This window comes from Accipiter gentilis, chromosome 24 (genome assembly GCF_929443795.1).
Source record: "Accipiter gentilis chromosome 24, bAccGen1.1, whole genome shotgun sequence".
In the NCBI taxonomy this organism is placed as follows: Eukaryota; Metazoa; Chordata; class Aves; order Accipitriformes; family Accipitridae; genus Astur; species Astur gentilis.
Window position 1 is genome coordinate 22,796,705 of NC_064903.1, and position 69,029 is coordinate 22,865,733.

Sequence of the window (69,029 nt, forward strand, 5' to 3'; positions counted from 1 at the left end):
AGAGGAAAAAATTCCTCCATTGGGGAGTTTCATTTAAGTTGATGATATTTCAAGAGAGATGAATTTGGTCCGAACACCACATGTAATTAAAATACAGAGGCCCGGGGCTGTTGCTAGACTGATCGATGGCCTATTTGTTTGTCTTCAGCTGCCTAAATGACACCAAAACTGAGCTCCCAATATCAAGCTGGGGACCCACTTTGCTGCTGTAAAGTCAGAACCCAACATCACACAGACACAGATCCTGGGTTTCTCAGTGTCACGGAAGCTCCCTGTTTCTGATCCGATTTGTAAAGCAGGAGGAGGATAAATTTGGGGAGACAGGAAAAATGCAGCAATACTCTCTAGAAGCGACTTCTTCCTGGTTTACCGTGGTTAATCCGAATGCGTAGCGTGCCTTTACCACGCTCGCTGACTTTAAAGCAAAGCAACGCTCCTCTAATGAGAGCGGTCTTCTAGCAAACTAAGCTTTTTAAACTTGGTGCCGCTTCTCCCTTTGTATATTTAAAAAATAAACAAAACTGGAGGACAGGCATCCCACAAAGTTTTCTTACATCCTTGTTCCATAGTTCAATTCCATAGGGTTGGGGATGGGGAGGAGAGGAAAAGGAGGAGACAGGATCCCTTGTTCCTCTGAAGGAGGGAGAATACAGTGCTCTTAACAGCAGTTAAGAAGTAATTAAGAAATTACTTAGCCACAGCTAAGAGCAGTGGAAGCTGTTCTGAGCCTGGGCTTGCATGCCAAGCCATCGTATTTCCTCTTCTGCTGAAATATTTGGTGTTGAATTTGGGAGTTTGAAGACTTGTTCCATTTGGTGGCATGGAAAAGGACTTTTGCCAACCTCCCATTCGCCTCCACCCTCAAACAATCCATTTTGATTTTTGCTGTTCTCAGGAAAAAAGCAAGACAGTTAAGATTTGCTTACATTTACCTTAAGCCAAAAATGAAATGCTTGTACCTTGGAGGGCAAAAAAGACCTGCAGCGGGGAGCTCAACAGCGCTATCTGGAAAATGGTTTTGTGCATAGAATCAATATCTATTTGATAATGGAACCAGAAAAAAAACAAACCAACAGAGTTGAGACAGTATCTGAGGAAGGTCAACAGAGAGGATAACATTAAAATATGCTCCATTTTCAAGTAAACTTAACTTATAAAATCAGGACCTTAAGGACTAAGCAACAATTAACAGGTGAAGCGAAAAGACACGCCTGCATACTTATCTACCTTAACTGCTCACCAAACCTCTCTGTCTGAGCAGAGCAAAACACACCGACATTCTTAAGAAAAAGATCTAAAACGTTAACAGAGGGGAAAAGAGCTGGGCCAGTACCCTGGGCAGAGTTTTTAATGAACCTGTGTCACTTGTTTTCTTCTCTGCTCCTTTCTGCGATGAGGGTCGCAACCCCGCAACAAGCTCCACGCATCAGCGCAGCCTCTCTCTGCAAACTGGCTTTCAACCTGCAGAGCTTCGAGCGTCTCCTCAAGAGCCTCATTGCCCTTCTCAGCCTAATTACCGGCTCGCTGGACCTAGACCTGCGCAAGGATAACAAAAGGCTCTTTGCAAATATTTTGGACATCGCATTTAATTACGGTAGGAACCTTCAAGTTTCCTTTTAGGATTTTGAAACTCCTCATTTTTCTGTTTTGAATTGTTTTACCCTAAAGTTATATAAAAATAAGCTTGCTCTTTCCCTTAAATTTTTATATCTGACACTGTTCGTTATGTATTAGTTATAAATAAACAAAAAGCCAAAGCAAAATGTTTTTCCAAAGTTCTACAATAACAGAATACGTGTTGTTCCTCTTGTAATGGCTATTGATATTATTGAACCACTTTTTAATGCGAGTACCATTTGATTATATGTCTATTGACATGCTTTCATTTTTTTCTAATGTAATGTGCTTTCCCACATTTTTAGGTTTTCGGGCAGGATTCAGATCCCCATAATTGTATTGACGGGTACCTTGCTCCTGCTGGAACAAAGAGGACTATGAGAAGAACAGAGTGCTGTGTGATATGGTAACAGTGGCCAGAATTCAGGCTCCTGCAATGAAAATGTTACATTAAATTAATTGTTTTAACTCCTTATGCTCCTTAATCGATGGCAACAAATTATTTTTCTTTACTTGCTTTGAGAGTGAAAGGAAAGAAGTGAAACCTTTTCTCTTACCTTCCCAATGTGTAATTACTTCCAAGTATACTCTAATTCCTCTTTTTCACTATGAATGCATGTATCATTTAACCAAAAAAAAGTCAAACAAATCTCAATTTCCATCACCTCCTGAAATTCATATATCAACTACTGAAAATTATAAAAGAGAACTTTGAATAAACTCATGCATTATATAAGGGGAAGGAAAAAGAATGTGTTGTGCACCTTTTAGCTATGGTACCGCAAAGACTTTCCATATTATTTGGGCCTCCAATCAGGAAATCATTTAAGCATTTACTCAACTACAAGCACTCAAAGTTTCACAGCTTATGGTTAATAACAAGTGAAAATCCTATGTCAGATCGGGGCCTCCCAGAAACATCCAGCACAAAGAATCACGTAGTATAATCCTCTCAAAAAACCTGCCACGCTCAAAACCCATCGGACGTCTTCCTCTCACCGCGAAGGGATGGCAGGATTTCCAGCGTTCGGTGCAATTCAGGTAATGCTAGCAGAATTATTTCTTCTTTCATAGAATAAAAGCTTTCTTATTTCATAGAAGAAAATGCCAGATCTGTGGCATCCCGGGAAAGCACGAACCCCAGGGGCCGGCTGCTGCCGGCGGGGACAGGGCTACCTTTGGCCACAGCAGTTCTACCCACGGTTCCGTGATCTGTGCCGAGAATAAAGAGATTTTCAAATAAATACTTGTGGTGTTTACTGACCTCAGAAAGGCTAAGGCTGCTGCTTCTATTTCTGTACTCGGAAAGTTTAATATTTCCAGAAATTATTTAAATGCAGAGACATTGTGTCCATTCTCGGTATGGTTTTTGTTTTCTTTTAAAAGATAATGCCTTTTGACTGTGCATAGCAGGGAACTCGATTTTGGAAAACAGCCCCCACTTGTCTCTGTTAACTTTCAAACTTTGCAGGCTCCCTAGCTGCTCCGCATCCCTCCTAGCTATCTGCACATCACCCAAACACCCCGCAACACCGCTCACTCCCGGCGGCCCCGCAGGGGTGCTGTCCCCGGCACCGGTCGCCCTTCAAACCAAAACTGCCCTTCCGCGCCTTCTTTCCAAAAATTATTTTGGCTCTGACTGCGTTACCACTTCTGGCAGACCTGGGACAAGTCTAGTTCTGTAAATTCCCTACTCTTCAAAACCCATGAGGAGATCTAATCCCTTATATAACCTACACTCATTTCCAAGACTTTTTGACTTTGACACTATAGGCAAGATGTAGGAATCCATTTTCACCTCATACAGTTCTCAAAAGCAAAACGATCTCTGCATCTCCCTCCCGAGGGAACACTCACCTTCTGACCACAGGCAGCCCCAGAACTAATACGGTGGATTATCCCTGTGGGAGCTCCTGGCATCCTCTGGGGAAACCCTTCAGTGTGCCATGCTGAACTCTAGGAATTTTGTTCAGAGATCACCCAGATGATATTTTAGTGTTATCACCTTCCCCCCGCCCCATGTCCTTTTTAAAAATAAACCTTTTTTCCAGTTTACCCTAAAAAACTTCCCTTTTTGCATAAAGCAGCCAACAGATTTTTTAAAAGCATCCTGCTCCACAAGCAAATTAATATCCAGGAGCGTCTCCAAAAAAGCTAAGCCAGGGATGGCAGTTTGGTTCCCTCTCCACCCCTCATCCCAAGCAAAAATTCAGGTAGACATCCTCATCTGAGCTGGTTCTGCACTCTGACACAGGTACAGCTCTCCAATAAAAGCTGTGGGACACACATAGAATAGCTCCTTTTGAAAAAAAAAGTTACACGTATGCTCCATCTAATCAGCTCGTTGTGAAAAGATAAAATATAAGCATTAACAATATCTACGTTGGTACGTAAATATGATTTTTCCCACCGTCATCAGAAGAACAGCCATTTGTTTACATGCATTGTCTAAAATTTGAAGGAAAAAGCCATTTCCATTTATGAATGTACATAATCTCTTTTTTTTCCCCCATCAGAATGGAAACTGCTCGTATTTTCACATATAATCACCTTAGTTTTCAGGTTCTCCTCCTCACTGTCTGCATTTTCCATTACATTTTAATATGCCCAGTGAAGACTAGGCATAAAATACTGATCAACTTTCTGAAAAAGCTGGGACAGAAGAGTACATATTTCCATCCATATGCAAGCCTGCGAGCAAACACAGAAAACACGTAAAGCAGACAAGCAGTTTAGCAAGAAGATATAATCAGAACTGAAATTAAGACCAAGCCCCTCATCCAACTTCCCTTGCTGAGAAGGACCGCACTCACAGCTATTCTGGCCAGCAGGAGTGGAAAACCCCTTAAAATTCAAAGCCATATCATGGGTTTTTTCTCAGCATATCACAGGCCATGAATATATTGAGAAACTAACTTTGCACTGCGGTGAGCTGGATGAATTGATGTGCTGCTTAACTCACGTGCACCCCACAGAGCCCAGGCAAGAATATATATTTCATTTAACATCAGTGACTTCATTCAAAAATCTGGTTTTAATGAGAATTTGAACAAAATTACATCGAGCAAGTGCAATATTAATAAGAAATGAGTAAAGAAGAATAAATCAAAAGAATAAGACATTTTCTTTGCCCACACTGTCTCATCATCAGGGAGCTGCAGAAGATGTATACGATGCTAGATGCAGATTTTGTGGTTCATTGCTTAACATTTCACCAACTTGAAAAACACAGATTTATCACTGATGGTTTTACCTTGCCTAAATGGAGAGAGCTTGACAAATAGTCCCTCCCCTATCAATATTAGGAAGATCCAAAAGATCCATGTTCTCCTTGCCTTGGAGCCACTCTTTTTCCATATAGTTTCCTATAGTTTCCATACTGCTCTCCCTGCAAACACAGCAGCCTGGGTGCACTCCCTGCCACGCAGCATTCAGGCAGCAGACTTGCAAACTGACTGCATTCCAGTTTTACATTTAACAACTGCCTAATTAACCTGGTCCTAAAGAATTCCTATAGGGCGATTCCAGGCTGAGTAGCACTTTAATCATTTTGGCACTGACTGCTGTTTGGATTCTGTTTTTGACAATAACAGCTTGAGTACTTTGAGCAATTGCCTAAATGACTTGGAAGCTAAATGGCCTTTAATATTTTTCTTCATCATTATAACTGGAGAAACCTGTAACTGGGGCCTCAGTAGAACAACTAATACTTGTCCTTTTCGGTAATCTAAAAACTATTTTTTTGATTTAAACTCCAAACTTCTAATTGCCAGAGACACATCCAGAATTCACACAATTGCAAATCAGATTCGTATTCAAGTGGTTGTATGAGATTTCTTCCATTAAATAATACTTTTATTACTCATTACTTTTTACGTGATCAAACTGAAGTCCTTAAATCTGTGCAAAGAACCTCCAGGTCACAGTGCTGTATAGTGGGTCAGTCTAAGAGACCCAGAAGCTGAGTCCAACCAGAGGACTCAACCACGACATGGAAGTCGTTTCTCATTAATTAGGAGCCCAAACCAATAGGACCCCCAAGGATCCTTCCAGCCCTCCTCATGAGACCACAGCAGAAAATTTTTCCTGCTCTGGCCTTGAGCATTACACATAACAAGACTGGAAGGTATTTCATGGTGCGAGGAACAAACTCCTGTAGGAACCTGCCCTGGTGGGATGAGCGTGGGTCATAACTGTGGGTCACGTCAACTTTTTTTGCAAACCTCCATCCTTTCTTCAGCTGTTTCTGGGAAGGGTGAGGCATATCAGCTGCTTCCTCTCCATTGCTGCTCTTTGTGCTTTCCCTCACGCTCACACACAGCCTCAGCTGTGGGGGAAGGTGGAAGAAATTCTTCTCATTCACCATCTTCTGCCAGTTTACTCAACTCTTCCTGTCCCCTGACCAAACTGCTAACTACCCGCTTGGAAAATGCACGAGCCTGGACAAACCAAAAGCTGAATATTACTGTTGTCATGGTGCATGGTCATGATAGTTCTGTAATCCCAAAATAAAGCAAGAGCAAGCGAGGAAAAGGAACCCCGGGGATCAGCATGATTACAGCAAGCAAACTGCAGTGCCACCTGCATTAAAACTTAGGACTGTAAACGTCTTGTAATAAAGTTGTAGTAGATCCAATATAGATGAGCACAACAATTCATCTCCGACAGAGCTGTGAGCACGTCCTGGCTCCTGAGATTGTATAATTAGAATCACGGAATCACTTAGGCTGGAAAAGACCTTTAAGATCGTCGAGTCCAACCGTAGTGATATCATGGATATTTTAATTTGGGGACTTCGACTCGGCGTGGACATCAGTCCCCATTTATTGGCTTACTGAGCATGACGTTGCTTTCTCTGGACACCCCCCCACTGGTCCCACGTACTGCAACGTACTCCTGGAGATGCACTGGTAGGAGATACCTACTTTCTCAGAAGTCCTTTATCTGCTGAATGCAGCCTTTGGTTTCTTTTTGTGGAATAAACATAAGGAGGTGGCTGCTTCCCAGGATGTATTTGTTATATAAAAAAATTCAATAAACCTGTCCGAAAGCCATTTCAGTGCAATGGCATTGCCTGTGATCAGTGACCTGTACTTTATGTTTAATAGCTGGGCTCGAGCAGTGCGCAGTTAGCAGAGGGAAACGGAGTTGTGCCAATTGCCTTTCTGAGAATGCGAACACCACCAGCGCAAAGATCCAGGCATATTATTTTACAGCCTAAATTGCACAATATTTGCATATGCGGCATTAATGTTTTCACTTGCTATTCCAGGAAAGGTTTTTTGTAATTCAACTAACAGGAAAGAGGAATAAGAATGAAGAAAATTTGTTAATTTAAAACCTCAAGCCAAGATTTTTTGGAAATCAGTTTGCAGTTATGTTCCCTGTTCCATTAAGTTCACAAATGTTATTCATTTGAAACAAAGCAGTACTATAGTTTATGTACACAAAAAGAGTGAGAGCAGGTGTGCGTCTACGTTTCCTCTCCCTCTTCTTTGTTAATGTCTGTTACATCTCAGATTAGTAATTAATTATTGAAACATCAACTTTATATGGTTGACCAACGGACAGAGCAAGTAAATAAATGGTCAGTGTGTCTTGCGCATTTGGCAGTGGAAAGCAGAAGTGTGTTGTTACTCACTACAGACGGGGAAATGAGAACCAAAATACAGCAACACAGCACATTAAGAAATTATATTATTGCACAAACCAAGAAATTTTGTTGGGAAGCATCAAGGAATCCTAAATAGCAAGTCAGAGCTTACACATCAGCAATATTCTGTGGGTGCATTTCTATCACAGGGAGCTCTGAGCATACGCTGTCCCTTAGAACTTTACAGGGCTTCCTACAGCTGGGTACGGTGGGACCTGAGAGTATGCAGAAAAGCCTAATACAAAACCATGAGAAGTCAATTAGAGCCATTCCAAGCGTCTCAGAAGAACTTAAGCTTCGATGAACAGAACTGCACATTCACAGCAAAGCCAGTGTTTCCAGTCCCATACAAACAGCAGAGGGAAATTAAAGCCAGCAGCCCTCTTTGGGGTTAATTCAGGTCCAGCGATGCTGCCAAAATAAACACGTAAGGCAGCATCAGCTAGCTGACGGACAGAGAAAACAGAGTTTCACAGAGTTCAGAGCTGCATATTTCAATTTTACATAACCGGAGCTATATTTAGGAAAGATGCTGTTTCCACTTACCCTCAAGGAGAAGCAGCATTAATGAGACACGGAAAACCCCTGCAAGTCTTAGCGCTTCTTCTGCGGTTGGTTTTAAAGACACAGCTCTTCTGGTCTCCTGCAGTTATCGTTCACCAGGTGAAGTTCCTCAGCCCCTTGCCAACCTGCCTTTCAGCACTTAAACAAACATCAGCAAATAAAGCCCCAGGAAAAGCGATAAGATGCCAGATTGTTTCCAAGAAACAACAAGATCATAACAGCAGTGCCGTGTTTTCCTCCCTGAAAGAGAGCCCCAAACAAGCATCCCAAGCAAAATAAAGTCCCGACAGACACAGTCCACAAAAGAGCCCCAGCACATTTTGTACATTTTTCAGTAATTCCGCTCCGGACAGCCCTGCTGCTGATTGATGCACAAATCCCCCCATCCCGGCTTGCTCCACCGCATCAAATATTCCTCCAGCCTTTTTACCTTCCCCAGAGCACAGCCCTCAAGCGAAGGGGGAATATCAGCAACCCCAGCGTGGGACAGGATGGCACGGGGAGAGCAACAAGAAGGAAAGTCTTTGGCCTCTCGGGATTTGTAGGTCAATACTAAATACTTTTATTTCCACTGAGAAGCCCACGGGCGGCCAGGAGGTTGTATGTGGGAGCGGTGGAGTTTGTTAGCAGCTGGGCACTCATTTACCCAGCGGCTGCTGACCCACACAGGTGATTTATATTCCCAATAGATTGATGGGGTTGTCACAAATAAATTAACTCAAAGGAGATGCAGACAGAAATGAAGTGGTGAGGTTCTTCTGGTAAAGCAAAAAATATAGGTTAATTAAAATCAAAGAGCTACATTTTGGAAACCTATATGTAAAAGAGGAGCACAACAGAAAAAAAAAAAATCAGAATTGTAAACTAGCAGGAGAAAGCTGGATTACCATCTTTCTAGATTTTAATCTGCAGAATGTAAAAACCTCCGTTAATGGAAGCTGTTATTCTGCACACCTAGGCAGCCTTTCTGTGGGAAATAATCCTCCAAAGAGAGGTGGACTTTGAGATTTATTTGCAAAAAGATTGTAAAGCTCTAGGAATCCTGAACTAAAAAGTACTAAAGGAAACGACCACTAGATATCATCATTTGACTATTTAATAGATATCCGAAAAATTGTTAATGTTGATCTGGCATGTAAAAATCCCTCTTACACACCCAGGGAGATTAAATCACCTTCTACAGGGGCTTATATCCCATGAGAGGTCACAGGCTGGGGAATGACATCCTGACTATAGGTCTCAGTTAATGGGGTAGATTTAACTCAAAGAGCCCAGTTTACTCCAGGGTCCTGGTCGCAGCACCTGATGAACATTTCTCTGTAGGAACACAGAATGAGAACTGGAAATGAAAGCAAAAATTCCCTGCCAGTATTTCTCCTTCAATTTCAGGTTTTTCTGGCATGTGGATAAACATAACTGCCAGCCAGAATTTGGCCTTATGTGCGTGACCCGTAAAATATGGCACTGCTTTCAGTTGTAATAAAATACATCTGCTGTCCTTCAGCAGTCTGGAAAAACACACCTTTTAAGTGATTTTCCCTACATAGTTTGAGTTCACTGAGCCATTTTTCCTGCTAGTGAAAATGGGCACAGCTTCAGTGCAGCTGATGGAGTTTTACTCACTTAAATTCAGAATATGACTCGGTATCTTTCAAATATAAAATAAATCCAAATATCATGGATTGAAACATGCCAATTAAAATAAAATCGAACTAAAAATAACACCTAAGTGAATAATAAATGTATTTCCCTCATCTTTCCAGAAATTGCCAGATTTTGTTCCTTAAATGTACTCTGCAGCAACACCACAGATCTCTTTCTTCCTACGAAGAGAAGTTAATTTTGAGAAGTTAATTTTGAGAAGTTATTTAAATTTTGGATTAAAGCAGAGTAACAAATACTGGGTGGAAAAAGTACATAGATGATACTTTTCCATGGGCAAAACCGCATAGCATCAACAACAAAATATAGTCTGTGGTACTGTACATTAACAATGTGCATTTATCTACATCTTCATTTGCACTGCTAAAACATGCATTGCTGTGCTAAGTACCTACATAAATTAGCTGAAAATACATTTTCATTTTCCCTCCTCCAAACTGTTCCTTTATTAAAATTCTAAAAACTAAGTCACCTTATGCTTTTCTATTAGAAAAACAACCCCCCAAAGCATGCCTGCAATAAAGTCATGTATTATCCTTACAGGTGCTAGACATATCCTTCCTTCACCTGCATCCATAATATGGTTGGTTTTGGTATAGCTGCTATCATGAATTATATCACACACCTCTTGCCTCCCTCAGGTTGTAATACAGGCTATAATTATAATACAGGCTACAGATAACATGCTTTTCTCATAACACTGCTTGCTGTGTTACGTTTTCTCTTCATTCTAGCTAAAATTGTCCATGTATTTGATAAAACTAATTAAAAAATGGGCTCCAAAACCAGTCCTGGAAAGGTACGGGATGCACACAGCTTCAGAGTAACCTCAGGTTCTGCCAAGCACAGAATATTCTTTTCCATATTCTCTTCCGCCCCTCCATTTCCTTAACGGTGATGGGAGAAGCAGGTCCATCAGGGTTTCTCCCGCTGTAGCAGCTGATGATGCTCAGCAGCTTCTGCTGCTTCTGTTAACATCAATGTTGAAACGGCAGTCGACTTAAATATCTAGGGCTAGGATTCTGAGGTCAGCAGGAGAGAAGAACGGGTCTCCTTGAACACATTTCTCAGGGCTGGAAAGGACAGAAAAACAACCAGAGTCTGGACCTCAGCTTTAAATTCTGACTTCCACATTTCCTGAAGAACCACCTTGGGCAATTAACTTCTTTCAAGACTTTGAAGTATAAATATATCCCAGGGGAAATCCAAGGCTAGACCGAGGCAGCACAAATGCCACAGAGCGCTTTTTTCTACAATTGCAAACCCTTTGGTTACTGATGCCCTTTGGAATATTCTTCCTCTCACCCTCAGTTAACTTATTCTCTGCATCTCTACCAAGGAAGACTTTAGAGCACTGCCCGCTCTGGACTCCTCCAGAATTTAATGAAATCATTCGGCCTCTTCCAAAGGACTCCTGCCTTGATTCCGAATGCTGAGAAGGAGACTAACGAGGCATACATGGAATTAGGGTGATGCTATCATGGAAAGGTCTACCTCAGATTGAAGACTGCCTGCAAAAAATAACATAGAAGATTGCAAGTTGGGTATTCAAGATGAGAAACAAAGAGCAGGAACAGACTTTTCAAAGGCAGCTGAGGGAAGGGCATACCCAGTTTTCAAGGCAATTCAAAAGAAGCAGCGTGCCAATTGTCCTACAGCTCCAAGGTCAAAGTGTATAAAAAGCTGGGAAACACTGCAAAACCTGGGGTATTCACTCCACTTGGATGCCGAATTGGCTCACTGCTTAGATAGGCTCGTTCAGACAATCTATCAGATTGAGTAGTCTTGTCAGCCACCTATTTGTTTTGTGTTTAATTTTGGACTTTTGAGGTTTGATCTCAATTTTCAATATACGTACCATATTAAACCCAGGTGCTGGCATCCAAACGTGTGTTAGACTTTATGTACGTTGATTCATTGAGCCATGCACTTTAGCTAAGTTCCACCAACCCTAAAGACATTGCAAGGCATCAGAAAAGGTTAAAAATCTTAAGATACGCAGAAGCTTTGTAGTTCCCTTTCCATTATGCACGCTGCTATATTTAGCAGACTGTTTGACACCACATAAAATCACGCACACAGCGGCAGTTGCATCCTCTTCCCCCAAAAGAAGCCCCATGCCAAGAAGGTAGAGCTTATTAAGGGACCAATATACATTTTTTTTTGCAAATTCCCTTTTCTGTATAGGCCAAAACAGGCACAATTTTATCTCTAAGCCCCATCATACTGTTTCTATTACAGTAAATGCAACTAATTAACAAGCAAAATTACTTGAATTAAGAGATTCAAGGTGAATCCCTTGTGAACTCAGATCTTCTCAATGTTCTGAGGCATTCTTTCATGTTTACTGGTATTTTCATTATAAATGCCAGCTCAGAGATGATTTTCAAAAAAGCCTAACAACTAAAGGTGCTGGATTTAAACAAACAAACAAACAAACAAAAAAAGGGGGGGGGGGGGGGGGGGGGGGGTGGGAAAAAAAAAACGATGAGACCCAACAAACAAACAACTCTTCAAAGGACTGATAAGATGTCAAAGGCCTTGATTTACAAACACAAATATGTACGCATTTGATGTATTATTACCCAGAGATCACAAGATCCTTCACATTCTCTTAGAGGGTTGACAAAGACTTAAAAAATGCACATTATGCATCACAGTTTAAGAGATGCATCTCAGAGAAGGTTTTGGTTTACATTAGTTGTTTCATAGGAAGTTTGACTGAGAAGCTCTGCTTTATAACTCATCCCATCCCTATGCATTGAGTGACATCAAGAACTGGATAAAATGATTTAACGAGCACATGAGTATGCATTATAAAGCTTACAATTGTATAAATATAGTTTGTTGCTAGATTTTGGATTCAGGTTTCATGATTGCAAACCCAGAACTGCAGCTGTGTCAGACCATACTCAGTCCAAGTAAAGAGGCTTCCTTACTAGAAGAAAACTTCTGCAGACCAGGTAACAGTCCAATTCATTTATCATTTTACAATGGTGACACAGTGATTAATTTCCAGTTGAAATACTTACTAAGAAGAAGTAATAGAAAAGGAAGAAAATGGGTTTGGAAGCTAAGTAATGAAATTTCTGTATCAAAATCTGCATTTAAATTTCCAAAGATGAAGAAAGCCTGCACTACCTTTTCAGGAATGTGGCAGTCGTCTTAGCTTACCAAGGTTGCTTGCAGGTGCTTCATTTCCAAGGAAATAAAGGCAGAGTGCATTTACCAAAACTGCAAATGGTACATAAAATAACATACTCACAGAAAGCTGAGTGGATTTCATCAAAAAGGTAAGGATTTATTATTTTTTACAGAAAACTAAATATTTTTACAACCTTCATCAACTATTTCACCTAATTTTCATTGTCACATACTCCACCTATGCAGGACAAACATACACAGGCAATAATATTAGCGTCTTCATTCATGTACTATGTCAATGTATTTCCTATGTACGATAATATATACAAAACAATGCAGACTCCTGAACACCTCCATCTGCTGACAAGATTTTCAAACCAAAGAAATATTTTTTTCAGCCACTGTGATCAAGCTTTGCAGAAGCAAAATTTGAATGTGAATTTCCAAAACTTGGGTTTCAACTATATAGCCCAATCCGAAGTCCACCAAAGACAATTTGACTCTTTTACTTACTGGCTGGCTGGATCAGTCTCTTAGAGCAAAGTTTTACCAGCACACGTCCTGACTGATTTTTCTTGCAGGAGTAAATCCAATGGTACGTGACTACCATTACTCATACAGCCAGAGTCTTAGAAGGACATATACATTTCAAAAATACGTTTGACTAGTATTTCACAGAGAAATTAATTTCAAATTCTGTATTAGAAAAAAAAGAAAACAATAACCTTTACTTCTTCCACTAACAAAGTATGGTTTAAGCTTTAAAATATTTATTTGAAAAATATCTGTAGTGTGTAAATGTTTTCATTTCCCTACCTACTCCTTAGAGCGAAATATTTGTATCCGAATCATATTCATCTCTTCAGCTAAACAGATCAGTCATGATGTAAACTGCATCCTGCAGCTCTTTTTCATGCATGCTGGGTTTGAGATCTGTAAGTTTGGAGTACTAAATTCAGAGCTATTTCCATTGGTAGTGTTGTGCAAACTAAACAAAGCTAAAGAGTGCAAGAGCACTTCTCTGGCTTTTGATGTTTCTATATTCTGCTCCTGTGATACCTGAAAGCTTATCTGATTCAGGTTATTCCTTATCAAACTGCAAGTGAGGAGGTTTGTTACAGAACCACACCTGGTCAAATTTTCTTCAAAAAACTGTTTATAAAACTCTGCCACTTTTGTTTCCATGTACTTGTTGAGCACAGAGTTTGAAAGCGGCTCCGCACAGAGCATGATACTACTCCTTTCTCCAGCTTCATCTCCAGACAGAGACTTCACACTTGGCTTTTCAGGATGCTCACATAGAGGGAACTGACCTAGAGGAATATCTACAGACAGTAAAACAGGGCCATCGGGAAGTTCGTCACACACATGGTCCAAAACACAACCTGAATCACACATATGGTCCCCCACATGGTCTCCCCCGATATGTAAGTCAGGGTAGTTTTGATAAATACTGTTGCATGACCAGGATCTATACAAGTCCATCTGTTCAGTATTTTGTTCTCTTTTGGGGATATGTAAAGCTGGTGATGCAGTTCCTTTAACAAGTGTTCTCTGATCCTTTGCAGGTACCTCTTTTATGGATCTCCATTGAGGACCACTCCCATGTTCCATTTTGCTACTTCTAGCAGAGATCTCATCCTGCTTCTCGTATCCATCAGCAAAGCCTTTGATTTTTGGGTTGTCTACAAGTTTCTGTCTCCAGATTCCCTCTTTATCCTTTTTGGATGCAGGAGATTTGCGAGGCTTATCTTGATGACAGCTTTCTTTATATATGAGTCTAGTTAAGATGCCTTCTGCCAACATGATGACAAGTATGAGTAACAGTCTAATCACCAGAGTGCCATGTAGTCCTGTGAGTGAAAGAAAGACAGGCAGAGTACCTCAGACTTATTTGGACAAATAATAATAAATGAACAACGCACTTTTCATAAAGACTGCAATTTTTCTTTTTCTCTAGAATATTTATTTTTAGTAAACAGTAAACTGCATGCTCTTCTACAATTTTAACCTCTACTTGTTAACAAAAACCACTCTGAAGATACAGGAAGGGCATTAACCAGGTTCTTATCTGTGATATCACTTCTGTTCCTAGGTATCTCTTCTGCATTGTGGCTAGTTGAGAGAGATCATACTTATGAGCCGTAAAAATCAGCAATATTATTTACTTGTCTATATCACTACCATCAGTTGCAAATCAACATTTTCCACTGAAAGACAACTATTTCTAAGAGCTAAAAAGGTGACATAAGAAGGAAATCAAGATCAAATTCAGACTTAGAGGTTGATTCTGAATTGGCCTGAGCCTTCCTATGAGGTGCTAAGATGCTTCAAAAGATGCTGGTAGTTCTTCAAGTACAATAAAACTGCATCCCAAAATCCAGTTCACAAATTAAAAATATTTTTAGAGTCCCTCTTAATGATGATTTTAAAAGATACAAGTAGTTAATGTCTTCCCCAATAGTGAAGTGATGAGTGGTACGTTTCTGTATCTATAAGTTCCACAGTTTTACTAATACACATGAAAAATCAAAAGCAAGCCAACATGTCTCAAAATAATCTACAACATTTAATGATGCCTTATCATTCCTTTTCAATTCACCTACTGTTAAAATCAATGGGAAGCTTTCCATTTAGATCCGAGTCTGACCTAAATTCACTAAGGAAAAGATCATCACCACTCCTCTTATGGAAGGCCGGGAAACATGAACACAAGAAAACCCCTCTGTTCCTCAAATGTCTTTTTAATCTCTGCATAATTCAACTACCTTTACACATCTCTAGTGTGCTCATGGTTTGAAATAGGGGGGAGAGGCAAGGGATGAGGCCATTTTACTGAAGAGCACATAGCAAGTCTCCCAAAGAACATGACATACTGTCATGCTGTTTGAAATACACCAAAAATTCTACTTATATCATGAACAATTAAGGCTCAATACTTTTCACAGTGCTGGCAATTTACATCAGTAGTAACGCCATGCCAGTCATTAGATAGCTATCCCCACCAATGAAACCGCTGCAAATTTAATACGATATTTGATATATAACCAGAAAGATCCTCCTCACTCTACTAATTTGCTTCTAACTATCAGCAACCAAACCATATAGTCTCACTTACTTGTTCTAAAATGAAACTTGATACACTGGGTCACTTTTTTTAATCCCAGTACTCTTCCAGAAAGCTATTCTAAAACTCCAATTACTTGAGAGATGGAAATTTTTTACTTCCCTCCTAAATATACACACTGCTACATTATAACCATTTGCTTTTTATTTTTTCAGGGTTCTTTTTTTAGCTTGAATGGCACTGTTCCCCCCCTGAAGCTGAAGGTAACACTGTAATTACCATATGCCTGCAAGTGAGACCAAAGCAGACAAGAAAGGCACCACACCATGCCTTCTCCTGGTTACATTAGCATAACTGTTTATCTTCAGAATCATTTACATATGCAAAAAGCAGGACAACATTTTCTTAAGCACTTAAGGGACTTGGGAAACCAAGTGCCATTTTCAAAAGAGGCAAGAGTACTTGGCAGTCTAAATCTTGCTGAACGTCAATGGAATTTGGAATGCTGCATGCCTCATTTGCTTCTGAAAAACAGGACACAGGTACCCAGATCCTTATGTGCTAAAAAATGTTGCTGTATTGCTTTGAAAATGCTCATAGTGCTAATGTAGAGCTAAAATACAGTAATCTTAGCAAAATTGCTCTCTTTCAAATAAAGTAAATGGTGCCTGCATTCTGGAACAAAGCATAAGGAAAAAAAAAAAAAAAAGACACAAAAAGCCCAGACTTACCGATCCTAGTAGGGTAAGAGGCAGATAATCACATAGCCCAGAACTCTCCTACTACAGCTGCTAGAAGAGAATAGATTCTTACATACTCTTTCTTCACTACGGTCTGTGTGGAAAAAAAAAATATGACGAACATATGAGTTAGTTCCTCATTTTCTCCTCCTAAAACAGAAGTGATCCCACTGGAAAAGTGCGCAGTTTTTGAATACAAAGTGACAGTAGCTCTAAAAGTGGATGTTAAAAAAAAAAATTGAGATGTTTCTGACTGTGGTGCAATGCGGATGAGTTGCTAACTGCCACAACACGTCATTTAAAAACAACGAAGGCTACTAAAGGATCTGAGTGCCTGTACCTCACCAGGCTGTTCAAACTTGAAGCTGAATTCCACCGAACACTTCCATCTACAGAAGTTCAGTTTTGTTCTATCATCCACCGGACTTACAGAGGCGATGTGATTTACAGCATTTCCCCTTCTGAAACAAACAGCTAAATTTGTAGTCTCGTGACCTTCTTCTGATGGGGAAGTAGTTGACAACTCCATTTCATCAAGATTTTGATGAAACGTCATTTGTCTATAAAACACAAATATGAGAATCTGCCTCTCTGAAAGCAGTAGCCATCAGACAGCTGTGGGCAATCATATCGCTCACTGACCAAAGCCACTTTCTCTGGGCTCAAAAATTACCTCTGTCTCAATGGCACATCAGAGGTGCCCCCATGGTGATTTTAGCATGTCCTTCTCGCTCCAGCTGAAACCGAGCTCATGCACTGAGCCACAGCACTTCCCCCAGCACTGCATCCAGTCCATGGACAATTTCAAGAGTTTTCTGTTGATGCCTTTTCTAAATTTCCTTTTTCTCATAAGATAAAAAAAACCAACCCAAACCCCAGAAGTTGAATCTCAAAGTACTGGACAAAAGATCTTAAAAAGACACTGTTTAGTGTAATGATAGGAGCGAGACACAAATGTAAAATAAAACTAGAGTGCAAAGATAACATTACAGCAACATATTGATTGCAACCCATCATACAACATGTTTGTGCAGTAAAATAATGATGTGCCTTAGAAATGAATTAATGTAAGGTTGGAAGTAACTATGACCATAAAGGTCCAGTAGATTCCCTTTAAAATTATTCCTCTTCCCTCCTTATCACGTGTATTTCACAAAAGACTTCAGTTTTTATGGAGGCAGAATGAAAGCCATTTTTATTCCCACTGAATTTACATAAAAGTCATTTGGTATTTAAATGCTGTTTAAAATTACTTTATTTTAGACATCTTACATGACTAATTTCTGCATGGTAGATGTGGTTGTGACTTCAACAGAGTACTCGTGCCCCCAGTCTTGGAAGGCAGGAAACAGGGTGGTTCAAATTCCATGTAGTTTTAAACCTTGCCTCCTTCACAGAGCTTGTAATTAGTGCCAGCTGCAGCTGTATTTTTTGTGCGAGAGTTTCAACAAAACACAAAAGTAACAGAGAGAAAGGAAGAAATCAAGTTAGGTCATTAGTCTTGAGTGATTAAAAACAAGTCACCTTTCATTTCAGTTGTACTCAGGTGTCAAATGCAGCAATATCCAAGGAAATTTATATATATCTATCGACAAGATCTTACAAAAAAACCCCTTATACTTACAAAAATAAAATCAGAACAAGATAGAATCAAAGTTATTTCAGAAGCTGAAAACAGACCGCAGTCAGAAGAAACAGTCAGCAAGACAAGCATACTTGTCCCGAGGCTAAACTTAAAGCAAAATGTATAAACAAAGAAAAATAAATTTGACTGTACCATTCCTGTAAGGAAAAAGTAAATAAGACAGCATTGTGTGTTACCATACAAAAGTATCATGTCACATGAACTACAGCAGCATATAAACCAAGTCCCTTATTTCAGCCCAGACTATGTATTTTATGTGCATATAAACGTGCTATAGAAACTGACTACGCTGACCGTTTGGGTGGTGGGTTTTTTTTTTTTCCAAGCACAGCTGTTGCACGTCTCCTGTCTTCCATTTAAACCAGCAGTACCTCATTCCAACAACCTCAACTTCCCTGAGTTTTCAAATACCTTCTCGCACAACAGCTCCTCCTTCACCCGAACGGACGCTCCAGCTCTTCGGTGACGCCTCTTCTGACCGATTTAACAAAATACAAAACCCAAACCCGGCCCCGACAGCGCCCGCCTCCCGACGGTGGCCCACACTGACCGGGGGGGCACAGACCCACACGGGTCTCTCTGCAGCGGGCAGGCACTCACGTTATCTGGGGAGGCCAAAATACTTTTTAAACCTAAAGAAGCGGCGGACAGGAGGCACGGGGAGGTCACAGGGGAGCAAAGGCAACGGCTGAGGCCGGATGGGAGGAGAGCTCACCCCGCAGCCCCGAGCGGACACCCGGAGCAGGCCCCCGAGCCCGGAGCTGCCGGGCGGGACCATTGCAGCAGGCTGAAGCGCCCGGGGACGAACCCCCAGCACTGAGGGGAGAAGGAGAGAGAAGGGGAGAAGCCCCGGAGGGCTCGGGCCGCGGTTCGCTGGCGGCGGGGCGGTTCGCCGATGCGGCGGGCAGCGGACTCGCCTCACGGAGGGTGAGGCCGCCCTGCGGTTCCCTCAGCCCGCAGGGGGCGGGCCTTCACGCTGACTGACCAGAGGAACGCCCAATGGGGAAGGAGGGGCAGGCTCGCCTCGGTCGCTGTGTGGCGGTTGGTTGCCGCGGCAACGGCGCGAGGCGGCGGCCGCTGAGGGGAGGTGGGCGCCATTACGGTCGGTTACACCGGCGTGGGCTGGCCCGGGCAGGTAAACGGGGGGGTCGGGGTGAGGCGACGGCCCCTCGGCCGGCAGGCGGGGCAGAGTCAGGCCGTTAACGGGCTGCGGGAGGAGTTACTCGGTGAGCCAGGGCCGGAGGAGGCGGCCGGTCCCCGGTAGTCGGTGGGGACGGCGGAGGAAGGGCAGAGCCGCGGGACCCGGGCCCGGCCCCATCCCGCTCCCCGCCTTGTCCTTACACCGGGCTTCAGTGGAGGGAAGAGGGACCGAACCGTGCTGGGAGCCGCGGTGCGTGGTGTTGCTGGCGTTTACCGTCCGTGGGCGAAAGCTAGGATTTAGTGCCGCGTTCGTGGTTAGGAACCGTGTATCCGATCAAGTTCTGTTTGCACAAGCGAAAAATAACTTAACCCTACGTGCTGGGAAAGGGCTCAAAGATGAATTAAAGTCAGATGGAAACTATAGTGCAGTTGAGATTGTATTAATGATGGTGCCTGTTTCCTTTTTTTTTTTTTAAGGATTTTGAGATGTTATTTCAAGCAGCTGAAAATGAAGTCTCCTAAGTGCCTGAAGGTGTCTTCAACAGGCAGACCTGTGAGAAGGAATTACTGTATATAGGACCAATTTTGATGCTTCACAAATGCAACACACTAAATATATGTATTTTGCATACTAGAACACTCGGAGTACTCAGTACTTACTGCGACACAGTGCTCACCTCCTGTAGCAAGACGGTGATTTCTACTTCACCTTAAGTTGACTTTCAGAATCCTTTTGCATTTCCCAAAGTTTTTCCAAAAGTTTACCAATAGTTAAAAATTGTTAACAATAAACGTTTCAAAATTATTAATAATGAACTCTTCAGTCTAAAACATTCTACCACGATCGCGTAATATGGACAAATCACAGAATGCTTGTGTGGGAACTCACTAAAAGATAACTATGTGGTAATTATTTTTTTTGTAAAGTGGGATTATTTTGTTTAGGTAGTGCTACCTGATCTATTCAGATACGCTTCACTGATCTGGAATGGGCTATGTGGATAAGGAGCAATAAGTAAAGGCCTTCATTTTCCCCTCACACCTTGAATCAGCTCAAAATCAGAGGCTGGGCATGAGATCAGGGAAATGTCATCACAGAATGCCTCTCTCTAGGCATTATCATACACACTTTCCAACTCCTGTATTTACATCACCAAAAAACCCTGAAAAAGCAAGACTGGCAAAAGAGGAAAACACCAAGTCAGGAAAGCTTAATGGCTTGTTCCCAGGTAATGAGTTGTCTCAGTTTCTTTTTAAATTGGCTATTAAAATTCTCTTACCATAATGGAGAAAATAAAGGAGATAAAAGGTCTGATAAAGTTCTTAACATAGGTTACTGATGAGTCTGAATCTAGACAAAAACTTAATAACGTTGTTCTTGGTAAGTCTTATTTCTTGCATTTCTCAAGTTGTGGGCCCAAGGGCACAGGACTAGCTAATACCTTTTTCTCAGGTTTAAAAAAAAAAAAAAAACACACCAAAAAAACAAGATGCAGAACAGGTCTTTATATACAGTGTATACATATACACACATACACAGTCTCTTACCAGTAATGGAGCTGCTCAGGAGCCATTCATTTACTCGGCTACTTCTGCTGACTGCAACTGTACCTCAAGTTAACCCATTCTGGGCTTTGTCTTTGTGGAGTTAACCTGAACTGACTCTGAAGACCCTTCAGTAAGGGACTAGCCGGCACCTATCTCCACCATGCACACCTCAAATTTGTATTGCAAGACATTTCTGGTATTTCAAATATGCGCAACACCAGTTGAATGATAATCAGACTTTACAGAATTTTCTATGACATACAGATTAAGAATGTTAAATGAGAAATGAATAAAATCCGACATTAATTGGTAAAAAAGTTTTATTATTACAGTGCACACCGTTGTAACCTGAAACAGCAAGTTAAGTAAACATTATATGCACACATGCAGTTGTTTTTTTAAACACATTTTTGAAAACTATTTGTATTGAGCTTTATATTAATGAATAACAATTTGGTTTTTTAAGACTTCTTATGAACAAACAAGAAAACCAGAGATTTTTCTGGGTTATACAAGTGAAATGTATATACAGGGAAAGTAAATGAGATTCACTGTAACTTAGAAATAGCATCAAAAGCCCTTTTCCCTATCTTACATAGTGGACTATTTTTTAAGACACTAAAAAAGGGCAAGTAAGTGTGAGAGACAAGCAATAAACACCATTAAAAGACATCGACGTAACTGATGGTTCTCCGTTGTGCATTAGTTGTTCAGACAGAAAACAAGCTGATCCTATAAATGGCAAGCAAGCAGCCTTCTCGCAAACCACTCTTTAAAGAATTAAGTTACTGGTTTCCTTCAGAGGATGTGAATTGAAGTCTGGGATTTGGGGAAATCCTACTGCAGTTTAGAGGCTGAGAATGCATTTTCTGTAGCTCTACAGAAGATCATCTAGGTGGTGCAAAACTTCAGCATGTAAAGCTTAAAAGAATGTACCTGCTGGGTCTACCAGGCAAATAGAGAAGGTAAAAGGGAATAGTTTTAGTTTAAAAATTTATCCTACACCGCCCTCTGGCAACACAAATATTAAATAACATAGTTCCCCTGCTGTGAGCAGCACACAGCTAATTAATTACACATTGCAAAAAAAGCAACTGCGACTGTTTGGCAAGCTCAACAGGCATGGGGTGAAGCTGATCTGCCCTGTCCGCTTCCGATTTGTAACTGCCTTGGGGAAAGAGTGGGAAAGCAGGTTAATGAGGAAGCGTATTCAGTGCTCTCCTAAAACCCCCAAAACCTCCAAAGACTGTTTTGGGTAGGTGTATCCTAAGTAATTAAAACTGATTAGTTGCAACAGGTGAGATCCAACCCAACAGACTTCACAAGCAGCAGCAGCAGATGCGTTACGTTCACTTTGTTGTACAGATCCTGTACTTTCAGAGAGCAGTATTTTCATTCGAAAACTCCACGTCTTTCAACTTACGGGACCACTTCAAGCCGTGAACAAAACATGCAAACAAGTCAATTGTGTGAGAAAGCATTCTAAAACAATTTTATTGGAATGATACAGGAATGGTTAATATACAGGTTAAGTCCTCAATGCCTGCCTTCTACATAGGAAAAAAAAGAATAAAGAAATTAACAAATTCAGTTCTTGCACCCATCATTAGCCTAACACAGGTATGGGAAACAGAAAAACAGCATATAGGCAACAGATTCCTAGCACTCCTAAATTCATGCAAGATATCTGCATCAAAATGAATGCAAGTTTTACACACCGTCCCACACCAAAGAGATATTTTCGGTATTTTTCAGTTTGTGTTGGTGCCTTGTTCCCTGGACAAAGAAATAATTCAGTCTGTCTCAACAGAGCTTGCTTAGGAATGCTGATACAGTTTGAACGCTACCATATGGCAAGGGTAGGGGACCAGACGAGGGAAGTGACTTTGCTTTCTTAAACTTGGCAATTTTCTTGACCATCAGAAACAGAGATTGACCTCGTTTCAGAATGTTTTGGGTCGCTGAACCGACAGAATTTGGCAGCAACTTTCAATTACGGCTTCTCCAAAATAATGACTGTAATTCACAGAACTTACACCATACTTTCCTTACACAGGAAACACAGCAAATTGGCGTTAGTATAGTGGCTTGTGTGTCAAATTCCACTTTCTTTGCAAGACTTCACTTAGTATTCTTACATACTTCCTCAAAATTTAACCGCTAGTTTAGACACAGGGAAAGATTATGCCAATATTAAGAAAGAAAAATCACCTCTGTTCAGAAAGATGAAATCATTGTGAACAACAAACATCAGACACTGGATTTAAAATGTAACCTAACTTCCATCCCCAAAAGGTCTTAAAAATAAGTTTCACAAAATTTCAGCAATTACTGATAAAGCCTGTTAATGAAAAAGCACAAATGCGTGTATTAATCTTGAAGGTAAGGCAACATTAATCTATCCCTATGCCTTTTGATACTGTGCTTGCTTTTGTAAGCACAAGCTTCAAACTGACTCCCAGGCTCCCAAATTAGAAAAGATAAAACATGAATTCAATGTCATTTTAACCAACTTGGCTCCATGCCAGATCCTGCTCACTCGGACATCTGTGGAGGTTTCATCATGAGCTGTCTAGAAGCAGAGCTGCTCTCCAACCAAAGCAACTAGCTGCATTTCTCTTTTAACAGATGTTGACAAAACCATCAGTTGTAGTGAACAGAAAAAAAAGCCCCACAGAAATGTTGGTAAGGGAAGTATTTAATTACTGCACTTCAGAACATTTTTGTAAATGTAAGTTTTTACTTTTAGCCTGTTCCTAATTCCAGGCTTCAAAACTAGGAACCGTAATCCTTTTCAGAAAGTATTTAGAAAGCACTGCATACAGTTTACAGCATCAGTGTAAAATAACCGCATGGCGATGATATGCTGCAGCCTTTTGCTGATCTGTACCACCTGCTTCTCTGTCTTCATAAAGCAAAGAAAATCAAAATGTGTGTGTGCAGAGCTATTAGAATGATCCTCTAACTACAGCAAGGACTAATTATCTTTCTTACTGTCTTTTGATGCTTTTGGGGAATAAGTACATTATGTGGTGCAAAATGCATTTTAAATTACCCACACACTTTGTAAACCTGTTTCTTACCCTTCAGGGCACTTGTAATTATTTGTATTTTTGCAGAACATGGCCAAGAAATACAGACTATCTCATGAGCACTGGGAGAACAGACAGGTTAATATTGCACATGGTAATTTCACCACTACAAGCCACTTTAATAGATTTGCAATTCCTGTAATAGCTTCATGATATAGCAATAACAATGGAAAAAAAGGTTTTAAACCCTACAAAAAAAAAAGTCTTGCTTAATTACAATAGTTCTTGCTATTCAAACATTTATTTCCTCGTTTGAAAAAATACTATATGAATCTAATGACTACTTGAACATGCAATAAGATGCCTAATGCTATAAGCAGTGTGAACTGGTATTTTTGTAGAGAAATACATTAAAGGCTTTCACCCTTACACAGGTAAGGAAATGCCATTTCTGGCCATTTTGGCTTATTTGCAACATTGCCTGGGAATTAGCGCATACGTCACTGAGGTGCACCGAATCCTGCACGCAGACATGTAATCGCGTCATGCTTAGGCAGCTGTGTGATTAACTTGCCAACAGAAAGGCTGTCCATTGCCCAAATCCCTTTTTCTTTGTCAAAAGAGCCCACATGGATCACTTAAATGAGAAATACATGGCATTATTATTTTTTCTTATCATCTGTACAGCGTGTTACAATACAAATCTTAAATAACCATTCTACAAAAGAACAAACACAACTTTCAAAAGTTACTACAATGGCTATACTACACGATACCACCTACAATTTCATCTGAAACCAGAAAAGACACTGAAAATTTACTGTGTAATTCAGTAACATTTTTGAGGCAACTCAGGCACTAAAGTTAGTATCTGATAAGGTTTTAGATGCTGTTGCTTGTTTTCCATATTTTAAATAGTTGGATCTCTAGGTATAACCCCATCTGTATTATTAGTACTAAAATAGTTTCTTGAGATTTACACAAAATGGACGAATTGCCATGACAGTTTAAACTATGTGAAAATCATTCATGTCCAATTGCTTCAGTTTCCTATGCTTCCAACTTTGCAATAATACACTCTGTGCTTTCTACCTTTATGTTCACATTTTCATCTTGTGTTCAAATTTGTATTATGTACGGTGAATGCTGCAAGCACCAATCAAACGTTAGAAATCACATCTATATTTCTTGAAGCAGAGACAATTGTATTATTTTATAAAAAGCTGTGGAAATTCCCTTTACAGAACATTTAAGGCAGTTGAAATTCATGCTTGCTGCTTTGCCAGTGCTTCAGCTTCCTGAAATAGCAGAAAAGAATTACACGTATTAGTACTTTATGAAAGGTGACAACTTACACATACCTGTGTTAGCAGATGACACAACAGAAACTGCAGCAGTACGTGATTAAGAAGTGAGCAGTACTGAACCCAACTCAAGAAAAGACTCCCCGCTGCCTACGATGACATTATAAAACAAGTCCCATACAGTGCTGGCTTTAACTCCAATTCTAAGCCAGCTCAGGTAGTACCTGCAGGAATATTCCAACCTGTGTCCATAGCCAGTTTTGACGACGGAAGTTTAAAACCAAAGAAGATCAGATATAACAAGTTATCCCTCATTTCATGTTAGGACACAAGAACTATTTAGGGAGCAAAGATTATTTGAAGAACTATGGTTAAATGGAAAAGGAATTCTTAATTAATAAATGTCTCCACATCCCCCCCCAAAAAAAAAAAGGGCGGGGGGATGGACACAACAAGACAGGTCTCAGCAGAGACGCAATTTACTATCTGAACTAAATCCTACCAAAGGACAAAAAGCCAGCATTTAGCTTTTGCCTTCCAGAAGGATGATCGGGGCAGCCTGCGAGTCTTTATTCTGACACAGCTCGGAGCTGCTCCAGCACTAGACCCATACGTGAGGTCCGTCCTGGGGCTTGCAGCAGGTCTGTCCTGGCACTGGCACTGCTGAGTAATCCCAGCTCCCAGCTGCCGGAGGGGAAGTGAGTCAGCGGGGACGTGCTCCCTGGGTGACCCGCTCTCCATGCCCAGGGCTCCCAACCCACACCTCTTCGAGGGACCATCGGCTACATGAAAACATTCCTATGAAGCTTCTGAGGTGAAGGAACAGCTAAAGCAGTTCAGCAGACATACCAGCTAACTTCTAACAATTCGCAGTATGTTTCAGAAGGAACATTGAAAAACAATAGTGTGCATTTTTCAGTCTTCTTTCAGCCTTTGTAAGGTGGTCACAAATGGGAACAGAATGACAATAGAAGAAATGCAAAAGTAATTTTTTTCTGAAGATGGTTTCTACAAGTGTACTTTCGGCTGAAGATGAATTTAACTACCTGTTAGCAGCAACATGGTCTACAAGAAGATGAACAGAGGCACAGTGCTCTCACTGCAGAACTTCAGGGTGGACGGCATGGTTTATTTTAAAGGGAAAAGTTTGACATCTGCTCAACTCAACTTTTATGCAACGGAGTTGTTTGCTTTTGTGACTGCAGAGAAATACTGAAGATAACAGACTCAACAGTATCGTTGTTAACATGAACCAGTATGCTAAACAAATAAAAAACAAGAGGAGGAAGGACTAAGAAGGGAATTTCCAAGAAGCCTGTAAGACTGGTAAAAGAGGGGACACAGTGGGTGACCCCAGCCTGCAGGGCAGGAAGTACCACGCATATCTCCCTTATCTTAGACATGGTGGAACACTCTGGTTTTCCTGGCTATCTGCCCAAGCGCCTAGCATCGCGCTGCCTTTTAACTGAGGGGCGTGGGAACAGCCTCGCTTGGACTGCTGGCTCAGGTCTGCCCTGCTCCTGGACCGCGCTCTGCTCCTCTGGCTGCATGTCACGGGTCAAAGAGCAGAACCGGGACGTCACCATGCAGTCATGCTGCTCGTGCGAGGGCATCCTATCCGTTCGTGGCAGAAAAGACAGGTGAAGAATGAAGGAAAGATTAAAAAGAACTACAAAGCCTGGACAAAACAAGGATGTTCGATATTCTCTAAAGGACAAGCGGTTCTTTGACTGGTAAGAAAGAGGAGATGGTTCCCTTGGCATTGTAACAACTCCATTAACCAGTCATGGGCCCTACAGAAGTGATACCTAGCTTTTTTTTTCTTCCAGAAAGTGCAAGACAAAATACTTCTCTTCAAAACAGGCAGTGGTAAGCTGGAAAGGATTCCTGGTATTTCCCTCATCCCCAGGAAAGTGGGTCCAAGTAACTCAGAGAACATGCTAACCTATTTCTCGAAGGTCCAAATCCATTTCCTTGGGCATGGTCCTGCAAATTACCTGGGAAAGGCTCAGCTTTTCAGATTTGGCACTACCCCTTCTTTCATACTTTTCCTTATTTCTCCCTCAAGGCCCCTCACTCAGCATGCTCTCAGTCTCTAAATAATTAATCACAGCCTTTAAACTCACAAAATCCTCTCCTTTTGAAACCCACCCGTATTGCCTGAAGTAGGGGTATTTAAGATAAATTGAAAGCCAACCTTTCCCAGGGTTTGTAGGTCCAATTGTATTCTCGGTGTCCAAAGCACAAACCAAAGCACCAGGGCTCAGTAAATAGTTACTTGCATTTCCCATGCTCACTTCTGAGCCCTTCTTGTTTAGCATTAATATCGGACCTTTGTGTTCAGAGTCAACTAACTTTCCACATCTCTCATAATGACATTTACTGGAGGTTTGCTGTCAAGGTCCTCTCCTGCAATCGCACACAGGTTGTTCCCGGACTTACTCCATCTTATGTAGCAACATATGCAGAGGCAATGTCATTAGCTACAGTATTATATCCAAGCTGCATGCAGCTATACTGTAAATGCCAATTTCAGCATCTACAAATCAGTTTCTCCTCCTCAGCAGCAGGCAATCAGCTTGATTTGACATCATGTAATTGTGGGACAGATACCAAAAGTCAGACCAACAGCAGAATGCGCTAAATACAAGGTCACTTACGCAAAGGTTATCTTCTTCAGCTCAAACGCGCCTCCCCAAGCTGTAGCAAGCAATATAAAAATTCAGCAGAGTACAACTGCATTATATTTCTCCTTTTTAAAACTCACCTTTTCCTTAGGTGAGGATGGAATCAGAGCATCCCTTAGGACAGAATCAGAGCAACTAATAGGCATGCAGACTGCTTCTGCAACCTGGCAGGTTAAGCAAGCAGCGATGTTCATAAATGTTATACAGACAGATGACCTGATTCATTATGGCAGCAACTGCTCTCCAGTACCATTGCGCTTCCCAGATCTCGACTGCAAGGGGAAATGCGCTGGCTTTTCTGCATCCCGTGGTGTCAGGGCTGCTTTCTCACTTCTTGGCTCCGTCCTGCATACTCTTTTGTACAGCGCTGTGCAGATGTTCCAAGAAACTTCAATAAGATTTACTTGACTATCGCACTGTGTGCAGCTGGCCTTCTGACGCCAGTGACTTACGATGCTGGGGCACATATCACAAGTTTTGCTCTCTGCAACTCTCTGTACGAGGCAGAGTTTTTCCTCACTGCACCATTCACATTAGTGGAGCTACTGCTAGAAATTAGTTTGGCTCCCAAAACTGCTTCAGACTGACCCACAACTTGTAATTCTCACTACTGATGGATCATCATCCACCTTTAAAATTAGGTGTCTTAGTGACATGCACAGCATGACTTTCAACTCTTACATGAATAAAGTTGAAAGGAACCATCGTGTTTATCCCCTGCAACAAGAAAGCTGGAAGTGACCTGGAGGATCCTGCTGCTGTCAAGTGAAACATATAAAGTAGGCTTGTCCTATCCTATCAAAATCAAAAGGAGAATTCCAGCCCATTGCACCCGCAAAGCGGCAACCCAGTTTGTAATTGGCAAAGGAAAACAAGGCTTCAGATAACAAGCTGGAGGAAAAAATTACTCTGAAGCATGACCATATTATTTCAAAAACACAACTCTGGTTTCAAGGTATTTTCTAGTACAAAAATCTTATAAAAATTTCACATGAATTCAGTTTTTTCACTGAATTGAAATAATTCTTTGGTTTTGTGACAATTATTTTCATCTAGATTTCTTGTGCATTCTTCAGTGCAACTATTAACTACTCTTTCGTTTGTTGCCAGAGTGTACAATAAAAAAAAATAAATAAAAAAATCCAATGGTAAGAGACAATTATTACTAGTGAAGGACTTGACCCAGCTCTTCTTTCTGAAGCAAAAAAAGTTTTTCCAATAACTTCAAAAAGAGCACTGTGGCTCTGCAGTGAGGATACCGAAAGAGAATCTGTACCAAACACTGAGCTTTTGGGGTAGAAAGAGGGGGACGCAGATGCCTCTAGGGAACACAGCATCCTCCAAATAAACCAGCACATAACAACAGTGTATTGCTGTGATGTTGAAGCCTGAAAGTTAGTCTCTGGAGACTGAGTATCAGACTAGCAGGTAGATTGACTGGGGCAACCACAGAACACAAAAAACATCCTACTATGAGCAGAGAAGAACAAGGTGTAAAATACAGGTTGTGGTTTACTGTAAGAAATGTGCACACCTACCTTTGAACCAGGTGGCGCAGTCAAGCCTAAAAATGCATATACCGCATTGTTCTCTCGTGCTTCAAAGAAAGCTTCATAGTCCTTCACCATGGGAGTCAGGGAGGGGTTGGAAACAAAAGCGAGAAGTATGAATTGTCTGAAATAATCGCGGCTCAATTTGGTGTGTTACCCAACCCTCACCAAGCAAACTGCTTCCTGTGGCCGAATGCAAAATTCAGAGTGTCACCTTAGATATTTATCATTAGCACTAATACCATATAAACTGTACTGTCTGAAAACCGAAAAGCTGGGAATTTCACTATCCGTAGCAACAAGACGCTGCTGTGAGGTGCTTCTGCCTTTCCCAGAGGGACAGCCTCCATAGCAAGATAGTTGTCATCACTGGTCTGGCATGGACGTCCCTCCTGCAGGAGTGGGCTGAGCCCATACCTTGTCATCTGAAACACCGATATCTCCAGCTGCCATTGCTAATTACTGATCAGTAATGGCAACCGTGCAACTACGCACATACTCTTAAACCTGTTAAAAGTTAAACTTAAACCCGTAAACTGAGAGTACACCTTTTCCCATCACGTTTCCCATTAATGATTAGTCTATACAAATGAAGGAAATCAGGTGACACTGTTCATTGTACTCATAGTGTACTACAGTTGCTCTAAGAATGCACACAGCCACTTCCCAGGACAATTAAGGTAAAAACAATGAAATAATAAAAGAAATACCAATGCTTCCTTCTCTGCCCTTTTTTGTATTTGAGACAGAATGCAGTGCTGTACAGAGTACAAACAACACAGCTTAGCTGTCTGCTGAGTTAGGAAAGAGCAAGCAGAAAGCCCACAGTGTGTCTCAGCAACAGCAGTTGCCAAACACTGACCAAGCTGTTGCCAAACACTGACCAAATGAACCCAGATTTGTGCAAGTCCACCATTGTCCGAGTTACCACATACTTCCCTCACTCCGATTTCCAAACTCAGCAGATATCTGTCCTACGACTTTCCTTCTCTCCCTTTTTAACTGAAGCAACAGTACCAGCTTCTTCCAGCTTTACTGGGGAATATTTTGATGCAGGAGTCCTGGCTGCGAAACCCAAGACAAGGCAGCAGCTCAGAGCAGGCTCAGTCTTGGGCTGAAGTCAGGGACAGAGCTGCCATTAAGGGCATGCTGCTTCACATGTCTGTCTGTCTGGTAGGCAACAGCCTAAGAAATAGCAAATGCTGCTTGAAAATAGCAGCGTCTTCAGAGCAGGGGCAGCTCTAAGAAGAGGCTGTTGCAGCTGGAACAGAAGAAAGTACAGGGAACAGAGGATAAAACTGCCTAGACATCAGGGATGTCAAATTATTGTTCGATCTGTACATGCAGCATTTGGGTGCTAGTTTGATAAAAATGTGTATGATTACGTTAAATCCTCCCTGAAGCCCTTCTGTTGACAATACTGGGACTGCTTGATAACAAAGGGGTTGTTTATCTTGCTAGTGCATAGTCTGGCAGTCTGCTTCATAGCATCTACCAGGAAAGGAATGCCTGTGACTAAAGAGCAGGGTTCATGCCAACTTGCACAGCATCTACAGTTACAGCCTTTCTGCTGTGCACAGACCAATAAAAGTCAATTTGCTCATTCCTCTGCCAGTTATGCTGCATCAGATGAAACAAACAGGGAAGTTCATGCTTGAGATGAATCAGATAAAGACATAAAGAGGTTCAAGTGTGTGGGCATAGAATTAACTTTTACCTTCCTGAAAGCTAAACTGCAGTAATTTGAATGCAGCTACACAAATTGACTGAACTTCAAAAGTTCAAAGTGACATCAACCAAAACTTTGGGGATGAAATGAACCCACAGCAAGAACTGGTCTGAAGCATCTATACCGCTCTCCCCAAAACTACCGTATTCAGAACCGTTGTGGGTTGCAGTTGGGGATACATTAGAAGCATCTCTGATAAGCAAGCATCCAGACCTAAGTGCATACAGCTTTTTTTTCTTCCTGTCCCAGACCACTGCATAATAAACCCCTGTTTTGCTGCACAGCTGCAGCAATGCAGCAGAAATTTGGCAACATTTTACTGATAAAGGACAACTGCACAATGATCAGCTTGGATCCTTAAACCTCGGTACACCAAGGGAGAAAGGTGATACTGTTGCAACTGCACTTCCTACTGGTACAGAAATATTTGCCTCTTTGTTTGTTTTTAAAGACAGGTGACTGAACAGAGATTTTCAACTCTTTGTGACTAGCCCTTTCTCAGCTTTCAGCTGCACACAACTATTGATCATTACATTTGTCTCCCCAAACCAACCTTTTTCCACATCACAACCACAGTCCATAATATTTTGAGAGCCAAGTGGTACATTAGCTCACTGTGGATATTGTTTCAAGTTCTGCTTTTATTACAAGCAAGAAAAATTCCTGGCACATTGAGAATGATTCTTTCAGTAGCCACAGAATCGCCTTGCAAAGGTCTAGAACTGGCAGGTTCTGGCTTGCAGACTTCGCAGGTCAGAACCAAACTGCAAAACGACTTCAAAACCAACACACAGCACCAGAGGAATGCATACTATGAGCTTTTTTCAGAATATACTAAATTTTTAAAATAAAATTAACAGTTAATCTAATAATCATTCAAGCATGGCCTGCTGAGTAGAAGTGCTACAGGGCAACTTACTTTTGGTCAAGCATTAAAATAATTACAAGTAGGAATGGTATTTGCAACATGAGTTTTCATCTATTCAAGGCACTGGAGTAAGCGGACTGCAACAGCCTTCATTTTGCAAGCGGTATACAAAAACTGATCCCAAGAAGGATCAGAAAACTGATTTATGATCATGGCAGACATCACTTCATATAAGCACTTGTTTTGGAAGATGAACAGACTACAGAGCGATCTGGGCTCCATGCATATTGGCAAACCCCACATAGAACAGCTCAGCTCTCTGAACTTGCTATAGAACATAAGGTTGGTGCAACAGTGCCAAATTTCTGTGAAGTGTTAGTTCACAATCATGGTGAATATGAGAATTAAAAAACCTTGTAAATTTTCAGAGCCATAAGAGAGGAAAAAACCCACAGGGGAAAAAAATATATATATACACTGCAAGGTGGTGGTAGGCTTATTCAAGTAGCACAATGATCTGGGAATCAGGAGGTCCGAATTTTAATCTCTTCTCCATAATGGAACTGGAATATTCAAGAATCAATTACTATTAAAAGCCCAAGAAGAGGAGTAAATGTCTAACACCTTCCACGTCCTTCACAGTTTGCATGCTTAAACATACAGCTGCCGAAGTCCTTCCCTGCTTAATACAAGAGCAAAGCACAGACTATGGCAGAGAGTAAGAGGACTAGGACGAGAAGCAATGGAGACCTGGAGCCATTCCTTACCCCAAGGTACCGGCTGTCATTGAAGAGCCGGGGTGGCAGGGGGTTCCCGCTTGCTGGCCGGCTGTCTTCAGGGACATTCTCACGCATCCATTTCCGATTCTCCTCATTGGCGGCGATATCCTTTTCCTCAAATTCAATTTTGTTGGCTTCCAAGAAACCTAACACATCTTGCTGCTGCTTTTTAATCTGTCACAAAAGAGGGAGGGGGGGAGAAAAAGCAAACAAAATCAGTCAAACCATTTTATCTGCTGTGCATTATGCAATTCCAGGGTTCAATGCAGAAACAAGAGGGTGCAAAACAGGTTGAAAATGGAAGTGGTAAGAAAATTCTTAGAATAAAAAAGCATCTTCTAAAGAGTCATATCTGAGCCTTGACTTGGCTCCTACATAATTCAACAGGCTGAAGTCTAAAGACACTGTCCCTATATACATGTGAGTGTTGTGAACCTTGAAGGTCTCCAACCAAAAGCAAAGGTGCAAGCAGTGCCCTCACAGAGGCTGTGTTGGCTGTGTTTTACAATTAACTCAGGAGAATGTTGTTTTTTCAGGTGCAGTGAAGTTTGCTGGAGGGACATTTGAGGTACAACCTCCTTCCTCCGTGCCCCTGGAAGCACAGGTTAAACCCACCCTTCTCAGAGTTCAGGTTTTTGTCCTCCTCATGTAGGCTGTGCACCTCACTGCATGGACGTCCCAACAGAGATCTCATCAAGTTGTCATTAACAGTAAGATCCCAAAGCAATTTTTGCTTATGTTTCTTTGGACAAAAAGAAAACCTCTTCTGCTATGTTCTGGGTTTCAGAGGCGGCAGGTATGGTCTCTGGAGAGCTGTGACCCTGCATCCCCCATCCTTGCTCAACTTAAGGAGAAGTCTTGTGGGGCTGACTGCACAGGCTGGATGAGATCCCAGACCTGATGCAGCCTGTCCTCTGTGTACTCGCCCAGCACCCAAGTGAAAAGCAGGATCCGTGCGGCAAAGACTGTGCTGGCTTTTTACAGGAAAGGTGGGTTTTATTACTGTCATATATGAATTATTGGCTTCCTGATACAGAGATGTTCTGTTTATGCTCTGTTCTTCCTCTGCATGACTTTACCACCATAAAGGAAATTATAACCATGCGCGTCCTGGCAAACAATAAAAAAATGGGATTTAATGGGAAATTTGTTCTCTTCAAAACACTCCCTTCACTACAAAAACCAGTCCAAGGCCTGGCTCTAACCTAATTAGCTCAGTGCAACAAAAGTGGCGTTTCACACAGATGTTGCGCTGCTTCTAATTCAGGTCAGCCACCCGCTTCCCCGAGCAGCCTCTCCATATACGGTGAAGGGAAAACAGGCAGCTCCGGGCCAGCAGCGCCGAGGTCAGGGCACAGCCAGCCGAGAGCCAAATACGGTGCCGGCACCCCCGGCACGCACAGCCCTGCACCCACGGGGCACGGAGCTGGACCGCGAGCTGGAGGCAGGGTGCGAGGTCTTAGGGTAGGAAAAGCAGTGCCTGGAAGGGTGGAGTTTGGGAGAGCAGAGCCTGGCATCTCCAAAGAGGAGACGGCCATGCCTTGGCAGTCTTTAAGCATCCGTCGACTCGTTCTTTAGCAGCTCCCTTTGGAGCCATCGCTGCTGGCTGTGTGACAATCCACGACAGGGAACCAGTCCAGGTTGAACTACATCTTGGGTGGAGTGGTTTGTTTTTAAAAGAAAATGGATAGATTGATCTCCCTCTGCACGTAGTCCAGTGTACTGCAAAGGGACCAACCTGGCTCTCCCGATGGAAGAAAAACGTGCTCCCAGCTTCAGTGGGGAAGCTGCCTGCCCCAGGGCTGCAAGAGCCAATGTAATTCCTCCTAACATGTCAGCAGAGGAGCTGCTGAACTCGATTAGCGAGTACTGTACCCTTAAACAGAATAATATTGCTGGGCATTAGCTGATTTTCATCATGGCTAAAAATAAATAAAAATGGACAAGTTAATACTACCCCAAGGAAATAATTCATGTTACAGGCTGTATAGAAAAACATTCCTCAACAGACTCGAATCCACCAGTAAGAGATTTCTTTGCTTGCCTTTAATAACAGGGGCCACAGCAGGAGGGAGCAGTCAGGGGAAGTTTTTCTCCACAGTGCCATACAGCTCAGGAAAAAAAAAAAAAAGAAGAAAAAAAAGCAAGCGAGCACTTCCTTCATGAACTATTCCATAGGACTAAAATAAGGGAAAGGTCTTTGTAATTGTAAACTCTTCTGCCAGTGGTCAGTATCTAAGGCAACATAGTGACCTGGGAATAAATGGATTTTTTTTTTCCCTGAAGAGCTTACGTTTTAGTTAACCATTTCCCACCACTAGTACATTACAGATCCAGCTAGTTTTCATTAGTCACAGGTCCTTAACTTGTCCAATATCTGCTGCTGAGTGAGAACACACCTTGAGATGTCCCAGACTTTTTAAGAAAAAAAAGAAAACCAAGTTTTTGCCCATTCTATTAAACTATACACTCTGCCATGTAAAACAAGAGCTCCGAGTTTGACAGTAATTAGCATTTTGATGTCCTGAGAAGTCTCTTTATTTTTTAAATAACTTTTACTATTAGATTGCCTCCTAGCCATACACACATCCTCACATTCCTCACAGCATCTCAGATCAGTCTCACAGTGCAACCCCTTCACAGGCAGACTTTGCATATCCAGTCCTTTCATGCAGCACCCAGTCCGACAGGGCTGGACTATCTCAGCCATTAAGATGCTTCCTCAACATGAAGAAAACACCTCCGGCTACCCTATGTTGCCATTATTTCATAGTGATGAACTTAAATAGTTTCCTCTTAGACATATGTATGCAAAACACCTCACTGTACACTGCCACGTTGCCTGTTTTCCTCCATTTTCACTCATTCTTCCAGCTTACTGGAGCAAAGACAGATCCCAAGTTCTCAATCACAGCTCTGAGGGGCTATCACAGCAGGCAACCCTCTCTGCTTCTTTATGAAGAACTAGCAAAGCTGGAAATTTATTTATTCTGCTAGAAAAGGCACCATGTGTAAGGCAAGCACGGCAGTTTGGTCTCTGCACTGCTCTCAGTCTGTCTGTGGTCAAAGGAGGTAATTCTCTAAAGAACAGTAAAGAAAAGCAAGGAGCTGGTGTTGATGCATGAGTAATATTAGTTTGAAACCCTAGTTTTCTGGCCAAAGGAAAAAAACAAGTTGGAAGATTAAGAGCAATGTCTTCCTCCCAGCTCCTCAACAAGTCTTCTGACCACGGTGACAAGCACTTACACGAGAGCATTAAATGCTCCAGAGAAACATGGCATCAACCACTGTGGAGAACAGACACCGAGCTGCCACATAGTATTATTTTATGGGATTTTATTTAGAAAACTTCTATTAATCTCAGGCACTGGAATACCACTGGGAGGGAAGTGCCTAAAATAGAGCAAGAGACGCCTGCTGCTGCTTCAGGGTATTCTGTCTTACTCAAAAGGACACACGCTCTCCTCAGGACAAGAGCCTGGAAGATGGTTCCTGCTGTCCATGTTTGGGAAGGAGCAAGGAGCCTTTCTTCAGGATGCGCCTGTCAACATGCAGCACTCGCTTCCCAAAAAAACCTCTCCCAGTTGCCTAACCAGGCATGGACACCAGCCAGTGCCTTTCCAGATACTGCACCTCATCCTACGCAAACAACTGTCATGTCTAAAGCTATTTTGGCCTGTTAGCTGCAGCTAACTGCAGTTTGCAAACACAAAAATCCTTGTTTATACTGAGTGCTCCTGACACATTTTGCAGGGCAGAGAGCACCAGTGGAGAGCTGGGAATGTGCATACAGCCAGCGCAGGAGCCAGGGAGCCAAGAGTAACACTGCTAAGGCAGGGTCCTGAGGCTGAGGGACCAGCACCGGCGAGGCAGAAGGACTCGTGGATAGACACAAAAGCACAAGAACGACAGAGAAATCACGGACAGGGATGGGGAGACAACTGCAAGGAAGGAAAGAGGCTGCAGGCAGGAGTAGATGGGAATGAGCAAAATGGATGGAGACAGGGGGAAAATCCCAGGGGTGGAGGTGAAATGGAGACAGAGGGCTGGAAGGAGAAGGGGTGGGGAGCAGCAGAAGTCAATACCGCCAAGAGGATGGGCCGCATCCTGCTGGAGCTCACCACTGCCCTGCTTGGGGAAATAATGTCCCTGCGAAAGCCAGTTTTGTCCAAAGATGCCTTTACCCCCCAATCCCCAGAAAAACACACCTAGTTTCTCAGCCTGAACACACTGACTCATTCTTCTCAGGGCAAGAAGAATTACCACCATTCTTGTGGTAAAAACATCTAAAATTACTCAGGTGAGTGGAAACATTATACTTTTTGCTGACATTCCTAAGATAATCTTGAAAGGAAACATGTAACTAAATGAATCTATTTTCACTTAGTTTTGGCTTTCAATGTCTGTTCCAGAGACAGAAATAGCTTTATGGCAAGTTATTGGTAGTTAAGCAAAGTCTCACCACCAAGCTGTAATCTTCTGCATACAAAATCCGCAAAAGCAACATTAGAAGCTGATGCTTCCAACAGACTTTTTTTAAGATATCCTTGTGTATCAAGATTCTCTTCCTTTCCAGTTACAAGCCAGTCATGAAATATTAAGCTTTCAACAGAGCATGTGCTGAGTAACATTATGAAAATCAGTAGTTTAGGATTATGAACAAATATTGTCCCTCACTTGAATACACATCAGAAGTTAAATTTACTGTTCTAAGATCTAACTTGCATCAGTGGATGACGTCAGTAACGCAAGAGAAACCACGTCAAAGCTGCCAAGAGTAGAGACAGGTGACATTTTCCAACAAATCGCAGTCCATCAAAAATGGAGCTTTAAACCCAAAGTGGGCAGAAAACTTTCCAGAAAATGCTGCAACATTTCAGACTCAGTATTTTTCTTCTCCTCCAAATCTTTACGCATTTGGGGAAAAAAAAAAAGAAAGGAGGCAGGTGCGGTGCTACAGACTTTGGCCCAGCGAGCAGGCAATACTCCATCCCCAGCACTGGTCAGGACTGTAAACTGGCTGTCCAACAGCCAGCCTCTCTTAGCACTACCCTGCTGCAAGGAAACAGTTGTTTTAAATGCTTTATTGAAATGAACTTCAAAGAAGTTTCTATCTTATTTGGTATACACAGGCATACACATACAACAGAATAGCCTAGTTTGCACTGCTGGCAGAGGGGGCTTTTTAAGTCTTGTTATTTTTTCAGTGTATAAATAAATTCCTTGTTGGACAATAGACATGTTTTGGAAATCTATTTATGGACCACTGGAACCCGAAGTAAGTTTACAGTTTGAGCACTGCTGTTTAGATCACACAACAAACTTCCCCGTGATGATAAGAAGGTGGCAGCTCTGCCATCCTAGCACTTGGCATGGGCCGTTCCTCACCATTTCTGTGGGTTCTGTGTCCTGACCTCCATGCAGGGAAAACTCACAGATTTCCCCCCTCTGCCCCCCAAAGATGCAATTAAATGCCTCATACATTGTTGTGAGGATTCAGAAGAACTTTAAAGAGATTTCTTATAAACTTCCCAGTTTGTATCATCACTTACTGCATCCAGCTCCTGCTGAGCACGTGGCCTGAGCTGCCTGTCCCACCTTCACAGCCAAGAACCAGCACCAGGACAGCAGAGAAGCAACACCTTACAGCGGATCTAGATCTTGCACACGTCTCAATTTAGTTTAAAGACAAAACCAGCTTTAAAAGCGTTTTTTTACCATTTCCAATTCCAGCCTTCTGGGTTCTAGATAAGGAAAAGCAACTACATCTTTAAAGCGGTTGTATTTTAAGCCACTGATGATTTTAAACAAGCTGTTTCATCATTAGAGGGGCAATTCTTTAAATCACAGGGGATATCTGCTTTGTGCAGAAAGGTGAAAAAGTTCAAATCCCCAGATGATGCTATTGTTTGTAGCCACACTTGTAACCATCAGTTCTTCAAATGGTTCAGTACCTTTTGAAGATTGATAAGCTCAAATTTAAACAGCTAACGGGAAAAATGCAGCTAAGAAATCTTCAGCAAACTCTGGTGGCAGCCAGCAGCGCCATCCTTTCACTCACTGCAGCCAAGGTAAAAACACCCAGAAAGTGGTTTTCTTTGGAGGGAGCAGGGCAACACGAGGAATGCTGTGCTGCTGCCAAGACAAATTAACTTGCCACAGGGTGTCCCTCAGGCTGAGCTGCACACTGTGACTTTAGGGCTTGACCACCTCTGCTGCTGTGGCTTGCTAACACTATAGCAATTCACAGCCACTTTTTAGAATTAAAAAAAAGCTGGCCTCTTTTTTTTAATATTTCTCATCTAATCTCTAAAATGATAATGCCTGCCTCATGTGAGCTGCTAATGCAGAAGCTAATACTTGCAAATTAGCTGCAAAACACTTATAATTTCGCCTCCCAGTACAACATAATTTGTAGGAGTTAAACAGCATGGCAGCTCAGCTATGTATTTAAATGTCATGGATTCCTGATAGCCCCCCCCCCAAACTTATTCTCTGCCCCCAGGACACTACAGCAGGACTCCCTTCAGAGTCAAAATACTTCTGAGCAGGCTTGGTTCTGGCCTCTGTTACTGTAATATTCAAGGAGCCATTTTTTTGTCTAAAGTGTTTTTGTTGTTTTTATGAACAAGCCAGATTTCCCCCGACCCCCCATATTAGCTTAAAATTCAGAGGCACCAGTTCTGGTGGTGCTGGTGGCCACTATCCACTGGAAATGGTGGTCAAAGGGTGAGAAGCTTGTAGGCACCTACAGCAATGAGCTTCTTGATCACAGCTTTGCAGGCTGTCTCAGGTGTCTCCCAGTGATTCATGTCTCACTCTTTCTTCTCTCTGCCTGGTAGAACATCTACCTATTTTTAGGTCTGGGCAATTATCATTACAGAACTCAAACCACTTCTTTGTTCTGGCTATTTTAAGCCAAGCATTACACATAGTAATGTCATCATTCTCTCTTTCAATGCTTGGTTTCTGGTCTGTAAGGAATGAGATCGAGGACAAACACAGCAAAACCACCATGAACTTACGTGACCTAAATCAAACACAGGAGGCTGGAAAAGTTTTTTTGTTTGGTTTGGTTTTTTTTTTTGCAGAAATTAGGCAGCATCCAGATGGGTTCCATATGTACTTACTCTCTCCCTCCAGGGCCCTTTGGGAAAGCTCATGGCATATCAACATGTATCCTGCTCAGCTGCTACAGCAGCCCTATCCTGATGTGGTTTGCCCCCAACAGCTTAAAGGTTGTTTATTTGGACATGGTTTTTGCCACCGGGCACCCACCAACCCTGGGCTGCATTAGCACCACGTGCCGTCCTGAGACGTAGGACAGGAGGGAATGGGCTCCAGCTCACCACGAGAGCGGCAACCCGATTCCCGTTTCTCATGTGTGGTTCTGGAAGACGCTTTTTAAAAGCAGGAAAAAGTCCTGGGGTGAAAGGGCGCAAAAGGACCACTCGAGCAAGGTTGGGGGAAAAATCCAGGCTTCTGAAAGGTTTTCGAAATCTAACTTGGAGGTTGCATCATGTCTGGAAGCACATGGTCTGCCTGCAGTGGGGCTTTATCCAGGCATAAGGTACCACACCACAGATCAGATTTTGCAGCACAAGCCAAAAATACAGCTAGAACAAAGGACAGCATCTGTACTTCCCAAAACAAGACCACAACTTGCTCCAGAAACCGTAGGAAGTTACATAAATGGAAAAGCTGATTCGTGAGAACAAAAATAAAAGCTTCTCTTATGGATTATAATGCCATTATAAGTGCACTCATTCAGTAATGCAAGGCCTAAAAATTTGTTAAATCCCACACCAACAAAACCCAAGACAAAAGACCCTAGTGCATTCAACAAGGGGTTTTTTTTGTACCAGAAGAACCAAACACGAAAGTTAATGTCACCTCCCTGTACTAAAGTCCTGGGGATCCGGATTCTCAACGGAGCCCAAGGCCCTTACGGACCCAACTCCCACTCACTTTTTTTTACTCTTTGACACAGACTGCAAAGAGAATAAAATCCTCCAGTGGGAGTTTGGCTTTTAGTCCCTTTAGCCTGCTTTGGAAAGTTCAGCCAGTAACACAGGCATGGCTCCTCTGTTACGTACAGCCCAGTAAAGCAGCCTGCTGAGCAGGTTCCTAATTGCTATGTCACTAACTTGCTACTGAAGTTCAAGGAATTAGTCAAGAAAAAATAAAAACCCTTTTCTCTATTGCTCCAAAGGCAAGAATAAAGTAATATAATAATCATTTGGAAGATACTAATTTAGAAAACTAATCTCAGCCTTATTCTGTTCAGAAGCACAGGAGAGCACTAAATACAGGATCTCATGCATTCACTTATGCTGTGAAATAGCATCAAGAGTTGAAGTAACCTACGCAGGCTCGCTGTTTCCGAAAGGCTGCTGAGCTGCCTGCTCATCTTGGTCAGTGCTCAGCACCCAGCCGGATGGTGCCTTTGCACTATATATGTGCGTACATGCATGTGCACGCGTGTATATGCCTGAATGGTGGAACGGCACACACTGTGTATGCTCAAGGCAAGGTCTTTTGAGCCTTGTAAACTATGATACGCATTTAGGAAAGGTAATGGTGTAAATCCTGCTAATGCCTGGTTTCCATCACCACTGGATGCACACAGGACAGTGTTACTTCCCACCCTGGGGAGATCCAGGTGAGGACTCAGTGTCACACCACTTCAGGTGGAGGTGTAAATACAGTGCTGTGAACAGCATACAACACAAGTGCAACAGTCATGGAAAGTAACTGCTCAGAAATAGGTTCCAAAGGCTCTTTACAGCTATACTACATGGTGATTTGGGGTATTTGTCACTTGGTACCTACTAAAGTAGACATCTGCTAGCAAAACTCGAGGCTGGAGTACATTAAGAAAGCCCTTAATCATGTTGTGGGCATAATCACACAAGCAGTTGACAGAAGCAAATCTATAAGAAGTTCACCTCTGTTAGTGCTGCATGATATGAACAGTCAAAAATATTCGGACTCAAATGGTTATTGCTTCTTTCATTTAAATGTACACAGGATTCGAGTTCAATGTTGCAGCAGGATTTTTGAATGTCGCTAGTTTCATGTCAGACATGCAATACAGCCAATTCTACTGAAGCTCTCTATTACAGTCAAATTCTAATAAGATACTAAAAGGCCATAAATAGGTCAGAACTGACTTGTTTGTCTGTTTAGCTACTTTCCTCCAGCAGTGGCCAAAAGCAGATTCCTTTACCCATTAGTCAAGTATGAGGACAAGTAACATTCCCTTATTTATATCTTCTCAGCTTCTGGCAAACAGCAGTAGCAGCACTGCCTAATGAAGCCTTGATTACTTTTAAATGTGTTTTAAGTTTACTTTCTACAAAGGCACCTTAAGGATCAATGTATTATCATAACTTAAGCAAAATTCTGGTCTTAACAAATAATACCCAAGCACTAGGGGACTGGGGGGGGAGAGGTGCGAATCCGTTCATCCTGCAATACCTGCTTGTCAAAGGACTATTAAGGTGCTACATGTTTCTAACATGCAGAACACCTTATCATCAGCAACACCTGAAGACAATGTATAAAAGTACCATTTAATAAACTTCAGATTTTGTTCCAGTACATGAAAATGGTTCTCTGTCAGCTGAAAACACACCTCTCTTCCTACTGAAGCCACCAAATTCAGAGGCAAACCTTTCTCGCTTTTGGCTGCAAGGAAAAGGAGGGTGACATTGTGCATTCTCCTTTAACTCTCCTCCTTACTGGCTGCTCCCCAATATTTTTTTTCTAGTCACTCATTTAGTATTTCCTGGCATGCCAAGGCTCATGTACCACATCAGCAGCATCCTCATTGTTTTGCCCAAGAGTCCCGCTCAGCCACAAGCCTACTAGCCAGTTGCACGAAACTCACAAGAGTGTTCTGGATGGCTGTGCACATCGTATGCAACATTCCTTTAGTCAGAATATCTGTGTTCTCACAAAAAAAAAAATTAAACATCCCTCTATGGACTGCTTTAGATGCTTCTATTAATTCTGTAAAGTGCTTAGAAAGAGTCACTATTGCCAAATCAAAGTTATGCAGAAGTCAGAATGCCAACACTCTTCTCCATAGTAGTCATGGCCTGTTAAAAGTCTAGAAGCATAGAAGTAATACAAAACATTATTTCAAGGTTTTATCACAAATATGGGTTAATTCATTGTGCTGCAATAAACATGCATGTCTCTTGTGTTTTGCTTTTCCTAAGGACAGGTTTTCCCTAGTTACCTGTGGCGCCTCAGCTTAATTGTTGTGGGAAAAAGAACCACTATACATTACATGACTCAAAAGCAATCTGTTTCTAAATCTGAGGGAAAAAAATAGGGATCTCTGTGTAGTCCACGTCATGGTCCTTGGTAACCTGGATTTACCAAACCCTGCACACCACTACTTTTCAATCAGCAGGTAAGTCGCATTCCTACAGAAATCTTTCCATCTGGCCAATGACTGATACTAGTGACTGAAGTGCAACAACCAAAAAACCTTGGCTGCACCATATGTCTGAACAACTCCCACGCCCCACCATGCGATTCAGACAAAGATGTATATACAACATGAAGAGTTACCATATATTATCTGGATTTTTAAACTGGCATGCCAATACCCCTGAGCACATTACTGCACTGGCTGACGTACAGTGCCTGTGGGGACCATCAGTCACCTCTCCAAAAGCAGATCCCTCCATACATCAAGAGATTAGCTTTTGCTTTGTTTGGACCACCCCCACCCCCACCCCCACCCCCCGTTGTTGGTTTTTTTTGTGTTTTTTTTTTAAGTTGTGTGAAAGGTGACAGCAATGCCCAACTGGATTATTTGCCTGGATTTCAAAACCAAACAATCCCACAGAGCCAAAACTTCAGTGTTCAGGGATTTTAATGCAAGATTTTAACATTTAAAATATCTTTCCATCATCAGCCAAAAAATAGAAATATTTGCTCATGGGATGGCAGGAAGCAGTTTTACATTCTGTATTTCTGTGCACATAAAACACCAGATCCCCAGCAGCTGGGCAAGGGAGGAGTTAAAGCCCAAGAAGTCGCAAGAATGGGCTGGCAGCACCAGAGCTGTTACTAGAAGAGGCACCTCCCTTTGTGTATGCTTTTTGTAGACAACCTAACAGCCTGAGCACAGAAGAACAGTGAATGCAAATGAAGCTTCCAACTGCTGAACACTGGGTGAGGCGTTTCAGACCTGGAGAGGTGTCAGACTTACACTTCTCCTCTCTCAAAAGGAAGGATCTGTGCTTGATTTAAAAACAGGAGGGATGCCTGACTACTGCTTAACTCTCTGCTCATGCTGGGCTTCAGGCCCCTGCGGCCCTGGGAGAAGTGACAGCAACACGATTCTCCCCTCCCTTCATGTGATTTCTGCAAACAGCTCCACCAGGAACCCTGTTTGATTAAGGATGAACTTTGCACGTGAAGCAGCCTGGTGCCTCTGAGCATTGGCTGGCAGCAGCTTGAAACTCAGACGCCCAGACCCCTCAAGCATCAAAATCCTGCCCATCATCTGTCCAGGTTGCTCCCAGACCTCACCTCTGCTAGTGCCGGGTCCAGGGATGGTTATCCAGGAGGGACCGTCAGGGAAGCACGGCTCATTGCTGGGACTATATATACTCCACCTGCATAAATCAGGGTTATGGAAAGAGAGCTTTTCCTTGAACTCCGAAGGCTTGTCTCTGAGCGTGTATTCACCCGTTCTTGCACCAGCATACGCCTTGGAGCAGCTATGTGGTGGTCTGAGCCAGAGGCACTCTTCCCGTCGCACAGCAGTATTGTTTTGGGGGGCCTCAACTCAGCTTACTGTGCTGACATGTGGATTCTTGTGCCATCACAAGGAAAGGCACAGGGCAAGGAAGGAAACGAGCCAGGAGATGCAGGACTGCCTCTCCCAGCAGCAACACCGACTGAAAGCACATATCAAACCGTGGCCTCGGGCCATTCCTGTCTCAGGCCTTTGCTTCGTCCAGCAACAGGAAGGATTTGCAAATGCAAATATTCACATATTAGGTTTTTTTTTCTAGTTTCTTTTGTGACTAGACTACTGAAACTAGCCAAAATAAATGTATCTTGCAAAATCAAGCTTCCAGACCTAAGCCTTCCCTTATCCTGCTTTAGATGAGAATGTAAAGAAACACTAATGTATTGCAAAGCCATAGCTTTAACCATGTGCACTGACACCGTCCACAAACCATCACAGCACCCAGAACTGTTATAATCAAAAGGAAAACACCACCATTACAATACAAAATAAATTGACCCTTGGCAATTTTCTGAGTCAATTTTGTGGCATTTGACTTTCATAAGCCTGAAAACTGCTCATCTGGTCCAAAACCAACAGAGAGACAGCTTCCTACTGCGGGAATACAGGCTCCATTATCTCGGTTATCCGTTAACAAAGCATAAGCAGCAGCAGAATATGAACTCCTCATTTATTACGCACAGTTGTTTTCTGCAGCAGACTTGGAGCTTGGCAGGCTGTATTTCCCTGGACATCTAACATGCGCCTAGTCACAGCACCCAAACTCTGCGCAGGGTTAAATAAAAACAAACAGATCTGCTCCTCCCAAAACCCAGTATAAAACTAACATAATTCCTGAACATCACAAACATGAGAGCGGCAGAAAAAGCAGACAAAGGAACCAAAGGCACATTACATTGTCCTGAAGTGAACACCAGGCTTCCAAGACTACCAGGGAGAAGGAAGGGCAAACCCCAGTGCCTGCTTAACAAAAACTGCCCCAGGGTCTGGAATGAATTCATGATGTATCAGCCGGAACATCTCCAGCAACTCTTACTTATCTGAGCAAGGTTTAAGGTTAGCAGGAAAGCAGAAATCTAACGACAAACCTGTTGTCACAGCTTCTGAATTTTCCCTCATTAATCATTACTGATGTTCACAGAGTTAGTTGTCTGGCACAACTCAGGCAGAAGAGCAGAGAACTGCAAGCTTCAAGAAACCTTCTGTAATGTTCCTATTTGTACACCAAGAAAGCTGTTCAGGTTAGTGCCTGCACCTGGTCCATCCCCACAGGGAGATGTCATCCCACCACCACCAGACATGGGAGCAGCCCCACAGCCACCCGCTGCCCACCCATCAGCCAGCACATGGGCTCTCTGTCACTACTTCATGTCCCCTTTTCCAGGCAGTGCCAGCCGGGTTAGCCATGACAGAAGGTGAAGCTGTGCTCATGCCCTCCTTCAGCCCTGGGATGCGCAACAGGCAACTCGGAGAGGACCTGAGCAGAGGGCAGCCTCCAGCAACAGCCTCTTCTCCTGGCACCACTGTTCAGTATATTGCTGGTGTCTCTACAGCCTCAGCATCTTGCTGTACTCTCTTATCTGAGGCACAGAACAGTCTCAGAAAACAGAAACTTCTGCTATGTGGAAGAAAGAGTTCTTCAGTCTAAACTACCTCTGTCATAGACTCCTTGAACAATTTTGAATGCACCCTCTGCCTCTCAAAGCTTCCTTTCCTAAGCTGTTAGTCCTAGCTGTTAGTTAGGAATAATTATTTTTTTCAAATCACTGCTTATTTACTTCGTTATTTGGGCTAAGGATCATTTCTGGCTGTTTCTACAAACAGTACCAAATACACTGCAGCCCAGCCTCATAGACAGGCTTTATGCACTGACTATAACACAATTTAACACACAGCATTTATCTCCAGCAAGATAATCAGGCTTGGTATCCCATGAGATGCAGAAAACTCTCTGGAACATGACATATTCCTAGATATTCAGAAGTTCTCAATGTGGCCAAGAAAAAAGGGGGAAAAGGCACTGAGGGTGCCACTGAAAACCTGACTACTTGCTCTAGAAGCTTTAAAAAGGGCTTTAGTCTTGAAAGTCTGGACCTCACCACCATTGTCAGGTTCCGAGTCCGGTTTTTTCAGCCTGTCTCTCTCTGAAAGCCAGAAGAATTATTCCTTCTTTATCTTCATTTTCATAGAGGGCTCCAGGACAGGTCTTAGTAGTCCATGAAATGCTGGCAGCAACTACACCCTATGAAAAGTGATGGCTGTCATGTAACCTCGGTTAAAACGAAACAGGTCCTACCTCGTTCCACCCTGAAACTCCAGTCTCCACTGTCTGCACAGCACCTGGCCAATATTTACTGGGGAAGCAGCCTGAAAAGATAGCCTTAGATCAACACACACCATAGACAGCAGAGTGCTATACTTTGGGGGGTTTATTGAAACAGCTGCTAATGTAATTATTTTTCAGAATCTGTGGATTTGGCGATGAGAAGCCCTGCATGGCAAAGAGAGTAGAGAGGAAAAACATTTTTTGTTTGTCTGATGAGAGCTGAACTCTGGTTAGGTAAGGAGTTAAAAGCACAGACAAGTGTTCGTGAGGCTACTGTGGTTTACAATAAAAAGAAGGTTTATTTCCTGTATGGTTTAGCACACAGAGAGACTAAATTAACTGACAAGACTAAAAGTTTACAGCATTAATTGTTGTTTCACTGCCTTTATACTGCCAGGCATTTATTATCTTTAAAAAACCCACTACTTTAAGAAGAATATAATATGACCTCAGGGATCCTACACTAAATCCAGGTGCTTCTGATCTGTATTACTTTCTATCTTCGAAGAAATCATATACCAGACGTTATTCAGCAAAAGAGTCTTTTTGATGATTGCTATTCTAAAACTAAACCAAAGAAATTTTTCAAGAGAACAAAGCTTTTTTTTCCTGAACTAAAATACCTAAATATCATAATACAAATGAAAAGGGGATTAAGAGAAAAGCTATGGATTAAATACAAATTTTCCTCCTCTTTCCAGAAAGAGTCAGGCTGTATTGAGATAGAACAGTGGGTCAGTACAGCCACACCAAAGCATCCCAGAGATGAAAGATTTAGCAGACAAGTCTGTATCGGCACCAGTTTTCTGACCAGTTACTTTGCCTGGGTAACATTTCAAGTGCACATCATCCTGGGGGCCCCAGGTCCCCTCTTTATTTTAGTGCAGACTTGCACAAAAATTGTAAATTCAGAAACTGAGAGAGGGAGATAAATAGAAACCTCACAAGAATTGTCCACATTGCAGTTCCTAATACTTTTGGTAGCTGAAGCAATACAGGAGTTGGACAACCTCTGCTTGCAGTAGCCAGGAAGGCCAACGCCTAGGGGTTTGCTCTCAAGAGGACTTCTTGGGAGACATCCTGAAGTCACCCTTTGCAGGAATTAAAAAAAATGGAGCATTTGCTAACACAGTAAGGTCCTTTCCATCAACAAGCTATACTTACTCTATCACTGCAACCTGAAGGGAAATGCCACCTTCCACCCCAGACCAAAAGCACTAATTTGGATGCTGCCCACGCCTGCCACTGACAGAGCCACGACCCAGAGGCCACTTTGCAATTCCCATTGTCTTTTCTAAATTTGTAGGATCACTCTTGTCACCATAGTATCTGCTTTTTTTTTTTTTTTTTTTCCAAACCACAAGCTTCCTTCTGCCTCCGTGCAAGCTAGCATCTGCATACCACCATCAGAAACTAAGACAAATACACACTGCATTTCATTTTTTAAAAGATTAAGTCCCCCAGCTGTTTATTTGCTGTAGGATGGAGTTCTCCAGGCCTGGGCGAGCAGCCAAAATAGCTTCATTCCCCTGATGTTCTTCAGTCTCAGCCTAATGCTTGACGGCTGGCAGCGTGAGGTGATGGCTATCCAAACGCCTTCCAAGCTGCTAATTTTGGTCCCAAATCACTACATGGAAAACACTGCTGTCTGTCCAGCTGCTCCTCAGTTTATACAGGTGTAAATTCCTGGAAGGAACATTCCCTGAGATAGCTTTATGGACCTACTTTGATTTTTTCACAGCACGCACAACTCAAACCTTGGTCCTCTGTGGGTGAAACGGAGGCTCTCACAGCTACCTCCCGGTACATTTTAATGTGATGAAAGGAAGAAGAAATTTAAAGAAAGACTGCTCAAGTACGAAGGTTTCATGGACTTAGCCACCAGAAGAACCATGGGACTTGCTTATCTGCATTACAGGGTGGAAAGGAATTTCCAGTTCTTAATCAGGATTATCAGGTCACTAACAAGTAAGTTTGCAAACCTGCCCCTTTTTATCTTTTTATTTCTACTGGCACACATTGTATTTCCTCCCTAGGGGGAAAAAAAAAAAATAAATTTACACCTATTGTCCATAAATCAGCTTCACTTGAACTTCATTTCTATCCATGTCCAGTGAGAATGTTCTGGGATATATTTTTAATTCATTCATGTAGCTACTCTGCTCTTCTTCTGTTCTGCCAGTTGCTCTGCAGCTGCTGCTCTGCCCGAGTACATTTGCAACATGTGCACAGGAATGATCTTGGGTAAGCGGCATTAAGTATTTCCTAAGGAGTAAAATCTCATCCTGCTGTAGTCCATGGCAAAACTCCCAGTGACATTAGCACAGCCAAAGGTTGATCCCATGAGGTGAATACAGATGTGCTGTTTAAACCTGCCTGGAAACCACTACTCTCATAAAAATGTGGGTTTATGTGAAAACTATTATTATTTCCCCAGAGGCTGCCTATCTTCTGTTTACATTGGGCTTTGCCAGTTTATTTTGACCTATGCCTAAGGCAGGAGGGGTTTCTGATACACTTACCTTATTACCTAGGTCTAAACATGATGTATGTCAGCATCTGCTGTTCGTGCTGCAAAATCATGTTGGGTTTGGAATCACCTGCTGTCTGTATCACCAAATGCTTATGGTTCTCATATGTAAGAAATGCTGAGATTGTGACCAGCGATGAGACGCATGAAAAACAGCCATGTTTGCTCCTGTAAGCTCTCATTCACATCTCCCTGTCTGCCCAAGAGCCCAGGAAAACTGTGACATTTCAGCTTTGATTAAGGAAACCATTCCCCAGCCACACCTGAGCACAAGAGAGGCTGTGTATCACCTGGCAGAGCTCTTTCATGCCAACTCCCCCAGTTACTAACATCCCACTCCTGATCTGGATCCCACAGTGCATTTCATTAGATGTAAAATAGAAGATCTAATGGCAAGTCTTCCTTATGCAAAGTCTTACTCAATGTCCAAACCTTGAGATTTCAGTGTTTATCTCTCAACAGAAAGTTTTGAGCCTGACAGCAACTACAGCATAACAAGTAGCTTCACACAACATTTCTTACAGCCTTCTCAGCCTCTGAACTGAACTGCAGTTGTTCAGAAGGAAACCAAGAGGAGAATGATTATAAACTTCTGCTCCCCCTCCCACTGCCCCCCTCCCCATTTCTAAGATAGAGGGGACAAATATAGTTAAAAGTTCCTCTCATATATACAGTCTCTCACAGCATCTCAGAGTTTGCAAAGCAGAGAGAGGTAAGACTTCAGTTGCATTGGTATGTCTGAATATAAAATAGATACATAATCTGTTTACATTTCAGAGAAAATTTCTAATTACACCTAAAGGTCCAGAGCCTTCTAATACTTTTATAATTGCAAGCGTTTGTAATAACCACCAAATTAAAAACAACCCAATACATCCCAAACACACACACATATATTCTTCTCCATCAAACATTTTTCCTGGACAACATGTTCTTAAATTTTTAAATGCAAACTGTTAATATCATTTTGGGAGCAGAACCAATTTCATCCAAGAACAGAACGGCTTTATTGGGTTAGATCCAACACTTTTCTACCCCAGTACCCTGTCTCCATTGGCCACAGATCCCAGGGAAGAGAACACCGACAGATTGAGCGCAGAGGGCTACACCACATTATACTTTCCCAGACTCCAATAATCTGCAGTTTTGAGTCAGAGGTGTAGTAATTATGTTTAATAGCCCTTAATAGACTTTCCCCCTTAATTCGTCTCGCTGCTTCCTAGGCCTGCGCAATTTTTGCCACACACAACATTCTCTGGCAGTGAGCTTCTCCATTAAACTACATGTTGTCAAACAAAGTACTCCATTTACGCTGAACCTGCCACCTGCTAGTCTCACTTGCTCTCCCAGAGTTGTTGCATTAAGAAGTTACAAATAATCACTTCCTATTTGTTCTCCCATGCCTGACATGATTTCATCACATTTCATACTTTTTCAGTTCTTTCTTTCTCAACTGCAGAATTCTACCTCATTTGGTTGTTCCTCCTACAGTCATCACCTCACCCTATTTAGTATCTTTTCTCACTTTTTTATATCATTTAAAGACAACAGTTCCAGTCTATTAAAGATACAGACCCACCACAGATTGGTACAGTGGTGGTGGGTTGTTTTTTTTTTCTTTGCCCTCTCCCATCCTAAAAATTCCTGACATTTTGTTTGCTTTTTATTTTTGTAGAATTACCTAGTATGGCTCCAAGACCTCTGCTAAACAGTATTGGCTAGTTTAAACCTCACTCTTGCACACGACGATGATTGTTTCTTCCCAGTTTCCCAATAGGGACAGCTACAGCAGGCTGCTCTCACACTGTGCAACCTGACTTCACCAACAGCCTTGTCACCTCACTCTCTCTGTATTGCTTGGGGTACACAGCACAGATCTTTGTAGGATCTCCTTGTGTCTTCTGCACATTGCAAAAGCTGCCTATATATTCCAAAGTCTTGATTGTTATCTGGTTTATATAACTGGTGTGTAATCAACTACATAAGCCAAAAAGAAAAAAAAAATCCTTTCCTCTTATCCCACAGCAGCTTAGTTTATTTATGAAAAAAAAGATTTTTAACCTGGCCAAAGCTTGTCCAAAACTTTCTGTCCAGGGATTCAATATTAAGGGATCACTCTTTATTTGTATGCCTGGTGGCTGCTCCAGGTAACTCAGCTGCAAGACACAGCTTCCTTCTCCAACAGAGTATTGATTCTTCCCCCCATTCTGTCTCTGTCCCCATGTCTGCTGGGAAAGAGTCTAACAAAGAATAACATCAATTTGTCCAGCACATCGAGATAGCTCCTAACTTCCAGATTTCCCTGAGATCCTTTTTTAAACCACTGCTGCCTTTGGCTCCTTTCTTCACTCTGACACCACAGCAATTCAAACAGTAAGTCTCTCGACAGGCTATAGTTAAAATTTTACACTCGAGCACCTTTAGAATTTAAAGCGAGGCAGTATTGATGCATGGAAAAATAGCCGCGATAAAACTAAACTTCAGATAGCTAACTGAAGAAATCAAATCACCACATCCACTTCTCACAGGGGAAACCAAGTCCAACAGGAGGAAGTTGTAAGTCAGGATAGAAAGACTACTTCAGCTGTATCCAGACAACATTAACTTCAGTCAGTCCACAGTTTGATGTTAACCCTTCACATTTTCTTCTGGTGGCTTAAACCTCGGTCTCACTTTACTACCTTCTGAATTTCAGAAAACGGGCCTTAACAGTCAGCTGGAAGTGCTGTCCTGGAAGGGACTTGCTCCTGGACAGAGGCTTTCTTCTGGGACAAATAATTGTAGATAAGCATTACAATTAAAATTCTTTCAGGCTTGATTAAGTATCTGACCAACAAAAGTACTTTAAATTTAATCATAAACTGGAGGTCTCCCCTCAATACGGCCGGGGTTAAACAAATGTCATTAACACTGTATTTTCATGTTTGAGTAGAAACATTCTTGAATAGCATAATATTGATATAAGTTGTGGATTTGATTCAGGTTTCTAGATCACTGATTAGTGCCAGGAACCAAGATCAGCGGTTCCAGGGCAGTAGCGCAAAGGGTTGGGGAGCATGAAGAACAGCTATGTATGGGAGAGCTCATCTATCTCTGGCTACGACAATGACGCATCCTTAGCTCTTCTTTTTTATCATATAGTGGAATATTTTAGTTCTGTTTTGAGCTTGAACAGCTGAAATCTGTCAAAAGTTTGTTTAGTTCCATTTGCTTCCTCTCTCCCCAATTCCTCTTCTTCTGGGAGGAATAAGAATAACCTTGCAGAGACTCTTGGTTTTGGCATCCTCTGCTCGTTACAGGCATGCCAATTCACTGACTTCTATAGGAATTTTCTGAGTGTAACTTTAATGCCCCAGGACAAGAAACGTTCCTCGCTCAATTTTACAAATACTTATTAAAAAAGCAAAAGTTCTTAGCACTTATACAACACTGTATGGATCATATCGCAAGAAGTGCTGCAGTTCAGGGTTCATGCAAAGCCAGCGCAAGCTGACGGCGTTCAGCTTCTTCCCACAGTCAGCCTTTTCTCCCCAAGTAGTGCATGAGAAGACATAATTCTGACGTACCATCTCAAAATAAACACTGTCATACCTGCATATACAATCTACAGATATTCTCAGCAAAAAGCCTTTCCCAGCCTTAACTGTGGAGTATAATTTCCCATCTTTCTCATGCTGTCAGAAAACTGGTTTTATTTAAGCACAGTAGAATGTTTTCTATTTTGATGTATTAAAACTATTGCAACAACTGCAGCTAATTTAATCTCTGGCTCTATTAAAAATTTGAATGTAATATTTTAAGAAAAATATTTGACTTATCTAGAGTTTGGAACAATGATTTTAAAGAAAACAAGCCATGAGGCAGATGGAATGCATCCTAGCTAACTGCCTTGCTAGATCAGTGTTACGTATTTTGTCTCCCAACCCAAGAGCTCTAATTCAGAACAATTCATAGCATTTTATTGAGAGAAATTAAGTTTGGTTAACACTGGGTGTCCAAAAAAGTACTTCATACTTATTATGTTTACCCAAGAGACAGGTTTAAAAATCAATACCAAGCCTAACAAATCAGTTTTTATTCACAGTATATAAACTGCATGAGCTAAGTACCAGAAAAATACATATACACTCGTGAGATTGTTTTTAAAACTACAGATGCAGCTTATTTTCCCCATAATACGTGGTTTTATCTAACCTTGCGTCGTATTACAGGACTATTTATAGAAGATTCATATCAGTATTTTCTTCCCGTATTAACTGCACTGATAAGCAGCACCATTTGGACCCAAGGAAGTTCATTAGCAGCTCCAGAACGTCCGCTGCCACCGCTCGGGCTTCCGAGATGACAAAGATGACCACACGCATCCGGACTTTGACAACACATTTGCAACCTTGAACGCGACTGCAGAACAAGGCACACTTATTATACACACTGATAAAAACGCCGGATGCCAAGAACCACCCTGCTACAGCTGCGTTTGCCCTCAGCAAGGCTCAGCACAGAGCCACCTCCTGCTACAGCCCTGCAACGGTGGGGTGCTCACGCAGCAAAGCGCCCACTGCTCAGAAACCTCAAAGCGGCCAAACACCACAGAAACAGAAAGCACACAGACTTTACTCATTCTATCTTAGGACGGCAATATTTGCATTTATTGTGATAAGCAGAGGAAAAAGGCCCTAGAGGGATTTAAATGCAAAACTTTTTTTGTTTTTGTATGATCTCCATCTCTCCATTTATTACTTCCCTGGGATTGCTTCAGAAAGATGAAGCGGCTTCACCAGTCTTCCAAAGCCCTGAGCTGTTGAACAGGGACAAAAGCTGGTGGCTACACGCAACTCTGCGCGTTTCCAGTCACTCTTCTGCAAAGCTGTTCCCCCTCAGTTGCAACCCGTAGTGCTCTAGAAAGCACTTGCCACTGGCTATATATCCCCGGCAGCACCAGAAAGTGCTCCTCTGCATGCTGGGTTATGTGGGGGAAAAGAAAAGAGTAATTGCGAGCAAATGTTTGCTCTCCAGACCACAGGCCACTTTCCTCTTCATTTCATGGTGGGTGGGGAGGAGAAGACCTAGATCCTTTCCCAAGCAAGAAAACAATACAAGAAAAACATGAAACCCCCCACATCCCCTAACTTTGCGAATGAAAAAATAAACTAAAATTTCCTTTTGTCTCTAAAACCATCCCTAAACAGCGGCGAGTCTGATGTGGAACATGGGACTCTGACACCAATTCCGGAGATCATCTCTTATTTTTGCCATGTCTGCAGTCGCAGCAGGAGGCAAGGAAGGAAAACCACCCACACAGTCATCAAAACAAGCGAGGGGGGAGAGCCTGGAGAGTCGGAAGCATGGGCTGTAGACCACAGACATGAAGTGCCTGGCTCCAAGGAGCGGTCTGGACACCAGGCGCTTGATGCAGCAGTTTCCACAGCCCACAGTGCTGGCAGTGGCACGTGGGAGAGCTCAGCCCACCGTACCCAGTGCTGGCACCTCACTTCCATAGCCACAGCCTCCAGGTTTCATCCATACTCCTAGAGTTTGCATGGGGACGTCAGATGAAAAAACACAATTTTCTCGGACAAAGTCTGTAGTCAAGACCAGTGCAGTTGTTGGCAACAAGTGCACACTCGTAAGACCGAGAAGAATTTAAAACAGCTGGCTCCTTTCCTCTCGAGATCAATAAAACTGGTAATCCAACTGCCTCCAGGAAGATATACACAGGGGCTTCTGGTGCTGCAGGAAAGCTGTGGCAATCTCTTACCCCAAAAGCAACAAAATACCTAAATACTAATGGAGAAAATCACAGACTGGACTTGTGCAATTCAGCTTCTGTCCTACTTGTATCCTTTTTCTTCCAGGAGCAAGAGTCTAATTACTCTTTGGCCTCTCCTCCTTTCGTCTCTTGAAGGATCTGAATACAAGTCTACAGTTAAATCACTCTCTCAGACTGCACAGTCTCTGCTTGAGTCAACGCCTGGGTGCTTCTGAATGCGGCATTTGCATCTGTCATTTTGCGCTTGTAGCCTCCAACACTGTCTCATACTAAGTAACACTGTTCACTTCAACTGTACGTCACAGAAAGACTCCTGGACAGAAGCTACGCATGCATATTTCCACATTTGGTGTCTGCAGCTCATCATCATAATTACAATCCCCCCTCCATCCTTGCCCCAGCCCACGACTCACCAGTACAACATTCACACTGAGAAAGATGAAAGGGCAACTTTCCGTACAAGACTTCCAAATACAGCAGGAAACTGGTAATGTAACTATTACATTATGATTTCTGGGGTGAAATTCAAATAGGAGACCAGACCAAGACCACAATCATCATATTTTGGCTGAGTCCTTAATTATAAACTTCCAGTATATTCAGTTATCTCTGCTTATGAGAATCATGGCAATGAACCACCCCAAACCAAAGTCACCTTTACCTTTACCATACAGAGCATAAAGCAAACCCCGCAACCGAGGACACACACAGAACTTTGCAACCAATGGAACACACCAAAGATAACACCCAGCACTAACTCTTTGTGCTGCAAAACCCGTCAAGGGGCAGCTCAGCAGTCACGCTTTCCTCTGTAACACCCATGCCCAGACTCTGAATGACACATGTACACAGGAGGTAAGTGAATTTCACCAGAAGGCCCTTGAAACATACTTGTAAAATGCCTTTGCTTAGACATGAGCTTCATACCATATTTCTTCCTCACAGATACATACTACTGAAGATAAACTTTATGGACAACAGTGCCTTGGGGAAACATTTTATATACTATGATGTGGCAAATTATACTGCATAACAAAGTATGACTTTGCCAATAAAAGACCACAAAATTTGGGCACCCTCCAAGACTTACAGCCCCAGGCGGAGAGGTGTGAAGCAATCTCAAACCCCTTTTCCCTTCAGTGGGAGATGATGCTTTCTGGAGTCTCACAACAGCTTCACCAACTTACAGAAACAGGGCAGTTGTTTTCTAGGAAGGAGGAGATTTTATATTTATTTCTGGTTTGCTTCTACTCAAGCAAATTAGCCTTTTAGAAACCAAAATAACACAGTGCCAGGCGTCACTGGCAGTACAAAGCCAACTTAGCAGGGGTGAGAGCCCTTACAGGGCTGATGTTAGCCAGTTCAGTTACTTTGCTGGAAACAGCTTTGACTCTGTTCCATCTCTCTGTAGCAACCTCCTCTGATGTGGATTTTCCATTCCTGGAGTGGGTTATTTCAAATTCAGCACCCAGAAAGGCTCCTCTAGTCCTCCAAGCAAAGCCTGTCTCACCAATGGCTTAAGACCCATGAAAATAACTCATCCCATCGAGCAAAGTTCCCTCTGGATAGGTACCTCTCTGTCTTACTTTAGGTTGAAAGAGCTATTAAAATTCTTAAACTAGAAAGAAAACAGCCACCCAGTGAGGTACTCGGCTGATCCCTGCCAACAGAAACACCCTCAGTATACTCAGTAAACGGAGAATGTGCAAGTCCTGCTCATTACCACAAGATTACTTGAGCTGCACTAGCTTTAGACACAGGCATGAGTGTACATATATATATATAAAAGTCATAAAACTGGCAATTATGTGCATGTTACGCTCAAATTCCACAAAAACCGACTACGCCAACGCTATATTCAAATTCCACAGTGATGCACAAAGGAGACTAAAAGGCAACAGTAAGTCAGAATCAAGCCTTGTAACATTTACAATCCACACAAGGATGAGACAGCATCGCAGAAACCACTAAGCTAATAATTAAAAACCTAATTTAAAAACAGGAAAACATAGTCAGGATTGAGATCAGTGGTTGCACCCCTGGAGCTTAGTATCACCACACAGACAGAATCAATAACTGCCATTAAGAGGTCACTGATAAAAATCTATAGCAGCTGAATCAGTCAACTTGAAACCTATTAACAGCTGTAGTAGAAAGAAAGAATTACTTTTTCAATTTGCTAATGACCACTTCTTTCCTTCCAGATGATCATTTTGTATAAACCCAGCAGAAATCCCTTTGGACCCCCCTTATGAATGAACTACTCGGGATTTCAAGACACTCTCCAGATCAGCATCAGCTAATCATCTGCTTTTCACAATCAGCAGCAGCACGTCGATGTCAGCATTGACATCAAGATTAACAAAAACGGCACAGGAAAAGAATGACAGCAGGGATACCCAAGGCACATGCTCCTGTGCCATCTGCACTCCATCACTACAGGGCTCAGCCTCTGTCATTAGAGCTGAACAAGGGGTTACAGCATCACAGCTGTCAACAGCAAAGCCTACCAACGTGGTATTTTATCTGCTGAAGACCCTAGATCAGTGACTGCACTCAACCAGAGAAGGAGAATTCAGTGAGGGCTTTATCTTCTGTACATCACTTTCCTCTTAAAGTTTGCGAACCTGCACCTGAGGTACGCAGCCTAACAGTGACATGGAGGGTCACCACATAGCCACAGCTTAGTCTCTTTATCTACTTGCAGTAAAAGTTACGGATTATTAACTGCAATAGCTGGCATTTTCTAAGTCTCTGGCATGTTGTAGGACTCCAGCCTATTCATACTAAGTGTAACAAAACCCCCTGGATTTTAGACTCAGAGCATCTTTCGCACAGATCAAGCAGAAATCAGATGATCTTGAGGACACTACTGCTCTGAGCTACGTCTGAACCTAGACACAAACCTCCGGTTGTTTTTTTTTTATTATTATTTTGTTTTGGGAAAACACAGTGTTCTGACCGAGCCTGCCTACACAACACGCTGGGGCCATCAGAAGTGAAACCCCGTATTCCCACACGGCAAGAAACCGCAGCTACTCGGACAGTAGCCACACATGCCTGCCACCATTAATGATTCGAGATAAAAGGAATAAACTCATCAAAACCGAATACTGACATGATGGGTGACCCAATTCAGAAATCAACTTCAAGAACAACAAAGAAAAAACAACCCCCAAACGCTGCTGGCTTCGCCATCCCAGCGCAGGACGAGGGGTACGAAGGCGTGCCACCCGCTCCGACCCGCCGAAGCCAGCCCGGCCGCGGCCGTGGGAGCAGCACGCAGAAACTCACAAAACAAGCTGTGCAAAATCACGAAGGAAATGACATTTTGTTCTCGACGGCCGGGCTGCAGCACACACACACATCTCCCTCCAAACCCTGGATGCTTCTCTCGGTCCAGCGAAGCTCGGCTGCCCCGACCTCTCCTCACGCTGCCCGGCCGGACACCACCGCCGGTCCCCGCTCCCCCAGCCCCGCACCACCGCCCTCCCTCCCGCTACAACTTTCCCGGGGCTCCCCTTACCGCCGTGGAGCCGGAGGAGGAGGCGATGTAGACCTTGATGACCATGCTGGGAGTCGAGGAGGCGGCGGGATGAGGAGCCGGGTGGGTGGGTGTGTGTGCGGGCAGCACGGCGGGGTGAGGAGAGACGCGGGATGGAGCTGAGGCGGCGGCGGGAGGGAGGGAGGGAGGGAAGGAGGGAGGGAGGGAGGCGGCGGGCGGCCTCGCCCCGCCTCGCCGTTCTCACTGGGCTGCCGGCCCAGCAGTCACCGCCGCCCGGCCCGGAAGAGGGAAAAATGGTTTGAAGAAAAAAAAAAAAAAAGAAAGAAAAGGGCGAGGCGAGTTCTCGACGAACCACGCGAGACGTACACGGGGGAGGGGGCGGCAGCGCCATGGCGCTGGGAAGCCCCGCTGAGGCGACGCGGGGGTCCGGGCGCGGCCGCCGCCTCAGGGAAGGGGGTGAGGAGCCATCCCCGTCCCCCTCCATCTGCAGGGGCCGGGAGGCAGGCGGAGAGACCCGGCCCGCGGCAGGCGGGAGCCGCGCCGGACCCGGCATGGCAGCGGCCGCCTCCTTCCCCTCACGGCCGCCTCCTTCCCCTCACGGCCGCCCGGCCGGGAACGACCGACCTGTCCCAGGGCTCCGCCGTTACCGCTGCCCGCCCTTCAGCAGCCTCCCCTCCACCCTGGAAACACGGCATTTTCCTTCACCCGTGGAAGGGGTGCCCCGTTCCTCGCCTTGCCCGTGGTGGGAGAGCACCAGGCGGCACCTGGGTTAGCCCAGGGAGGCTGGAGCCAGCCTGTGGCCTCCGACCCGCCGGCTCCCGCTTGGAGAGGTGACAGAAGCAGCCTGGGTTGGGTAGATGTTACTGGGCAATGATATTTAGAATTAAGAATTTCCTTTGAAAATTTATTCCAGCGTGAAAGTCGCTGCCGGAGTGCCGTGTCGGCCCGTGCCAACGGACAAGACCGCCTGGGCATCCACTCAAGGCCTTCCCGTAATTATTGTATCTTCCACACAAATAAAAGTATCAAAGAAACACGTATCGGCACTGCTGCCGCGGGTCTGCCCGCTGCCGAGCTGGCCGCTCTGCGCCGTGGCCCGGGACTCTGGGCTCTGCTAGGTTAATGCAGGATACCGGGGCTGTCTGCGCAAAAGGCCCGAAGGGACGCTGCCAGCCATCGTGCGCCGCAATTCCACGGCACGCTCTTTCATCATTTGTATTAATTAGGACCACCGGATGAGACCTCGAAGAGTTCTTAATTGTTATAGTCATGGTGACACGTTATTTAGAGAAATTTATATTCAGCACCTGTCTTCCACTTGCCTCTGGTACTCCAAATACTACCTTATATATATATTTTATTACACATTCTGATAGCAACTTCACAGAACATGGAAAATAATTACGGTGATAAACAGCATGAGCTGAAATTTTAACACCTACCAGCTAAGATGAAAGAAAGGTGTTTGTTCTGCTCTTGGCAAAACGCGGGGGGGGGGGGGGGGGCATTTCTGAAATTATTTTTCCAAACAAAATAACCCTTCCTGTTTCAAATTATCAGGTCTTTTTTCTAACCACAGACATGATTTTTAAAAAAGCGTGTTGAATTAAAAAGTCTATTGAATTAAGTCACCTCTATTTGTTTTATTGATTTTCCAACAGTAAGAGGAAACAGAACTATTTTGAGGATGATGTGCCCAATTTTGATATTACTTACTATACTTATCTGAATCTTTGGGACGGTCATGAGATTTATGTATGTTTTGAAAAAGCAATAAACCAAAATTTATTTAGGATGATGGTACACAATAAAAATGCCCTGGCTCAGGGAATTTCAATTTTTAATAAAAATAAATGGCGTAGTTTTTAATCTCTTTAAAACAAACCGAGTTAAGTCCAGGAGATTAAAATTCTTCAAGGAATGTTTCTTCAAATGTGTTTGTACAGCCCCTTCACAGCTGCTTGAGAAATGCACTGATAATTCCCATTTCCTCCAAAGCACCACGCTATGTGCCAGTCTGTAATCTGATTCATGGCAAGGAACGCTAGAGGTAGAAAACACAGCTTATCAGAAAGAATGGAAAAATGCAGGTGGAGAACAGGACAGATAGGTGTATTTGAACTGCAGGCTCTACTTGTCATTCTGCTGGCTGGCCGCCTGATCTGTGGCCAGCTCTCCTCTCCTCCTCGTAACGCACTTCAGCTCCTCGGACTTGAAATTCTGGTGTGAGCTGCACCTCGTCTTTCTGCCTACTAAGAAAACTGATATAATCATTACTCTCAAAAGTGCACTTTAGAAGGCATTTTATCTTCATGAAAGAAGATTTATTAAGTTAAGAGCAATACTTGCATTGGGTATTATTGAAACAACTAGGTTTTCTTGACTCGTAATAGTAAATTTTCTACTCTATTGGCAGAAAAGCACAATGTCTTCTATTCCCAGGCTACTCATGTAAAATGCATGGTATTATTTTTGTTTTCACTATTAAACAGTTGTGAAGTGTTTAATTATCCTTCTCAAAGGTAGACCAAAACCTCCAACAAAATTAACAAATTGATACTATGCCTCTAAGAGGAAAATCTCCTGTTCTTGTGCAGCCAACAAAACAGTACGTATATAATACTCAGCGCTGACTGTTGTCTCCTCGATTCCTTTGTGCGCTTGCTGTAACGTGTGTTTGTACAAGGCCATCTTGTCAGGCTGCATCTTTTATTACTCTCACTAGAAGGGAAACTAAAAAGTTGAGTTTTGGTTTATATGATTCTATATATTACCAAGCAGCAATATTGAGTAAGTGGCAGCACTGGCACTGACTCCAGTGGCAGCAGGAGCGTAAGTGCTCCCCGATGGGGAGCCCAATGGGTTTGGCCACCGCCAAGTCATCCAGGGATTTCAGATGAAAATGTTGCCGGTAATGGCAAAGATCTACTTTCCTTTTTCTTAAACTACAGACAAGCATGGGGGCTTCTGAGTACTGGCAAATTAAGCTATTTTAGAAAAAGAAATGTAGTACAATCTCACAATGAAAGATATTGCAGCAATCAACTGCAAAATCCCTCTTGTACAAAAGGTCAGGAAGCACGTGTGCTCCAAATGCTCCTCCACAGCTTCTTTGTAACCACGGAGAGAAATACATCCAGAATTCAACCACAAATATTCGGCTAGTAACGTGAGACTGTGGCAGGTTTCATTCTCTGATTGTGCTTGTGCTATTGCTAGAGGAGATGATCTGGATATGTCTGAACTCCCGAAATGGAGGGACGTGTGATCGGTAAGAAATGTCAGCTCAGCGCTCTCAACGGGACGTAAGAAATCTATTCTTCATTTCCAATCCCAGCCTACCAAGCTTGCCAATAATTGGAGCCAGAAGGCAAACTGTGACTCAGAGCATGTCTTCTGACTTCGCCCATGCTCTGCAAGAGCCACGTCCTGCTGCAGCCGGTGCCGGCGCGCTGCTGATTTATGGTGGGTGGAAACCCCGCTCCCCTGCTCCGACATGTTTGTGGAAGGGCGTGGGGAAGTCCAGGAGATCTGCTTCTCCTCCTCCTCCTCATCTGGAAGCAGAGCAAGGCCGGGTTTCCTTGTTTTCGTAAGTAATTGTGCAAGACACATGGCAGCTGTTTGCGCGATGAAGCAAACCACGCTGCGCGGAACACGGCACTCTCTGTTACTGCTTTTCGCCCGTTGACCGCCTCTACGGCGGAACTAATGGAGCCGCACTAAAACCCAATATCACGGAGGGACGCGCATCCGAGCGACATAAAACACGAGGCCGGCGCTCCCGGATTAACTAACGCTCGCGCTGCCGCCGCTGGCATCACGAAGGCAGCCCTGGGAACCATGGCTAAGAAAAGCGGAGAGGGAAGGGGAGAGGGAAGCAGAGGGGAAGCGGAGGAGGCCCAGGGCGAGGCCCCGCAGCCCCTGCGGTCTCCCCACCGGACCAAACCCCCGCCGGCCGCCGCCGGCGCCCGGTCCCCGCCGCTGCCTAACGGAGCGCGCCCTCTCCTGGAGCGCGGCGGGCAACGCGGCGGGACCCGGCCCGGGGGTCTTCGGGGTCCACAGGAGGAGGAGGAGGAGGAGGAGAGGGAGAAGGAGAGGGAGGAGGAAGAGGAGGAGGAGGAAGAGGAGGAGGAGGAGGAGGAAGGCTGGGAGAAGGACCCTCGGTGAACCGGGAAGCCGGCGGTGAACCGTAAGATTGCAGCGAAGAGGTTCCCCCGGCGTTTGCCGACCCCTTCGTGGAGGTTGGATTTTGTTTGGGGTGAAAGGGAGCAGGGCTGGCGCCGCAGGAGGGGGCTGTGGGCAGGGGGGGTTGCAGAACCTAACCCTTCAGTTTGATTCTCAGCTTGCAGATAAAGGGGGGACGGGGAAGGGGGTGTAATTTTCCTAGTAACGCCGTCTTGTTCTGACAGTTCAGCATCTATAGGGCCAAAGTTGCTTGGGGCTCTGTAAATGCTGAACTGTAACTCCACTTTGGGGCCCGGGCACTTTGGCTGGGACCAGCAGTGCGCTCTCCAAGAGACTCTCCCAGTAGAAGGTACGGTGCTGTGACATGCTGGTGCCGTGGACCAGCCTTGCAGCGGGCTCATTTTACGGCATTTGGATGAAACCAAGCTGGAGGATGACTCCGGGTACACATGCAGTGCCCTCCAGCAGCTGAGAAACGCATGTCGTGGGGGTCCTCTGCACCAGCTGTTTGGCTTTATGGGTTTGTTCCTATTGCACCCCACCGCCTGCCAGAACTGATCTGGGTGGGTGTGCCAAGCCTTATCCAAGACAAAGGGTGGACAGCCCTTTCAACTATTTTTGGCAAAGTACATCTTACGCATACCCAAACAACTAAACTGAAGCCAGAGGTGCCAACTAGTCCAAGGGCTGGAGCTTCTGCATTTCTGCTCCAGCAACACATTTGCACTGGCAGTAAGACCGCGGCAGACACTATACTCTTGCCAGCATCACCTGCTCGGCCAGCGCTGGGCATCAGCGCCCAGACCCCAGATCCTGCTCCCGCTCCCTGCTTCTGCACGCACAGTCGGCCAGGCTGCAACACAATTATTGACAGCAGCACTACAGGGCTCAGCTACAGCAGCCGGCATGGTGATTGTCACCGTTCCCTGCCCCAACACCTTCCCATCGCTCTCCTGCCTTCTGTCCAGAAAGGGGTTGGCCATGCACAACTCCCGCCATTGGGTTTAATCTCTCCTTTTCCTTGTGCTCCGGACTGGCTGTCCATCCTACTGGCTCTGAGCCACCAGCCAGCCCTGGCTCTGACAAGCCCTGTGCATGCTCCTGAAGTACACATAGTTATCCTGAAGTACTTGAGGGAAGTACATGGAAGGGAATACTACAGATACCAGGATTTCAGCTAGAATAACAGGAATAGTCACTCTTTTAATGCCGTTTTAGGCCAGTTTGTTCAACTGGGCATTCACAGAGGGTTGCTGCCCTGGAAGGCAGAAGTCTGCCAACACCCTTGCCTGGTCCCTGGGTCCCACTGACTCAGGACCCAGGCTGGACAGAACACATCTTTGTGCTCTGAACACTAAATCCTGCCTTCCCTGAGCCCGTCCAGCAAGAAACCTGCAGTTCCTGCTTGCTGTGAGCTCAGAGCAAGCTGAGAGAAGGAGGAGGGGAGCTGCAAATCAGTACATCATGCCTTCCATGCCACTTTTCGAAGAGAAGTTTTTACATACTTGGAGAGAATCAGTACATTCACAGCTGAAAAGGGCTTGGGGTTTCCTAGGACCAAGACAGTTTGGGTCAAAGGGTCCGCTCACAGGCTTGCTCTCCCCCTTCCCTCTCCTTGTGTTCTGAGCATCTTCAAATGGCTGTTGGAAAGACTTGTTAAAAAACAAAAAAGTGCTAAAGGTAGCATGGCTTTGTAAAACTTCACCGTGCTTACTTCGGCACAACCCTCTCAGGTGCCGAGTCTCCCCGCGAACAGACTTAAAAACCTGGTAGCATCAGCCATCTCCTAAGGCTGTGTGTGGAAGCAGCTTTAGAGGAAGGCTTACACACTTCTGCGGGTGCGGCGAGGACCATCTGGCAATGGTTAGTTTGTTATTACTCGCTTTGTCGATTTATTCTAACCCTTACCGATGCTTCAGCATGAGACAGATCCTCAGGCGAGCTTGTGAGTTCCTGTCTGGGAACTTCCCCAGCCTCCTCCACAATAAACGCAGATGCAAGAAACTCATTTGGGTTTTCTGCTCCAATATTGTCTTTCCTACATATTCCTTTTATATCTCAATAGCTGATTCGTTTTAGAAAATGTTTTTCAGGCTTCCTGCTCCTGACGAGACTGAAAAAATGACTTCTGTTGCTTTTTAAGTCTTTTTGCTAGTTGTGTGTCAAACTGTTTTTCACACAACCATTTTTACATTTCACTTGTTTATAAACTTTTCTGTTTTCCTCATTAAAACACAAACCCAACTTTCTGAAGGATGCCTTCTTGTTTCTGTTAGCTTCCCATGTCCTGCCTTTTAGCCATGTTTGCTTTTTAGCCATATTTGATTTTTTAGCCATTTTTTTTAGCCATGCTTGATCGTCCTACGTGCTTTTTTGACAGGTTATACGCATTTGGTCAGCGCTTCCAATGTGATGTATTTCAGTAGTCTCCATGCCGCATAAACCCCTTTTATTCTTTCAGCTACCCTTTTCAGCTTTTTTTCAGGAAGGCTTCTCACTGTTACAGAGTTCCCCTTTCCAAAATTAAGAACAACAGGGAATTTCTTTGGCTTTTGTTGCTCCGATCAGAGTGGTGACTCTTAAGTATGTAATGATCACTGATTTCAAGGAATGATTAGTTAGGTCCTGTTCTCTGCCCTCAACCAAATCAAGAGTTGTCTCTCCTTTCTTAGCTTCCCTCACCAGCTGCTCTATAAAAAGTCACCACTCACCCTCAGACATAACAGCTATGTGGTCTACATTGAGACACTGGGCATCTGCCACTGTAGTTGTGTTTTCTGCCCTTGCCACCCCCCTCATCTTCATCATCTCTGTTAAGTTAGCTGATGGAGTTAATCCAATGTTACAAGGGTAGTAGACATTTCTACTTATTTCTATGTTGAGAAGTCACTGAACCCGTTAATAATCTCCTTTGTGTTAGGTGAGGAAATGTATTTTCTGGTTAATAATGCCAGATTGAACATCTGTCCTAGAATGGAGTACACCAGGCCCCAAAGGTGCCTGCTTTTCTCTGCTGAGTACAGAAGGTGTCCAGACAACTAACTCAAATGTAAGCATCTGCTTTTGGATAGATGAATCCTGCCTGTAGCTCCCTGGAAGTTGTTCTTGTTTTGCAGATTATACTCTTTACACATCCCAGTATGGCATTTGCATTTTTTGCCACCATGCAACCTTGCAGTGAAGTTGTATCCCAGTTTTGGGGACAGGACTCCATGCAGTGCTTCAAGCAAGGCCAGGAGCTGGCAACACTTCGCCCACACACGTGACTCCTGCAACCCTTCAAGTGTGCCTTTATCTTCTCACGTGCACTACTATAACCTCGTATTTTTTAAGAGAGAGAATTGTTACTGTAAAGGCAGTCATCACACATTTGAGATCCGTACAGCAGTGCATGTCATGTGAGAACTGTGGAGGAAAAGGCAAATAAGACAGTGTTGGCAACTGATCAGCTGAGAAAACTACTAATTTTTCTTTTGTGCTTTTTCTGGCTTCCTTTTAGTAGTAGTCTTAGTTTTGACTGCTTTTCCAAATTACATCTTCTTTTAAAGAACCAAAACTGGAAGAAAATAATAACTAAAAGACAAACTTGCTACTGACAGTCAGCTTGCCTGACTGCAATGGATTGAAATGTCTTCTTATCTATATTTTGTGTTTATTAAAAGTCTGCGTTTACTTTGGTAGGAAGCTGTAGCTAAGCCAAAGATTTTACTGAAGATAAACAAACAGACTCAATGAGAATCCTAAACCAACCAACAGGGTTACACCCTCATGTTCCCAAATTAATAAGCACTAAATGTTTCATCACAATCAATACTGAATTTGATACACAAATCAATGTTTAGCCAGGATGAGCCATAAAATTACCCAAGACAAACTATAAAATTAACTAAGCACAAACATCTTCTATAGATTGATAACCAACTCATCCCAAAAGTTATGTAAAGTAAGGCCAGCGGACACTTTAAATGCCAGGCACATGACATGCAAACATGTTTTGTGATATTTTGCCACAAAACAATGTATGTGTTAATATTACTTGCCATATGTGCCATGACTATGAGCACATACAGAATCCCCAATTCCCTTGCCTCTGAACTCATGATGACGGGGCTGTTGCACAGTTAGATGACCCAGGCTGGGAGTTGAACGTGTCCTGAGCCCATGTCATGCTTGCTTTTGGTTTAGCAGAAGTTGTCACAGCAGACTTTCTTAAGGTAGTGAGGGCAGCCTCGCCATGCCATCAGCCACGCTGTCAGCACCTGTGGATGAGCCTCAACCACCCTTCTGATTCCACAGATATTGGTGTTGAAGAATGGCATCATCACTGCACCTTCGGTAAGACCCAGTCTTTACACATTACGGGCAAATGAATCAGGGAGTAAAATGCCTCAGGTCTGAACAGCATGACCATGAGAGCTGCAAGACTCCCGAGATCCCATGGTGGAAAGGAATCTCCTAATGTTCAAAACTCACATGAAATGTAGCACAAAGGAATGAGAAAGCAAGGTATACCTAATCGCCTGTTGGGGGAAGGCTAGAAGTCAATCACCCAAGGGCAACTTTGGTGTATTTTGCCATTATTCAGGAATATCTTGATCTGCTTCACTTCAAGAAGGTGATCTAGGAAAACATTCATCAAGTGCTACAGATCTTCTCTGACATCAAGAACAGGCTCCCCTCCTCTGCAGGACGTTCCTGCCTTGGGCAACAGCAGGAATATCTACATGGTATTGTGAACCAGCAAACATCCTGAAAACCACCCAATGTTCAAGATGTGGTTAACAGCACCTTGGAGGATGCTGGAGAGCTGTAGATCCCTGAGGTGACTCGTCAGTAGACACAGAGCAACCAGGAGTCAGACCACTGGGGTATCAAAATCGAGTTGACCAAGTCTTGCCCTGTTTTGCAAAGATTAGGGGGCAAAACCTAAACTGAGTTGTGATAGCTTCAGCCTGAAAGTATTTTCCTGCACTTAGGTTGTCTGCAATTTCCCAATTCTCTAAAAATTTCTCAACATTTGAGCATCGCTCTGTAAGTTTAGTGTGGGCCATTCAGACTGACTATTCAGAGTGCTGGCTGCGTTGGTTAGTTTTGTTTTGACATAGTCATATGTCTCGGTTTGTAGACTGGATGTTTTTACCTCCGGAGCCAATATCCTGGTTCAAATACTTGTGCTTATAGAAGTTTTAGCATGAAGTTTTCTCATGGAAACAGTAGCACACAAAAGATTACTTTCTGGCTTGTTGCTTTGATTTACTCTTGACATAGTCCGGTGATATGATATCATAAATTCAGGTTTATATGGTTTTGTACTGAATAAAAAAATGTCAGTTTTGGCAAAAATGCCAAAAAAGGTCACATGGCACAAACTAATGCTCCAGAATAAACTTATTCTCCTAGGCCTAATTTACCCAAAAGGTTTAACTGGTTAGTTTTGTACTGGCAGTCTATGTGCCAGATTAGGTCTATCAGTCCATGCCATTCTACCGTGTCATCAAATCCTTTTTGTCTTTCCACACCCAATGTAAAGCTACTGTACAGTCATAAAGCCACTGTAAGCTCCATACTGTGTGCTGTGACTAACACTGTAGTGAGCCTGCTCCCCGTCTGGATCAGATTTGTGCTGCTGTATTAGCGACAGCAGCACCACGGTCACCTCTGCTTTAACACCAAAGGTGAACGGCAAGGACAGAAGGTCTTCACCGCATGGCCATGCACATCAATGCTGCTTTTACCTGCTGCTTGGTTTTGGTCACAGATAAACATACAGCTACTTCTGTGATTTAAAAGAAAATTCAAGCAGCCACGGCCACCTCCCCATTGGTTTGATAGGCGACTTCCTATTCTTTCCAGTTATTATTGCATAAAGGAATATTTAATTGCTCCTTCCACTTGGCCTGATTGGAAGGGTGTTTAGCATATCCATAGGCTACAACCAGGTCTGTTATCTTCTACTGGTCAGCACAGTAATAGCCACTTACACTTTCAGCATAACAATATCTCACAGCGGTTTATCCTATCTATTCAGAGGGAAGTGATCTTCTAACTGATGATTATTTAAGTCAGTTTGTGGTTTAATGAACATTTTTAGAAAAGTCAAAAGGTTTGAAAAAATATAGAGGTGAAAAAGAAGGCATAGCAAATCTAATGCAAAAATTAGTAGTGAATTTTAAATCTGCGCTTAATTTGCAGTGCACATTTTGAT

General features: G+C 43.2%; 2 protein-coding genes across 6 annotated transcripts; both read right to left on the reverse strand.

Moving 5' to 3' along the window:
- Positions 1-12,772: 12,772 nt before the first annotated feature.
- On the reverse strand, positions 12,773-18,886 carry LOC126050030 (TLR adapter interacting with SLC15A4 on the lysosome-like). 5 transcript variants are annotated; one of them, XM_049827314.1, is made up of 4 exons: positions 18,504-18,843; positions 17,720-17,869; positions 16,439-16,541; positions 12,773-14,493 (listed from the first exon to the last, which is right to left on the reverse strand). In XM_049827314.1, the coding sequence occupies exon 4, from the start codon at positions 14,444-14,446 to the stop codon at positions 13,520-13,522; it is 927 nt and encodes a 308-aa protein (XP_049683271.1). In that variant the 5' UTR covers positions 14,447-14,493; positions 16,439-16,541; positions 17,720-17,869; positions 18,504-18,843; the 3' UTR covers positions 12,773-13,519. The 5 variants fall into 5 exon arrangements, with proteins under 5 accessions (XP_049683271.1, XP_049683270.1, XP_049683272.1 ...); XM_049827313.1 differs by lacking the exon at positions 17,720-17,869 and having other exon boundaries at positions 18,808-18,886; XM_049827315.1 differs by lacking the exon at positions 17,720-17,869.
- Positions 18,887-22,245: 3,359 nt separating this feature from the next.
- Positions 22,246-58,844, reverse strand: SH3BGRL (SH3 domain binding glutamate rich protein like). The gene is made up of 4 exons (XM_049827317.1): positions 58,661-58,844; positions 32,718-32,903; positions 29,342-29,422; positions 22,246-25,110 (listed from the first exon to the last, which is right to left on the reverse strand). The coding sequence occupies exons 1-4, from the start codon at positions 58,703-58,705 to the stop codon at positions 25,078-25,080; spliced, it is 345 nt and encodes a 114-aa protein (XP_049683274.1). The 5' UTR covers positions 58,706-58,844; the 3' UTR covers positions 22,246-25,077.
- Between the last annotated feature and the right edge of the window lie 10,185 nt (positions 58,845-69,029).

Excerpts from the sequence above, each read along its gene's own strand:
- SH3BGRL (XM_049827317.1), bottom strand. The coding sequence starts at position 58,705 with ATGGTCATCAAGGTCTACATCGCCTCCTCCTCCGGCTCCACGGCG. Across the intron at positions 32,904-58,660 it reads CCTCCTCCGGCTCCACGGCG|ATTAAAAAGCAGCAGCAAGA; the intron begins GTAAGGGGAGCC and ends CTTTTGTGACAG. Across the intron at positions 25,111-29,341 it reads CTGCGCCACCTGGTTCAAAG|GAAGCTGAAGCACTGGCAAA; the intron begins GTAGGTGTGCAC and ends CTGCTATTTCAG.
- LOC126050030 (XM_049827313.1), bottom strand. The coding sequence starts at position 14,446 with ATGTTGGCAGAAGGCATCTTAACTAGACTCATATATAAAGAAAGCTGT.